At 38.2% G+C, this 66,975-nt stretch overlaps 3 non-coding genes across 3 annotated transcripts; 2 read left to right on the top strand and 1 right to left on the bottom strand.

Moving 5' to 3' along the window:
• Nucleotides 1-19,279: 19,279 nt before the first annotated feature.
• Nucleotides 19,280-19,387, bottom strand: LOC148562141 (small nucleolar RNA R71). The gene has a single exon (XR_015887601.1). It is a non-coding gene; the product is annotated as a small nucleolar RNA R71 (small nucleolar RNA).
• A 14,347-nt stretch (nucleotides 19,388-33,734) lies between these two features.
• LOC148562142 (small nucleolar RNA R71) lies at nucleotides 33,735-33,842 on the top strand. The gene has a single exon (XR_015887738.1). It is a non-coding gene; the product is annotated as a small nucleolar RNA R71 (small nucleolar RNA).
• A 24,386-nt stretch (nucleotides 33,843-58,228) lies between these two features.
• On the top strand, nucleotides 58,229-58,336 carry LOC148562143 (small nucleolar RNA R71). Its single transcript, XR_015887193.1, has one exon. It is a non-coding gene; the product is annotated as a small nucleolar RNA R71 (small nucleolar RNA).
• The last annotated feature ends 8,639 nt before the right edge of the window (nucleotides 58,337-66,975 follow it).

The raw sequence follows: 66,975 nt of genomic DNA on the forward strand, positions 1-66,975 counted from the left end.
AGAGGCCGTACCTGGTATTTTTCATCCGAGAGGATCATACAGCTTGCCATGGAAGGGAGCACGCATGATTGAAAGAAAGCAATAGGAAAGCAGAGGTTCAAAAGCAACAAAGCATCTCCAAACGCTTATCCGAAATTCCCACCAATGAATTACATAAGTATCTTATTTAATTTTATGTTTTATTTATCATTTAATTATCAAAAACTCATAACCATTTAAATCCGCCTGACTAAGATTTACAGGATGACCATAGCTTGCTTCAAGCCGACAATCTCTGTGGGATCGACCCTTACTCGCGTAAGGTTTTATTACTTGGACGACCCAGTGCACTTGCTGGTTAGTTGTGCGGAGTTATGAAAAGTGTGATCACAATTCCGTACACCAAAACCCTAAACCATATCCATTCTTCCTAACACCCAATCAATTCATTAAACCCATAATATTTGTCTTAACCATCACACGGCTTTTCTCCAAATCAACATCACAAAATTGATCATCATATTCTTTAAAATAACTCTCTTTCTCTCAACTCTTATGTTTAATTCTATTAAAATCTCAAATTCACTCTCCTATTCCCAAACCCTTAAATTTATGATTAATTTATCCTTTTTAAAAACTTTAGCTAGTAAATCAAATCTCTTTTTGTTGATATAATAATCAAATGGGTAAAAAATCACAAATTAACAAAATCATAAAAATCTAATTTTCTTTAAAATCTTTAAAAGTATTCAAGACATATCTCCTTTGATAACTTAATCAAACCAAACTCATTTTTGAAACCATAACCAAAACTTTCAAAACTCTTCAAATTCTTAGAAAAATTCCGACAGAACCTCCCCTAAAAACAGGTGTTTGCATCCTTCACGGGTTCCCTCAATTCAACCTCAACATAACAAAATCAGCATTTTAATTCAACATTTTCAAGTCCGTCATTCAAAACCAATCAATTTCAATCCAAATACCAAATTCAACATATTTAATCAATTTCACCCGAATTTCAGAAATCGACAAATCAATAACAAATTAGGTACAACTTCAACCACAATAGAAAATCATTTGCATCACATGCATTCATTCATTTGAATTAATTCACTAAACTCATCAGGTATTCAAGTCCAAATATTTTAAATTTTGAAACAATCTCCCACCTCGATGAATCAAGCTCGCAGTGATTGTAACGTGTTAAATCCCTTTTCTCTTGGCCCGAAATAGCGGCGGCTGCATCCACATCTTTGTTTACTTCCACAACAAAAACAACTTTTATTTCAACCATGAAATTACCGGAACTCGACCCTGGAACGTTAACATTACGAAATTCTCAATAACATATATTAGAACACTAACAGTGATAGTTTTGGAATAGGTTTTAATTACTGCAACAAAAGAATAAAGCAGTAGCCTTGATGATTTCCAAGCGACCATGATAAATACGACAGCAACAACTCATATCTGACATAATTTAGATTTAAAGCGGGATTGATATTAAGTGGAATTAGAATAGAATTTGTAATATAATATTACGATAAACAGAAAATAGAGCCAAATAATCATTTTTACCAAATGGAACAAAGCAGTGATGACACCGGTACTTTTTTTGACAAAATGAACGGCGACAGAGCTCCAACGGTTCGGCAGCAGTGGCGTCGGTAAGGAACGGCTCCGACAACTACATGCAAATCGACGACGGTGGTTGTAATAATTATTCAATAACAACAATGTTCCAGGAATTCAAAAGAACGGAAACTAGAAGTAAGACCCTTACCGGCAGTGGATATCGGCGACAACAGTGTAGTTCTCCGGCAGTCAGAGGCTCGGCGACTGCATCTCCAGCATCGGCGATGGAGCGCGTGAAAGCCGCAACTAAACTCGACAACGACTGCGACACCACTTGGGACGACAACCGAACGGGGTGAGACTCAGCAACAGAAGCATGAAGGCGCAAGCATAGTGCCTCCTCACACGCGTCTTCCCTCTCTTCGGTTCGTGCTCGACGATAGCGGCGACGAAGCAGCTCCACAATGGCGATGATGACCTCAACGATGACAAGTTCGACAGCATCTTCTCCCTCTCGGACTTGGCTAGTGTCTCCCTCTCTCCCAGTGCCGCTCTCCCTCGGCCTCCCTCCTGTGTGCGACATGACGGTATGACATCAGTGTTGCCTGCCAGTGCTGTCCTCCCTCTTCCCCTTTCCTCCTTCCTCTTATTTTTCCCTCTCTCCCTCTACATTTCTTTCTTTCTTTCTGAGTGTGGGTGGCAGCTTGGGGGGTTTAAGGTTAGTGTGTGTATATGTGTTTTGGGATTTTAGTGTTAGGGTTTAATTTGGAGATTTTTTGGTTAATTATGGTTTGGTAATTTAATCAAATTAGGGTATATTGTATAAATTTGAAATCTAATTTAATCCCTTAAAAATATTTTAAAAAATATTATTTAATTATCAATTTACTAATTGGCTTTCAATCAAGTATTCTAATTTAAAATTAGAGATAATATAATTAATTTTCTTTGTTTAAATTCTTATTCTTTTACAACTACTAAGATTTATAATTTATACATAAAAAATTGTTCAATAATCCTAAAATTAGATAAAAATTCTAATCTAAATAGTCAAAACCTCATTATTTTCAAATTTTTAAAACTTTAAATTGTAAATAGGAAAATACTCAATAATTGTAAAATCAGATAAAAACCTTAATTTATTTTAAACTTGATTTATCAAAACTTACTTTAATTATATTTAATAAAATAATTTCTGAAATTAAAGTATTTAATGAATAAATAAATTGAAATTAGCTCATAATAAGAATTTTTCCAAAATTTATAGGTGTTACAAAAGAACCCGTCGCTGCAGCTCAAACCTAAATGCCGCTGGTCATTGTAGGCTTGCATGGAGGATCCGCCGTCCAGCTCTTGTCCAGCCATCTCGGTCTTCCATCACCATTGTTTGACGCGGCGTTCACTATGCCTCCTGCCGAAGCTGCCACATCCCACTGGAAGTCATCGCTGTGTCGTTCTCCACCGCGATCACAAGGAAAGACAGCTGCTGTGAGTGGTGGTGGCTTGGCCACTATCAAAGAGAAGTGAGGGAACCCCCAAACTTGGAGATCTTTGCTAATGATGGTGCACGATTGTGATGGTGTGGTTACTCACCACTGTTACTAAAGCAGAACGCGTGTCTCCCTTTTGCTCTGTTAAAGCGCCCATCTCGGCATTGCTCCCAACATCATCATCATCATCGTCGCGGAATAGCCTCAGATTGCGATTGTTCTCAACACCAATTGCAACTCCACTAGTCTGCCTCTCATTGTCATCTGTGACAATTAACCACGGATCTGGCGGCTCCGATGGTGGAACCCCTCGTTTGTCCATTGCAAGCCCAAATTCGAACCACTGCCGATCACCCCTAGGTCGCACCGTATCGCTACCACCAGGTTTTGCAGTAATTTCTTCACCTTTCTTGTTTGTAAATTTTGGAACTGAGTTTAGAAATTTTACTTGATCTGCAATTTCTGTTGATCTTACTGTTGCTGTTGTGGTTAGAATGCAAAATTGAAATCTGATTCTTCTTCCTTGACCAAATCCGTTGCTTATTTTTCTGTGTGTTCTGGAGTCATTTTGAATTCTAAAATTTTTGTTGCTGCATACTCTAATTCTGCATTTTCATATTCTGAATCTAAATTCTAGAAATGTAGATCTGTGATTATTAAATTTTTTGCTTCTAGCTTTGCTAAATTGTTGTTGATTAGTTGAAATCCTAACTCTGAATTGCCTTGAATTGTTAGATCTAGTTTATCTATTGATGATTTTAGTTTTGGATATTCTAATGTTGCACAATCTACTTTTTCTAAATTAATTTCCCAATCTAAAATATTGTGTTGAACCATTACTGGTAATACTGGCTGAAAATCAGGTTGGTATCAATACAAGAATGCTATTTCAAAGGTTAACCAATGTGCTATCGGATTGCACTGTCGTGAGAGCCAAAACACACCAGATTGCGGCCGATCAGTCTTTCGGTAATCTCTTAAAAACATTGCACTTCAGAGGTTCCAGTAGCATCCACCGCTGCCAAGCACAAAGAATCCACCAATAGCCATTTGCACCATGGAACAGTGGAAGAACATCATGGTAAGTTAGGTGACTTGAATCTAAACAACCTTGGGAAGTGGTAATCATTGTCGGCTTGGAGCTCAATGAAAGCACTATTTGATATGAATTTGTATCAAAAGATAGAGAGAATTAGATAAAAATTCAGATAGAATAGAATAGAGATCCCTAGAACTAGGGCCAACAGAGGAATTAGAGTTTCTAATTACATCATGCATACCTATAGTATTACGTTATACTCCTATTTATAGTATACTTCTCTAATTGGGCTATAGGTGTAAACCCCATAAAATTAATAAATAATTAGCTAATAAATTAATTATTATTCAAAAGAATTAGAAAAATTAATTTTTATAATTTAGAGGAGTAGAAATATTAAAAATGTGAATTTTGACACTAATTTTAAAGATTTTGACCCAAAACTGGGCCAACGGGCTAAACCGGTTGGACTAGGCCCAAACCAGCCCAAAACCCAACCAATAAAACACCCAAAAAGAACCTTTTCTTTTCTTCATTCCTGCTGGTACGAGAAGAAGGGAAAGTTACATTTTAACATAAACCTAATGTCTCCAAAAATTCAATCTTCTGTAACTTTCGATCCGGAGCTCCGATTGACGAGCTGTCAGCGATCACGTGTTCGTCTTAGAATTCTCTTCAATTCTATTCGAACAAAGTGGTAAGAAATTCTCATTTCTCTCCCAGTTATCCCTCTCCTTAATTTCATGATTTTAGGGTTTGGATATTGAGAAATTGAATGATTTTGATGGTTTATGTGAACTCTAGCAGCGGATAATCACTGGATTTTGTCCAATAGATCTGTGGGTAAGGTAAGAAACTGTTAAACCCTTGTGAATCGTTGAAATTATTGAATTAGTGAACCCTATGATGATTACGGTGATATTGTTTGAATTAGATTGTGTAAATGTTGATTTGGAGTTCAATTGGGCGGTTTGAAATGAAATCCGAGTGATTAAGTTTGAGAATTGATGTTTGGAAGCTTGAAACTTGTGAAAAGATAGGTTTTTGAGTCATTCCAAGTGATGCGTGAGCATCTTTTCTATCTTTTCCTAGTGAATTTGTATTTGAATTGTTAAGTTTAATCAAGATTTAAATACCTTTTAGCCGCTATGAATGCTACTTTGAGTTGTGTGTAACTCTATTTATTTCAGATAGCATTTTGGATGAATTTAATAGAGTTTGCATGAAGAAATGAAGCTACAGCAGAATAAGGAGTTGAAGCCAAACTTGGACTCTCCAAGTTTGGAGCTAGGAATGCTTCACCAACTCATATCACATTCGGCCTTCACGGTGCCAAACTTGAGATACTTCAAGTTTGACGCCACACTCAAGAACCCAAGGAGTGCTTACTGTTGAGTTGAAGCCAAACTTGAGATACCTGAAGTTTGGCGCCAACTAAGAAGAATGGAAGGATTGCATGCGGTTTCATTGAAGCCAAACTTGAGATATCTCAAGTTTGGCGCCAACTAAGGGAACTTGAGGAATACAATACGGACTTGATGAAGCCAAACTTGAGGTTACTCAAGTTTGGCACCAGCAATGGAGACTTGAAGGAGTGCCTACGTATCAATTGAAGCCAAACTTTAGGTTACTCAAGTTTGGTGCCACCTTAGAGAACTCAAATGGTCCCTATTCGTCATACAAGACTCGCACCAAGTGTATTGAATTAATTTTGATTTAAAATTTTATTTTATTTATAAATAGAAAAAGATATTATTTAGTTTTAGGAAATACAATTTACATTAATTAGGATTAGATATAAAAGGGAAAAGAATCAGCCCTTCGAGCTCTTATCTCCTCTTATCTTCTCTTCTCTTCTCCTCTACTTCATTCCAGAATTTGCAGTTTTTTTGAATCCTATTTTTCTCTCTGAACCATGAGCAGCTATGTAAGACCCAGAACTTTTGAAAAGTCTTATTATGATCAAGTCTCAAATCATATAGTTATTTATAGCCTTAATTTCAGAGATTATTTTATTAAGGATAATTAAGGCAAGTTTTGATTTATTGAACTTGAGATAAGTTATGATTATTATCCAATTTTACAATTATTGGGTTATTTTCTATATTCAAATTATAAAGTTGATAGTTATGAAATAATAAGGATTTTATATGATTTGGATTAGATAATTAATATTTTAAATATTAATATTGCTATTTTGGAAAATGAAGAAATTAAGTATATTATTTCTAATTATTTGCTTGGGACATTTTATTGAAAATAATTTGTAAAAATGAGGAGCAAATAGTATTTTCTATATACAATTAGTGTTGGATTTAATTTGGGTTTCAATTACTATATTATCCCTATTTTTGAGTGAAATTACAAAAATGCCCCTAACCCTAATGGAGTCCACATTTTCCCTTCCAAAAGCCAACCCTAGCTGCACATTATTGATGATAGTAGCAGCAGCAGCCACCCCCTTTTTTTCATAAACACACACGGTCCCCTGTGAGAGAAAAGAAGGAGATCCGGAGGGAGAGAGGCCGTAGTCACCACGCCTGCCGCTGCACCACCGTGCCGCCGCGCCACTGTCTAAACCGTCGCGCCTCGCCGCCCTTACCGTCGCGAGGAGAAGTTGCCGTCGCTGTTCTGTGTGGCCGCGCCGTCTTCGCCGTCCTCGGAGATCCACGAGCAGAGGGTGCACGCGCGGGGGTGAAGGACGGCGCTGCTGTCGCCACCGTTAAAGCCGCCACCAGCTGCGCCGCCATCGTGCCTTGACTCGCCACCGTCGATCTCGTCGCAGGCCACTGCCGCCGGAGCTCATGTCACCGCCGTTGAGCACCATGGAGAACAGAGAGCGTGCTCGATGAGTGAGAAGGGGTAGAGGCTGGGTTTTGTCGCTGTATTGCTACCTCTGTCGTGCCTTGCTGAGGCTTCTAGAGCCGCTGCCATCACTGCTGGAACGGGCTGGAGCTTGTCGCGAAAAGAGAAAGGCTAGGGCTGGCACCGTCTTGCCTGGTAAGAACCCGCAACTGCTGCTTCTCTTTCCCTGTTCTGCTTTGTTCTGCTCTCTGTTTAATGGCTGTTCTTGGTGCCTTGCTGCCCGCCAGGGTTGCTGCCATCGATTTGGAGTTGCCATAAAAGTGGCTGTTTCACTTTTAGTATTCATCCTTCTGTGGTTGGAGTTGCTGCGAGTTTGGGCCACTGGAAGAATGTTGCTGTTGCCGGAACCACCACCAGGACTGCCGCTTCATGGTTCAGTCACTTCTTATTTGCGGTAAGCGTTTACGTTCCGGTAACCCCTTTAGTCGCTGTCCTGTTAAACGTTGAGGTGTTGTAGCATTCGTTGTTATGAGAGTTAATCTCGTTTGTTATGTGTTGCGATTAGAGTTGATGTGGTTACTGCAAAAGTGAGAAAAGCTGTGGTTCAAGCATCTGGTGATTTCGGGATGAGGCAGAAAGGACTCTGTGAGACGTTTGGGTTATGGATTTGCGTTTTGAGGTAGGGGCGCTTTCCAAAAACTATGTTTTATGTATTGGAATTATTACATATGGATACTGGTGCGAGATATTGTGTATTTGGTGATTGTATCTGCCTTATGTATTATTTGATTGACTCGAATGACTATGGATGTCGGTTTGGCTGAATTGTTGTGTGGCTTTGTGAAAGGTAATGTCTGAAGTTGATTCTTTAAAGATTTGAAATATGAGTTTAATCCGTTGAGGATTGGTTTGAATTGAGTCAATTATTTTGATGATGTGAAAGATAGAATACTCTTGAAATTCAGCCTGGATTGCTCTAATTAATTTGGTTTTGATAAATGATTTATTGCTGAACCGATTCTTTAAAGCTTTGGAAATAAGTTAAATCGGTTGATATTGTGTTGATTTTGAAATGGTTTTCTTGAGATATGCCACTGAGGCGACTGTTGGATTTAGCTTGCTTTGAATTGATTTCTGGTTTTGAGCTGTTGAAAAGGAATGAGAAACAGTTTAGTTGGGACCCGAACCGGGTGGCAAAAGTCCAAGTTTTAGGGGAGGTGCTGCCAAAATTTCTACAAAATCTTAGTCTTGTTTAAAAAGTTATTTAAAAAGGATTGGATTTGAGAAGTTGTATTATTTGATTTATTAAGAGAATATTTATGTTTTCAAGCTTAATTTATTTAGTGAACTTTATGCCTTGAGTTTGACTTATTTAGAAATGAACTATTCTTACCGTTTGAATCACTGAAGGAAAGAATGATGCTCTAATATTGATTTCAATATAAAAAGGAGCTTTTAGTGATTTCAAAGGAATCTAGACTTTTGATTGTGTAATTAAGTTTGAGGCATATTGGAAGAGTCAGAAAAATGGGTTCCAAAAAGAAACCTGAAAGTGGTTTGATTCAAATGAACCGGTTTCTTTTCAAATGAGTTGGTTTTTGGACCGCGTTGGAACTTCTGATTTTGTATGGTCGGTTTCATAATAAATTCAGTTTTATTTACTTGAACCGAGAATCTGTGATTTTAAGAGTTTCAATGAATTTTAAGGAATTGATATAAGTTGACCTTCCCTAAAGACTTGAGACTCTGCCGAGAAACTTTTGTTATAAAATCCCATTGTTGGATGGGTGATTTTGAATGTTCCCAAAATGAATCTTTAACTTTCCATGATTTTGGAGGTTTTGGAAAGAGAATGCCGAGAGTGGTTTTGCTTTAAAAAGGAAACTCACTTTGTGAGTAAATTTGGCTTTTGAGCCTGAGATGATTTGAGAAATGAGATCTTTAAAGCCAAGGCTGAAAAGAGTTGAAATTTGATTTCAAAGTGAAATGGCTTGAGAAAAGTGATTTATGGCTTTAATGTCGGTTTTATGAATTTAATGATGTTGAATGGTGGAAGTGTTGTTTTGTTGTGGGCCGGAATAGCTGTGTATGATTATGAATATTGGTTGGTTCTGGATTGAACCGTGAGTCAGAATGGCTGTGTATGATATTGATTTATGGCTGACTATGAATTTTGAATTTTAAGCTGGATGGCTGAGATGGATGTTGATCCATGGCTGGGACTGAATGAATATATGCTTGAGATACCTGGGCAGTAGCAAGGGTTGTGGTTCGTCCCACTTGCTCCAGGTTAGAGACTGTGACGCCTGGGTAGTAGCGGTAGTAGTGGTGATTCCACTCGCTCCAGGTTGAGCTTTTAAACACCCGCCTGGGTAGTAGCCGCAGTAGTGGTTGTTCCACTGGCTCTGGGTTGAGCAGGTAGTAGCAATGGGGTTGTAGCTCAAACCCACTTGCTCCGCGATGGGTGTTTCTGTCCATGGTTAGCTACCAGGACATGTCGGGTTGGCTATATAACCGACAGATGATATCATCGGCCACTAGGGACAGGCATGCATCATATGCATCTATGTGACATTATTTGGGTGTGCATATTATACTTGGTTTGCCTATGTGATTAATTGCTAATTGTTCTACTTGCAATAACTGTTTGTTTGTGTTTGCATATTCCTATTTGTGTTTGCTACTGGGACTCTGTTGGATTGTGGTGATTGGTTGATGGTTGGATTGTTTGGGCCTAGGGCCGTGGTTGAAATGAGATGGACCGATGGTTGATTTTGGTTGTGTTCTGGTTTGGAAAAATATGAAAGGCTATTTTGGTTCAGCACAGATAAACCGTTTTGAAAGGCTCTTGAGTTTTTGAGAATTGAACTGTTCCTCTTTCAGAAAAAGGATTTTAGATTTCTTTTATTTGTAAACCGTTGTCTTTGAAAAGAGGCATAAGACGGTTATTAATCACTGGTGTGGTTTAGCTTCATGTATCCTATTACAGTAATTCCCAAAAACCCTCTACTGAGAACCCTTTCGAGGATGATGTTCTCACCCCCCTACATTTTTCCCCTTTCAGGATATGGGCGCAGAAGTTACGAAGAGCTTATTTAATTATTGTTGTGATACTCTGTATTGTTTTAGTTATGGTTTATTGTACCCTCGCCCTTATCTTGATATAATCTGTAAGAGGGATAGGAATTTTATTGATTATTGCTTGTAATATTATTTATATATATGTTTATGTATAAATATGGATGTACTCCTTATGAGTTGTTGTAAGTTGTATGGTATTTATGGATGTACGTTATCGAACGAAAGTATTTTTGGGAGCGGCATTGCGATTTAAAATTTTAAACAAACTCATATTTTAGTATTAATTAGTATAAGTGTCGTCGTAATGTCCGAGCTATCAGAGTCGCACAGCCGGAAGCGTGAGCTTTGGTAGTTAGGGTGTTACATTATGGTATCAGAGCAGTCCTTCCTGTAGAGCCTGAGGAATGGACCGACTATGCTTCGATTGCATACTCTGAGTGTTTGTCATGTACTAGGTCTTGTCGAATGACGAGAGTTAGAGCTTTATGCACATGACGGTCTATTGATTAACGCTGTTAGTCTCACATTGCATAATTCTTGGTATTAAGTTTGGCCGGCTTAATACTAGTAAATTATGTATATGAAAGCACTGATGGGTTATCATAGATGAAATACGAGTTTGAGTAAAGTGAATCGCGGGTTTTGGGAGCGTTAAAAACTATTTCTCGAGGATATTCAGTTGTTTGTCTTGAATTCTATTCGAGTTGACCTGTTCTTTCATGTCCTAATTTGAAGTTCTTGTTTGCTAATCCTTTGAAAAATAGTTTGACTTTTCAACTCTATTCCTCTGTTCATATGCATTCTTGTTTGATCTTAAGTGCATATGCTTCGTTGAACTCCCTGTTGTATCTATCTTCCTCTGTTTGAGTTCTTCTTGATTCAAGTATTCTTTGATATATCCTTGAACTTGTCTTAATGTGCTGTGACTTTTAACTCCGAGTTCCGAGTTCATTCTTAGAGAACTTGTTGATTTAGTTTTTCTCTTATTTGACAGTGATTACAGCCAGTTTTGAGAATTTTATAAAAGTTGTTGTTGACTAGATATGTACTTATCTATATATGAAGCTTTGAAGATTTCTTATACAGTTTAACAATTTATCTCTAATACCTTGCCTGTACTCTTACTGGTTTACGAAACTGCACTTACTTTAAAAGTAAATTGACTTTCTAGTAATTCTACTATAGCTCCAGTGTATATCTTCATTTGATTATGTATTTGGATATTTTTCAAAATTTTGAAAAGAAAGGATTTACCACTTTTGTCTCAGTTGAGTTTTGTTTGATAAACTTTATGTAATTCATTTTGATTTGAGTTTGATTTAGCATATTACATGGCTTATGCCATTGTTATTCTTTTGAAAATGTTGGACTCATGGCTTTCTTCTTACGAACGGACTAAAGTCTTCCTTAAGCCTTCCATCTCCATGAATGTCATGCTTGACCTTGTTTTTAACTGATCTTTTACATCTTGTGAACATTACCATTGATCTTGGTTTTTCCTCTCTTGTGAATCTCACTCTTATGCGAGTCAGCTTGATTTGTTTCAATTTCGTGCATCATTTATCCTCTCATTGTCCTTACAAGAGTTTTTAGTCAAAGATTTATCCTTAGGAAAATTACTAATGATTGGGTTGTATTTTCCTATGACTTTTGTATTCTTTTGAATCAATTGGAAGCTTGTTTGATGTTTCATGCCTAGTGAATCTTGTTTGAACTATCTTGGTTTAAGATCCTTTCTCGCATGGCTTGACTCCTTTTTACTACATCTTAAACTTCTTAAATGTTCTTCTGAGATGGTGATTTTAAGAACACTTTTGGAGTCTTGTTTTGAACTTTTTAAAGAAGTTTTGAATTCTCTTGTAAGAAGTTTTAAACGGAATTTATTTTCTGTTGCTTGATTTAGATTGAAACCATTGTTCAATTTTGACGAAGTTAATTTAAAGTTGGCATGCACTATTTTAAATGAAGTTTTGAAAAGCCTCCTTGTTTAGTGGAAACCGGTTTGTTTGTAACGCACCACTTATTTCCTTACCAGATTGCAAGTAAATTTTTACCTCGGAATTTCTTTTCTAAAAAGAGTTTAACTTCCTCTTTCGTCCTTGCTATAAATGTTATACACGCCTGTTTGAATACGAATTTTGAGAATTTTGAACAAGCATTTGATTATTTCCGAGTTTTTATGAACTGCTTTTGGCTAGGTTGTGCACCCAACTATCCTTCTAGAATATTTGAGGAAATATTTTAGCTCTTAGCCAAACTTGTGTGTATGTTGTTTTTAAAACGCTACATGGTCTACTTCAACATGAAATTGTATTGAAGTAAAGCCACATTTATGCTTTTGGCTACTCTCTTGAAGAATGTTTGTTGTTTAACTTCTCTTTCAGACTGCGAAGTGATTTTCCTCAAGTTTTCGATTCTTTTATGAACTATGTATTCGAAAGTATTTTTAATTATGCTCTTGAATTCTGTGAGCCTTGTCTTAGGTTTGAAATATTCTTTTCTGTAAACCTCATGCTTCCTCGACTCAGCTTGAGTTCGTCCCAAACTGATGCACTGGTTTTCTTCCTATTGATCATGTTGAACTTCTTTGATCTAAGGGTTATCCTTGAAGTTGTCAATTGATTTATTTCTAGCAAAATTTATTGCTTGAGTATCCTTGGTTATCTGGGATTGGATATATTCTCTCAAATCTATTATTGCTATCCTTGACATTTGACTATCCTTTCTAAATCTTGTATCCTTCTGAGTAGACTCGAGAATTGTTTTGATATCACGTGCGACTTGTAGACGTATACGTAATGTGATACGTTAGTTATTTAAGACGTGATATGTGTATATGAAAGGTGAAGCGGTAGGTGTGTAACGTTATGATGAGTTGTGGGTGTTTTGTCCCTTGCAAACGAGCTTGCGGGTGTTAGGCTTATGATTGGCTATGAGGTTGAAAAGTTCCTGATGAGGTTAGAAAGTTGAAGCCTTGAGGTTGATATGAGATTAGTGTGCGGATGACAAGCACGTCGTTTTAACCCCATCATGTTTTATAGCCTTCGATGCCTTGCTTTACTATCACCTGCTTGAACCATGTCACCTTTTGCATTGAGCCTATCTTGTAATGTTTGCTTTGCGACCATGCTCCTACCTTTGCCTCCTTATGCTTCTAACAATCAAAGTATTTGAAAAAGTGTATATATGATTTTATTTTGAGATATTTTTGCTTATTCCTTAAATGTGTCCAAGGGTGAACTGCTATGGAATTTCTTTCATTTTGTATCAATTTTCGAGGGCAAAAATTTTTATAAAGTGGGTAGGATGTAAGACCCAGAACTTTTGAAAAGTCTTATTATGATCAAGTCTCAAATCATATAGTTATTTATAGCCTTAATTTCAGAGATTATTTTATTAAGGATAATTAAGGCAAGTTTTGATTTATTGAACTTGAGATAAGTTACGATTATTATCCAATTTTACAATTATTGGGTTATTTTCTATATTCAAATTATAAAGTTGATAGTTATGAAATAATAAGGATTTTATATGATTTGGATTAGATAATTAATATTTTAAATATTAATATTGCTATTTTGGAAAATGAAGAAATTAAGTATATTATTTCTAATTATTTGGTTGGGACATTTTATTGAAAATAATTTGTAAAAATGAGGAGCAAATAGTATTTTCTATATACAATTAGTGTTGGATTTAATTTCGGTTTCAATTACTATATTATCCCTATTTTTGAGTGAAATTACAAAAATACCCCTAACCCTAATGGAGTCCACATTTTCCCTTCCAAAAGCCAACCCTAGCTGCACATTATTGATGATAGTAGCAGTAGCAGCCACCCCTTTTTTTCATAAACACACACGGTCCCCTGTGAGAGAAAAGAAGGAGATCCGGAGGGAGAGAGGCCGTAGTCACCACGCCTGCCGCTGCACCACCGTGCCGCCGTGCCACTGTCCAACCCGCCGCGCCTCGCCGCCCTTACCGTCGCGAGGAGAAGTCGCCGTCGTTGTTCTGTGTGGCCGCGCCGTCTTCGCTGTCCTCGGAGATCCACGAGCAGAGGGTGCACGCGCGGGGGTGAAGGACGGCGCTGCTGTCGCCGCCGTTAAAGCCGCCACCAGCTGCGCCGCCATCGTGCCTTGACTCGCCACCGTCGATCTCGTCGCAGGCCACTGCCGCCGGAGCTCATGTCACCGCCGTTGAGCACCATGGAGAACAGAGAGCGTGCTCGATGAGTGAGAAGGGGTGGAGGCTGGGTTTTGTCGCTGTATTGCTACCTCTGCCGTGCCCTGCTGAGGCTTCAAGAGCCGCTGCCATCACTGCTGGAACGGGCTGGAGCTCATCGCGAAAAGAGAGAGGCTAGGGCTGGCACCGTCTTGCCTGGTAAGAACCCGCAACTGCTGCTTCTCTTGTCCTGTTCTGCTTTGTTCTGCTCTCTGTTTAATGGCTGTTCTTGGTGCCTTGCTGCCCGCCAGGGTTGCTGCCATCGATTTGGAGTTGCCATAAAAGTGGCTGTTTCACTTTTAGTATTCATCCTTCTGTGGTTGGAGTTGCTGCGAGTTGGAGCCACTGGAAGAGTGTTGCTGTTGCTGGAACCACCACCAGGACTGCCGCTTTATGGTTCAGTCACTTCTTATTTGCGGTAAGCATTTACGTTCCGGTAACCCCTTTAGTCGCTGTCCTGTTAAACGTTGAGGTGTTGTAGCATTCGTTGTTATGAGAGTTAATCTCGTTTGTTACGTGTTGTGATTAGAGTTGATGTGGTTACTGCAAAAGTGAGCAAAGCTGTGGTTCAAGCTGCTGGTGATTTTGGGATGAGGCGGAAAGGACTCTGTGAGACATTTGGGTTATGGATTTTTCGTTTTGAGGTAGGGGCGCTTTCTTAAAACTATGTCTTATGTATTGGAATTATTACATATGGATACTGGTGCGAGATATTGTGTATTTGGTGATTGTATCTGCCTTATGTATTATTTGATTGACTCGAATGACTATGGATGTCGGTTTGGCTGAATTGTTGTGCGGCTTTGTGAAAGGTAATGTCTGAAGTTGATTCTTTAAAGATTTGAAATATGAGTTTAATCCGTTGAGGATTGGTTTGAATTGAGTCAATTATTTTGATGATGTGAAAGATAGAATACTCTTGAAATTCAGCCTGGATTGCTCTAATTAATTTAGTTTTGATAAATGATTTATTGCTGAACCAATTCTTTAAAGCTTTGGAAATGAGTTAAATCGGTTGATATTGCGTTGATTTTGAAATGGTTTTCTTGAGATATGCCACTGAGGCGACTGTTGGATTTAGCTTGCTTTGAATTGATTTCTGGTTTTGAGCTGTTGAAAAGGAATGAGAAACAGTTTAGTTGGGACCCGAACCGGGTGGCAAAAGTCCAAGTTTTAGGGGAGGTGCTGTCGAAATTTCTACAAAATCCTAGTCTTGTTTAAAAAGTTATTTAAAAAGGATTGGATTTGAGAAGTTGTATTATTTGATTTATTAAGAGAATATTTATGTTTTCAAGCTTAATTTATTTAGTGAACTTTATGCCTTGAGTTTGACTTATTTAGAAATGAACTATTCTTACCGTTTGAATCACTGAAGGAAAGAATGATGCTCTAATATTGATTTCAATATGAAAAGGAGCTTTTAGTGATTTCAAAGGAATCTAGACTTTTGATTGAGTAATTAAGTTTGAGGCATATTGGAAGAGTCAGAAAAATGGGTTCCAAAAAGAAACCTGAAAGTGGTTTGATTCAAATGAACCGGTTTCTTTTCAAATGAGTTGGTTTTTGGACCGGGTTGAAACTTCTGATTTTGTATGGTCGGTTTCATAATAAATTCAGTTTTACTTACTTGAACCGAGAATCTGTGATTTTAAGAGTTTCAATGAATTTTAAGGAATTGATATAAGTTGACCTTCCCTAAAGACTTGAGACTCTGCCGAGAAACTTTTGTTATAAAATCCCATTGTTGGATGGGTGATTTTGAATGTTCCCAAAATGAATCTTTAACTTTCCATGGTTTTGGAAGTTTTGGAAAGAGAATGCCGAGAGTGGTTTTGCTTTAAAAAGGAAACTCACTTTGAGTAAATTTGGCTTTTGAGCCTGAGATGATTTGAGAAATGAGATCTTTAAAGCCAAGGCTGAAAAGAGTTGAAATTTGATTTCAAAGTGAAATGGCTTGAGAAAAGTGATTTATGGCTTTAATGTCGGTTTTATGAATTTAATGATGTTGAATGGTGGAAGTGCTGTTTTGTTGTGGGCCGGAATAGCTGTGTATGATTATGAATATTGGTTGGTTCTAGATTGAACCGTGAGTCAGAATGGCTATGTATGATATTGATTTATGGCTGACTATGAATTTTGAATTTTAAGCCGGATGGCTGAGATGGATGTTGATCCATGGCTGGGACTGAATGAATATATGCTTGAGATACCTGGGCAGTAGCAAGGGTTGTGGTTCGTCCCACTTGCTCCAGGTTAGAGACTGTGACGCCTGGGTAGTAGCGGTAGTAGTGGTGATTCCACTCGCTCCAGGTTGAGCTTTTAAACACCCGCCTGGGTAGTAGCCACAGTAGTGGTTATTCCACTGGCTCTGGGTTGAGTGGGTAGTAGCAATAGGGTTGTAGTTCAAACCCACTTGCTCCGCGATGGGTGTTTCTGTCCATGGTTAGCTACCAGGACGTGTCGGGTTGGCTATATAACCGACAGATGATATCATCAGCCACTAGGGACAGGCATGCATCATATGCATCTATGTGACATTATTTGGGTGTGCATATTATACTTGGTTTGCCTATGTGATTAATTGCTAATTGTTCTACTTGCAATAACTGTTTGTTTGTGTTTGCATATTCCTATTTGTGTTTGCTACTGGGACTCTGTTAGATTGTGGTGATTGGTTGATGGTTGGATTGTTTGGGCCTAGGGCCGTGGTTGAAATGAGATGGACCGATGGTTGATTTTGGTTGTGTTCTGGTTTGGAAAAATATGAAAGGCTATTTTGGTTCAGCACAGATAAACCGTTTTGAAAGGCTCTTGAGTTTTTGAGAATTGAACTGTTCCTCTTTCAGAAAAAGGATTTTAGATTTCTTTTATTTGTAAACCGTTGTCTTTGAAAAGAGGCATAAGACGGTTATTAATCCCTGGTGCGGTTTATCTTCATGTATCCTATTACAGTAATTCCCAAAAACCCTCTACTGAGAACCCTTTCGAGGATGATGTTCTCACCCCCTACATTTTTCCCCTTTCAGGATATGGGCGCAGAAGTTACGAAGAGCTTATTTAATTATTGTTGTGATACTCTGTATTGTTTTAGTTATGGTTTATTGTACCCTCGCCCTTATCTTGATATAATCTGTAAGAGGGATAGGAATTTTATTGATTATTGCTTGTAATATTATTTATATATATGTTTATGTATAAATATGGATGTACTCCTTATGAGTTGTTGTAAGTTGTATGGTATTTATGGATGTACGTTATCGAACGAAAGTATTTTTGGGAGCGGCATTGCGATTTAAAGTTTTAAACAGGCTCATATTTTAGTATTAATTAGTATAAGTGTCGTCGTAATGTCCGAGCTATCAGAGTCGCGCAGCCGGAAGCGTGAGCTTTGGTAGTTAGGGTGTTACAAGCTAAACCTCCACTGTTAAGGTTAGGAGCTCTGTCTATTGTATGGATTGATACTATTATTTTTCTATTTTAATTCATGTACTGATTTTTATTTCAAAAATTATTTTCATTCTTTATCTTATGAATTTGGGTGGAACGAAAGTATGACCCTTGTTCTAATTGAGTTCCTGTATAACTTGGAAAAGCTCTTTACTTGAACAACAACTTGAAAATAATTTCTCCTAAACTTCTAATTATCTGTACTTAACGGGATACGTGACATATAATCCTCTTATATTTAGGTAATTAGGGTTTCTGTGGCATATAAACTATAATTAAACTTCACCCTCTAATGGGAATTAAGTGACCAAGAAATTGGCAGTTGATGAAGGTTGGAGGAGACTAAAATGGTCTAAGGAATTAGGGTTTAGTCACATACAGTTTGCCATGAATTGAATCTTGCATGATTAAAATAGTTAATAAGAAAAGTCAATCCGGAAGATAGATATCTCTGAAACCTTAACTTTTTCTCCGTATATTATTCACCTCAATTTACTGCTTTTTTTCTGATTCACTGATTTACTGTTAATGCTTTTCAACTCTCAAAACACCATTTTTTGTTTGTCTGACTAAGCCAATCACTCAATCATTATTGCTTGATCCATCAATCTTCGTGGGATCGACCCTCATTCACTTGAGGTACTACTTGGTACGACCTGGTACACTTGCCAGTTAGTTTGTCGACTTTAAATTCCGCACCAAGTTTTTGGCGCCGTTGCCGGGGATTGACGGTGATTGACAACTATTAGTTGTTTGATTGCTTAGATTAGGCGCTTTAGCTTTAATTTTATTTAATTTTACACTTTAATTTACGAAAGTTTTAGCTATTATTTTTCCATAATTTCTGAAATTAAGTTTGGTGTTCCCTAGTTATTTTTATTTTAATTTTTCCTATTTATTTTTCTTAATAATTTCGAAATTTTTGTCCTAATTTTACTTACAATTTTTGAATTTTATAGCCTAGTTTATTTAGTATTTTTATTTTATTTCTTTACACAGGTTATCTCACTGGGAATTCTCTACACTATGACGTAGAGAATCCCATTTTTATTGTCTTTTGTCTGTTTATGAGCAGGAAGAGGGACAAAGAACCTCTTATAGATTTTGATCCTGAACCTGAAAAGAATTTGAGGCAGGGTTTGCAATAAGCTAGACTTTACAAGGCTAGTAAAAATCTGAGTGGAACTCTTGAAAGGGAAGCTGCAGAGTCCACCATGGATTAAAATCATGCTGCGAATGCCAATTTAGCAAATCTGAATAAGAATGAGAAACCTAGAAGAGTGCTTGGCTCATACACTACCCTAATGCAGATCTCTATGGAAAAAGCATTGTGGTGCCTCCTATAGCTGCAAACAATTTTGAACTGAAGCGTCAGCTAGTCACTCTTGTGCAACAAAATTGCCAGTATCATGGACTTCCTCATGAAGACCCAAATCAATTTATTTCTAATTTCTTGCAAATTTGTGATACTGTGAAGACCAATAGAGTGAATCCTGAGGTATACAAACTCATGCTCTTCCCATTTACTGTGAGGGATAGAGCAAAGCTGTGGTTAGATTCTCAACCCAAGGAGAGTCTGGATACTTGGGATAAGGTGGTCACTAGATTTCTGACTAAATTTTTTCCACCACAAAAGCTGACTAAGCTAAGGGTGGAGGTTCAGACCTTCAGACAGAAGGATGGTGAGACACTTTATGAAGCCTGGGAGAGATTCAAGCTACTGACTAGGCAATGCCCTCCGGACATGCTTTCTAAGTGGATTCAGCTTGATATCTTTTATGAGGGCTTATATAAAATGCCCAAGATGTGTTTAGATAATTCTGCAGGTAGTTTATTGCACATGAAGAAGACACCAGAGGAGACTACTGAGCTTATTGAGTTGGTTGCTAACAACCAATACTTATATTCATCTAACAGGAATCCTGTGAACTCTGGGACTCCTTAGAAGCGTTATGGAAGCAGAAGCTTTTGATGCTCTTGTTTCTCAGAACAAAATTTTGTCTCAGCAGATGAATTTGCTCACTCAACAATTGAGTGGGATGCAGGTTTCAGCTGTCAACACTCAGACTGCACCACAAGAGGCCCCTTATGACATGACTGGTAGCTCTATGCCAGATGAGAATTATGATTATGCTCAAACTTCTTCTGAACATGTCAATTACATGGGGAATGCTCCTAGAAACCCCAATAATGATCCATACTCTAAGACCTATAATCAGGGGTGGAGAAATCACCCAAATTTTGGGTAGAGAGAGCAACCTCAAAGATCACAGAATTTTAACAATAATTCTCAGAGCGGTTTTCAGCAGAACAATCAGAATAATTTCCATTTTCAGTCTCATCAACAACAACCATCTCAGCAGGCAAATTCTTAGCCCCAGAAGAACACTTATTGGGAAGCATTAATGAATAGTTTTATGCAAAAAACTAGAACTTCCATTAGAAATTTGGAGGTACAAATAGGCCAGTTGAGCAAGCAAATACCTAAGAGACCTCCAAGTACATTTTCTGGTGATACAATGGTGAACCCAAGAGAAGACTGCAAGGCCATCCAATTGAGAAGTGGTAAAGTAGCTGGTTCTGAGACTAAGGTCAATGAAGAGCTAGTTGAAAAAGAAGCTCTAGAGGAGAAGAAAGAAGAGGTCGAGCAAGCCCCTCCTATGCGTGCAGACAACCTATTTCCAGTCTCTCTTGACACTCATCCTACATTGCCAAAGGCTCCTGAGTACAAGTCTAAAATGCCATATCCTTAGAGACTTCAGAAGGCTTCCAAGGACTAGCAATTTTCTAGATTTTTAGAAGTCTTCAAGAAGCTACAAATTAACATTCCTTTTGCTGAGGCTCTTGAACAAATGCCTCTTTATGCTAAATTCATGAAAGAACTACTGACCAACAAGAGGAATTGGAAGGAACAAGAGACAGTGGTGCTAACTAAGGAATGCAATGCTATCATTCAATATAACCTTCCTGAGAAGATGCAGGATCCAGGGAGCTTTGTAATTTCTTGCACCATTGGAGATGTCACTATTCAGAGGGCCTTGTGTGATCTTAGAGCTAGCATCAATCTCATGCCACTTTTATTTATGAAAAAGCTCCAAATTGAGGAGGTAAAACTCACTCGTATTTCTCTTCAACTTGCTGATCTTTCTATTAAATTTTCTGTGGGGGTTGTTGAGGATTTACTTGTGAAAGTATGGCCATTTATTTTTCCTGCTGATTTCGTTATGTTGGATATAGAAGAGGATAAAAAGTCCTCTATTATTCTTGGAAGACCCTTTTTAGCTACAGGTAGAGCTCTGATTGATGTGCAAAAAGGTGAATTAACCCTAAGGGTCAATGAAGAACAGGTGGTCCTTAATGTATTTGAAGCCCTCAAACACCCTACTAATTCTGAAGGGTGTATGAGAATTGATGTTGTTGAACCACTTGTTCAAGAGGTACTAGAAGCTGAGGTACTTGATGATATTCTGGATCCTCTTTTCTGAATATGAATTACTTGAGATTGATGATTCAGCACCCCAGAAAGACATGGTGAGCATGCCTAAAGTGGAGGAAGAAGTCCCCAAGCTTGAGCTCAAGCCCTTGCCTCCTTCTCTAAAATATGTGTTCTTAGGTGAAAATGAGTCATATCCAGTGATTATTAGCTCTTCCTTGAAGCCTGATAAGGAAGAGGCACTTATTACAGTCCTCAGGAGCCATAAAACAGCTCTTGGGTGGATGATAAACCACTATTTTATAGTTTATATTGTGTTTAATTGTGTGGTTTTGTCATGATCCTTACCCACTTATTCATCAATTTAGCATGCATTTAGATTTCCTTCCTAAATTCAGTACATGTTTGAAAATCGCTTCCTAGAGACTTTAATTATTTAATTTTAATTCTCCTTTATTCCATTCGATGCCGTGATCTGTGTGTCAAGTGTTTCAGGCTTTATAAGGCATGAATGAGATGGAGATTGGAGAGGAAGCTAGCAAAAAATGGAAGGAACACAAGAATTTAAGGAGATAACCAGCGAGAAGTGACGCGGTCGCATGGCTCACGTGACCGCGCGAAGGATCGCAAATCACAGTGACGCGACCGCATGGCTTGCGCGGCCGCGCGGATTGGAAAGCGCAAGCGACGCGGTAGCGTGGACGACGCGAACGCGTGGAGAAGAAAAAGCGCAAGCGACGCGTCCGCATGGACGACGCGATCGCGTGACATGTGCGATCTGCATAATCTGCAGAATTTGCTGGGGGCGATTTTTGGACCTTATTTCGGCCCAGTTTTCGGCCCGGAACAGCAGACTAGAGTCAGAGAATATGCAAAAACAACACACACATTCATTCAGTAGTTTTAGATCTAGTTTTTCACTCTCTTAGGTTTTTCTCTCTAGTTTTGAGAATTTTAATTTTCAATAGGTCTTAGCATTGGAACATTGAGAAGAGTTATTTTCTCATCAAGACTTCATCATTCTAGTTTGTTTTCTTAACTTGGTTTTATTCTTCCATATTCTTTGTTTTGTTCAATTTTATTATTCAGATACTTTTATGATTATTTAATGCAAGGATTATTTCTTTTTAATTCAATTTCAATTCCAATAATCATGTCTTCTTTTAATTCCCTTTTATGTGTTATGGGTTTATTATTTACAATGCGTGAGTAGTTTCATTACTTGATGGGAAATTGATTGAAAAGGAACTCTTGAGTGGGAAGGATTGAAAGAAAATTTGTAATTGGGTTAATTGTTGAATTGCTATCCTATCACCAACGTCAATCCCTTGAACTAAGTGGGTTGTAACTCGTGAACGGATCTAGTAATCCAACTTGTTTGACTTTTCCTTACCTAGTAAAGGATAACTAAACAGAGTAACCGTTAATTATAAATCCATCTAAAATATCATTCCATCAATGATAGAGATTCTAACTAATCAATTCCCAGTCAAGGTTTTTATTCATATCATTTAATTTTCCTCAGTTTACATTCCAATTTACTTACCTCAACTTCTTCGAACCTCTGATTAATAAGATAGCACCCTTCTCTGTAACTCGTTGGGAGATGACCTGGGACTTAAAACTCCCAGTAATTTTGATTTAAACTCTTTGTGACACATTTCTAAATTGATAGGCAGATTTTCGGTGAATTAAGAACTATACTTGCAACGTATCAATTTTAATAATTTTTTAATTCATCAGCTTCTGCTTCCCATCAATTTTTGGCGCCATTGCCGGGGAGTTGCAATAGAGTGCTAATTTTATTAATTAGAATTTATTTATTTGCATTTTATTTAATTTTTCTACTATGAGCTGCATGTTTCTTCCATCAAATGACGCGTTCACTTCCTGATCCGCGCTTGCTAATATTCGATCCTGAAATTGAAAGGACTATTTCACGAATAAGGCGAGAACAGCATAGGTTAGCCCGCTCTGAGGGCGGATCTGAAAGTGAATCTGAGGAAGAAACCAGCCCCGTTCTACTGACTCGGTTGTTTTACATGCAGAAAACATGGCAGCTAGAAGAGTTACCATTCAGGAGGAAGGAGCTCCTGATTTTACAATGCAACCATTTCAAGCGCATCATCCAGCCGTAGCTACAGATTTTGAAATAAAGACTGCACTGTTAAATTTAATGCCCAAGTTTCATGGCCTACCTGCTCAAGAGCCTATCAAGCACTTGAGAGATTTCCAGGCAGCCTGTTCTACTGTCAAGCGTGACGGCACTGATGAAACTTCAATTCTGCTGAAAGCTTTTCCATTTTCTCTTGAGGGAAAAACAAGAGAGTGGTACTACACTCAACCTCTAGCAAATGTATCCAACTGGGATACACTCAGAAAGGAGTTTCTGGAGAAATTCTTTCCATCTGAAGTTACTGATAAACTGAGGAAGGATATCTCTACGATTGTTCAGGATGACAATGAGACTCTCTTCGAATACTGGGAGCGCTTCAATAATCTTCTGGAAGCATGCCCCCACCACATGATTGACAAGATCGTGCTACTCAGCTATATCACACAAGGTATGAGGCCCCAAGATAAGACCACATTGGAAAGTGCCAGCAATGGGTCTATGAAGAAGTACAAGACCACTGATGAAGCTTGGCAATTGATCAGTGATTTAGCTGAATCTACTCGGAACCACAGACAGAAGCAAGGCCGTTCAAAAGCCGTTGCAGAAGTATCTTCTGGCAGAGAGACTGCTGCTCTAACTCAAAGCATCTGTGAGATGACCAACCTGCTGAAGCAAATGCAGTTGAATCAACAAGCTCAGCAAACTCAACCGCAGCAAAACCAACAACTAGTCCCACAAAGAATTTGCGAAATTTGTGCTGATTACAGCCATTACACTGATGAATGCCCGCAACTCCAACAAGAAGACAACATGGTGGCATCCACTCACAACTTCTATGACTGCCCCAACCAAGGGTACAATCAATGTGGAAATAATAACCATGGATGGCAGGACAATTCAAACCAGAATTGGAGGGACAACAATAACAGGGGAGGTAGAGATAATCGGGGAAATCAGAGGTGGAATAATAATAACAACAGGCAGCAAAATCAACCTTACCGAGCACCTCACCTGAGGCAAAACCAAGGACCACCGAACAATCAGCAGCAAACCTCTCAATTTACTCATTCTTCTGTATCTTCTAATGAAGATTTATTACAAGCTTTTGAGAAAAGACAACTGGCCATGGAAAGTACCATCGTGAACAGTATTAACGCTAGTCTGAATGGTCTCACCTCTACTCTGCAAGCTTTTATGACACAGCTTGGTTCAGCACAAAATTCCAGTAACCAACCTTCAAGCACCACTAGAATCCCCTCTCAACCATTACCCAATCCAAAGGGAGGCATTAATGCCATCACCCTGAGGTCTGGAACTACACTACAGGAGAGGAATCAGGAGGAACCAAGCTCACCAGAATATGCCTCAACTGAAGAGGTGGTGGAAATCGAAAATGTTGAAGAGAAAGAGGATATACAGGACATAGCTGAAGAAGAGATAGCTCAACCACAAGAAGAAGCACCAAAAGGCGCAGGCACCACGGAAACCACTGTTCCCATTCCATTTCCACAGCTTGCAAGGAAGCCCAGGAAGCAGCTGGAACCTGATCCTAAAATGGTAGAGATATTCAAAAAGGTCGAGGTAACTGTCCCCCTTTTTGATGTTATTCAGCAGGTACCTAAATATGTAAAGTTTCTAAAAGACTTATGTATCCATAAAGACAAGATTAATGAATTAGAAACTATTCCTTTAGGTAGTTCTATATCTGCTTTAATGGGAGGATTACCTGAAAAATGTAGTGATCCAGGTCCTTGCATAGTTAGTTGTACTATTGGTGGTGTAGTAATTTATGATTGCATGTGTGATTTAGGAGCATGTGTCAGTATAATGCCTTTGTCCATATATGATGTTTTGAGGCTCCCTCCCTTAAAAAGGTCGGCAGCTCATTTTGTGTTAGCAGATAAAAGCATTATTACAGTGGCTGGAGTTGCTGAAGATGTTTTGGTGAACATTAAAGGGCTCACATTTCCCACTGATTTTTATATCTTGGAGATGTCCCATAATGATTCAGATAAGCCATCATCGATCCTACTTGGAAGACCATTCCTGAAGACATCAAAATTCAAATTGGATGCTTTTTCAGGAACATACTCCTTTGAAATAGATGGCCGCATAGTGATCTTCAATCTGAATGGAGTCATTAACAACCCCCCAGAAGATCGTTCTATCTTCCAGTGTGATGTCATAGACGAAAGTGTGGCTGAAGTTCAAAAAGAAGAGTTTGAAGAGAGGCACACTGGACAAGGTCCGAGTGTGGGGACCCTCTTAACTGACAGTGAGGGCACTTCGCCATTTTCACGAGCTCTAGATAATCCAGAGCCTGCCCATGATCAAAATTTAGAATTGAAACCTCTTCCTCCACATCTCAAATATGCTTATCTTGAGGATGAGCAGAAGCTTCCGGTTATTATTGCAAGAGAACTGACTCCTCAACAAGAAGAGCAGCTACTTAATGTGCTGAGGAAGCATAAGAAGGCAATTGGGTAGAGCTTGGCAGACATAGTGGGAATCAACCCACAAGTATGCGAGCACAGAATATTTTTAGAAGAGGGAGCAAGACCTGTCTGTCAACCCCAGAGAAGATTGAATCCCACCATCTTGGAAGTTGTCAAGAAGGAGGTGACCAGACTATTGGAGGCCGGTATCATATATCCCATTTCAGACAGTGAATGGATAAGCCCAGTACAAGTGGTGCCCAAGAAGTCTGGAGTCACTACAGTGAAGAATGAGCATGGAGAGCTCATAGCAACTAGAGTTCAGAATGCTTGGAGAGTCTGCATTGATTACAGGCGTCTCAACCAAGCTACCCGTAAGGATCACTACCCACTTCCATTCATTGATCAAATGCTGGATCGCCTGTCAGGTAAATCACATTATTGCTTTCTAGATGGTTACACAGGTTATTTCCAGATTCATATAGCTCCTGAGGATCAGGAAAAGACTACTTTTACATGTCCTTTTGGGACTTATGCTTATAAGAGAATGCCCTTTGGCTTATGCAATGCACCAGCTACTTTCCAAAGGTGCATGATGAGTCTTTTTTCTGATCTTACTGAGGACTGTATGGAAGTTTTTATGGACGATTTTAGCGTTTATGGTGATTCTTTTACCCTTTGCTTAGAGGGATTATCTAGAGTATTAGATAGATGTTTTAATACAAACCTTGTATTGAATTTCGAAAAATGCCACTTTATGGTAAAACAAGGGATTGTATTAGGACATGTGGTATCTAATAATGGCATTTCTGTAGACCCAGCAAAGGTGAATGTTATTTCTAGTTTACCTTACCCCTCTTCTGTGAGGGAAGTCCGTTCGTTCCTTGGCCATACAGGTTTCTACAGGAGATTTATTAAAGACTTTAGTAAGGTGGCACTTCCCTTATCCAGATTACTACAGAAGGACATTGAGTTCGAGTTCAGTGAAGATTGCAAACAAGTATTTGATAAGCTGAAGACTGCTCTAACTCAAGCCCCAATTGTGAGAGGACCCGACTGGAGCCAGCCGTTTGAAATCATGTGCGATGCTTCCAACCATGCAGTAGGAGTAGCGCTGGCTCAGCGTGAAGGTAAGGATCCTTTTGTTATTGCCTATGCATCTAAGACTTTAGACACTGCCCAGTCCAATTATACTACTACTGAGAAAGAACTTCTTGCTATTGTTTTTGCTCTGGATAAATTTCGGGCCTATTTACTTGGTACCAAAGTAGTAGTGTATTCAGACCATGCAGCTCTAAAGTATCTATTAGCTAAAAAGGAGTCCAAACCAAGGCTTATACGTTGGATACTACTGCTACAAGAATTTAATTTAGAAATAAAGGATAGGAGTGGTAATCAGAATTTAGTAGCAGACCACTTGAGTCGCCTTGAACATATTAAGGATGATTCTACTCCTATAGATGATAATTTTCCTTTTGATAACCTACAAGTAGTATCTGAGGTAGTCCCTTGGTATGCACCTGTTGCTAATTATTTAGTTAGCCGCACATTTCCTCCACATTTTTCTAAACATCAAAGAGACAAGCTGAAAAGTGAGTCTAAATATTACATATGGGATGACCCATATTTATGGAGATGTGGCGCTGACCAGATAATTAGACGTTGTGTGCCTCAATCAGAATTCTAGTCCATTTTAGAGGCCTGTCACTCATCTGAGAGTGGAGGACATTTTGGCCATCAACGAACAGCTAGAAAGATCTTAGACTGTGGATTCTGGTGGCCTACTCTTTTTAGAGATGCTGCTGAGTTTTGCAAATCTTGTATCCCATGCCAGAAATTTGGTAATATATCAAGGAGGGATGAGATGCCTCAACACTATATGCTTTTCTGTGAAATTTTTGATGTATGGGGCATTGACTTCATGGGTCCATTTCCAAATTCTAGTGGATATTTTTATATATTGTTAGCTGTGGATTATGTTTCCAAATGGGTGGAAGCAATCCCTACCCTCACTGACGATGCTAACACTGTTGTTTCCTTTGTGAGAAACCACATTATATGCCGTTTTGGATCACCACGAGCGATCGTGAGCGATCAAGGCACCCATTTTTGTAACAGGAGACTAACATGATTGATGAAGAAGCATGGGATAATCCATAAAGTTGCAACAGCTTACCATCCCCAAACTAATGGGCAAGCCGAGGTGTCGAATAGAGAAATTAAGCGTATCTTGCAAAAGATAGTGAAGCCTCATAGAAAAGACTAGAGCACCAGGCTACAAGATGCACTGTGGGCATATAGAACAGTATACAAGACACCCATTGGGATGAGTCCCTTTCGCTTAGTTTATGGAAAAGCTTGCCATCTCCCACTTGAAATCGAACATAGAGCCTTCTGGGCAGTTAAAGAGTGCAACATGGAAATTGAGAAGGCCGGAGCTGAAAGGAAGTTGCAACTGTGGTGCGCAGAAATTGTGATTACACTTTGATTATGTAAAATTCATTGCTCTTTCTTTCCCTGGTAATGGCGCCAAAAATATGATGCCAATACCATGGTTCACAACTTCGCACAACTAACCAGCAAGTGCACTGGGTCGTCCAAGTAATACCTTATGTGAGTAAGGGTCGAATCCCACGGAGATTGTTGGCTTGAAGCAAGCTATGGTCATCTTGTAAATCTCAGTTAGGCGGATATAAAATAGTTATGGAGTTTTCGAAAAATGATTAATAAAATAAGGATAGAAATACTTATGTAAATCATTGGTGAGAATTTCAGATAAGCGTATGGAGATGCATTCGTTCCTCTGAACCTCTGCTTTCCTGCTGTCTTCATCCAATCAATCTTACTCCTTTCTATGGCTGGCTTTATGTAAGGATGTCACCGGTGCCAATGGCTACTTTCGATCTTTCTCAGAAAAATGGTCCAAATGCTCTGTCACAACACGGCTAATCGTCTGGAGGCATCACTCTTGTTGTTGGTTGCATCCTATTCCTCTCTGTGAAAATGGTCCGATGCGCTGTCACTGCATGGCTAATCATCTTGGAGGTTCTCGATTGTACTGGAATAGGATTTACTATCCTTTTGCGTCTGTCACTATGCCCAGCACTCGCGAGGTTGGAGTTCGTCACAGTCAATCAATCCCAGAGTCCTACTCGGAATACCACGGACAAGGTTTAGACTTTCCGGACTCTCATGAATGCCGCCATCAATCTAGCTTATACCACGAAGATTCTGATTATGAGATCTAAGAGATACTCATTCAATCTAATGTAGAACGGAAGTGGTTGTCAGGCACGCGTTCATAGGGAATGATGATGATTGTCACGTTCATCACATTTAGGTTGAAGTGCGAATGAATATCTTAGAAGCGAAATAAGATGAATTGAATAGAAAACAGTAGTACTCTGCATTAATCTTTGAGGAACAGCAGAGCTCCACACCTTAATCTATGGAGTGTAGAAACTCTACCGTTGAAAATACATAAGTGAAAGGTCCAGGCATGGCCGAATGGCCAGCCCCCTAAACGTGATCAATAGTCTCCTAAGATGAACAATGGATTAAAACTGAGACCAAAGATGTCTAATACAATAGTAAAAGGTCCTATTTATAATAAACTAGCTACTAGGGTTTACAGAAGTAAGTAATTGATGCATAAATCCACTTCCGGGGCCCACGTGGTGTGTGCTTGGGCTGAGATTGAAGTCTACACGTGGAGAGGTCATTCTTGGAGTTGAACGCCAGCTTTTGTGCCAGTTTGGGCATTGAACTCCACTTTGCAACTTGTTTCTAGCGCTGGACGCCAGAATTGGGCAGAGAGCTGGCGTTGAACGCCAGTTTGCGTCATCTAAGCTTGGGCAAAGTATGGACTATTATATATTGCTGGAAATCCCTGGATGTCTACTTTTCAACGCAATTAGAAGCGCACCATTTTGAGTTCTGTAGCTCCATAAAATCCATTTTGAGTGCAGGCAGGTCAGAATCCAACATCATCAGCAGTCCTTCTTCAACCTCTGAATCAAATTTTTGCTCAAGTCCCTCAATTTCAGCCAGAAAATACCTGAAATCACAAAAAAACACACAAACTCATAGTAAAGTCCAAAAATGTGAATTTAACATAAAAACTAATGAAAACATCCCTAAAAGTAACTAGATTCTACTAAAAACCTACTAAAAACAATGCCAAAAAGCGTATAAATTATCCGCTTATCACAACACCAAACTTAAATTGTTGCTTGTCCCCAAGCAACTAAAAATCAAATAGGATAAAAAGAAGAGAATATACTATAAATTCCAAACTATCAATGAAACATAGCTCCAATCAGATGAGCGGGACTTGTAGCTTTTTGCCTCTTGAATAGTTTTGGCATCTCACTTTATCCATTGAAGTTCAGAATGATTGCCTTCTATAGGAACTCAGAGTTCAGATAGTGTTATTGATTCTCCTAGTTCAGTATGATGATTCTTGAACACAACTATTTTATGAGTCTTGGCCGTGGCCCTAAGCACTTTGTTTTCCAGTATTACCACCGGATACATAAATGCCACAGACACATAATTGGGTGAACCTTTTCAGATTGTGACTCAGCTTTGCTAAAGTCCCCAATTAGAGGTGTCCAGGGTTCTTAAGCACACTCTTTTTTTTTTTGCTTTGGACCTTGACTTTAACCGCTCAGTCTCAAGTTTTCACTTGACACCTACACGCCACAAGCACATGGTTAGGGACAGCTTGGTTTAGCCGCTTAGACTAGGATTTTATTCCTTTAGGCCCTCCTATCCACTGATGCTCAAAGCCTTGGGATCCTTTTTATTTTCCCTTGCCTTTTGGTTTTAAGGGTTATTGGCTTTTTGCTCTTGCCTCTTGGTTTTAAGAGCTTTGGCTTTTTCTGCTTACTTTTTCTTTTTCTTTCTATTTTTTTTCGCCTATTCTCTTTTTTTTTCTGCAAGCTTTGTTCTTTGCTGCTTTTTCTTGCTTCAAGAATCATTTTTATGATTTTTTAGATTATCAAATAACATGTCTCCTTGTCATCATTCTTTCAAGAGCCAACATATTTAACATTCTTAAACAACAACTTCAAAAGACATATGCACTGTTCAAGCATTCATTCAGAAAACAAAAAGCATTGTCACCACATCAATATAATTAAACTAAGTTCAAGGATAAATTCAAAACTCATGTACTTCTTGTTCTTTTAAATTAAAACATTTTTCATTTAAGAGAGGTGATGGATTCATAGGACATTCATAACTTTAAGGCAAAGTTACTAACTACTAATGATCATGTAATGAAGACACAAACATAGATAAGCATTTAACATAGAAAACGAAAAACAGAGAAAGTGAGAACAAGGAATGAGTCCACCTTAGTGATGGTGGCGTTTCCTTCTTGAGGAACCAATGATGTCCTTGAGCTCTTCTATGTCTCTTCCTTGTCTTTGTTGCTCCTCCCTCATTGCTTTTTGATCTTCTCTAATTTCATGAAGGATGATGGAGTGCTTTTGGTGTTCCACCCTTAATTGTCCCATGTTGGAACTTAATTCTCCTAGGGAGGTATTGATTTGCTCCCAATAGTTTTGTGGAGGGAAGTGCATCCCTTGAGGTATCTCAGGGATCTCTTGATTTGCAGCCACATGTTCTACCACTGAGCTATAGACCCTTGAGATGAATCTTTCCATCTCCCATGACTCGGAGGTGGAAGCCTTTGTCTTCCCTTCCCCTTTTCTAGAGGTTTCTCCGGTCTTAGGTGCCATCAATAGTAATGGAAAAACAAAAAGCTTATGCTTTTACCACACCAAACTTAGAATGTTGCTCGCCTTCGAGCAAAAGAAGAAAGAATAGAAGAAGAAGAAGATATGGAGGAGATGGAGGGATGTGTGTATGGATGTGAGTGGTGAATAGAAAACAGAAGGGATGACCATGAATGGAGAGGGAGAGGGTGAGGTGGGTGGGGATCCTGTGAGATTCACAGATCCTGAGATGATCCTGTGGTGTCCACAGATCCTGAGGTGTCAAGGATTTACATCCCTGCACCCAATTAGGCATGCAAAATGCCCTTGAACACAACTCTGGGCGTTCAGCGCCAGATTGGTGCTTGTTCTGGGCGTTGAACGCCCATTTGTGGCCCATTTCTGGCGTTGAACGCTAGAACCATGCTTGTTCTGGGCGTTCAGTGCCAGCTCTTCTCCAGGGTGCATTTCTGGCATTCAAACGCCCAGATGCTGCCCATTTCTGGCGTTCAGTGCCAGAACCATGCTCTGTTCTGGCGTTGAACCCCCAAAACATGCTTCTTACTGGCGTTTAAACGCCAGTAAGGTCTTCCTCCAGGGTGTGATTTTTCTTCTACTGTTTTTGATTCCGTTTTCAATTTTTATATTTATTTTGTGACTCCACATGATCATGAACCTAATAAAACATGAAAAACAATGAAAATTAGATAAATAAACATTGGGTTGCCTCCCAACAAGCGCTTCTTTAATGTCAATAGCTTGACAGTGGGCTCTCATGGAGCCTCACAGATGTGCAGAGCTTTGTTGAGACCTCCCAACACCAAACTTAGAGTTTGACAGTGGGGGCTCTAGTTGACTCTGTTTTGAGAGAAGCTTTTCATGCTTCCTCTCCATGGTTGCAGAGGAAGATCCTTGAGTTTTGAACACAAGGGAGTCCTCATTCCATTGAAGGACTAGTTCACCTCTGTCAACATCAATCACAGCTCTTGCTGTGGCTAGGAAGGGTCTTCCAAGGATGATGTATTCATCATCATTCTTCCCAGTATCCAGGACTATGAAATCAGCAGGGATGTAAAGGCTTTCAACCTTTACTAACACGTCCTCTACTTGTCCATAAGCCTGTTTTCTTGAATTATCTGCCATCTCTAATGAGATTTTAGCAGCTTGCACCCCAAAGATTCCCAGTTTCTCTATTACAGAGAGGGGCATGAGGTTTATTCCTGAAGAGCCTTAAAGATCATGGTGCCTATGGTACAAGGTATTATGAACTTTCCAGGATCCTGTCTCTTTTGAGGCAATGTCAGTTGATCCAGATCACTTAGTTCATTGGTGAACAAGGGAGGTTCATCTTCCCAAGTTTCAATACCAAATAATTTGGCATTCAGCTTCATGATTGCACCAAGAAACTTGGCAGTTTGCTCTTCAGTAACATCCTCATTCTCTTCAGAAGAGGAATACTCATCAGAGCTCATGAATGGCATAAGGAGGTTCAATGGAATCTCTATGGTCTCTAGATGAGTCTCAGATTCCTTTGGTTCCTCAGAGGGAAACTCCTTATTGATCACTGGACGTCCCAGGAGGTCTTCCCCCTTGGGATTCACGTCCTCCTCTCCCTCTTTGGGTTCGGCCATTATGGTTATGTCAATGGCCTTGCACTCTCCTTTTGGATTCTCTTCTGTATTGCTTGGGAGAGTACTAGGAGGGATTTCAGTGATCCTTTTACTCAACTGGCTCACTTGTGCTTCCAAATTTCTAATGGAAGACCTTGTTTCATTCATGAAACTCACAGTGGCCTTAGATAGATCAGAGACTAAGTTTGCTAAGCTAGATGGGTTCTGCTAAGAATTCTCTGTCTATTGCTGAGTGGATGATGGAAAAGGCTTGCTATTGCTAAACCTGTTTCTTCCACCATTATTAAAGCCTTGTTGAGGCTTTTGATCCTTTCATGAGAAATTTGGATGATTTCTCCATGATGAGTTATAGGTGTTTCCATAAGGTTCACCTAAGTAATTCACCTCTGCTATTACAGGGTTCTCAGGATCATAAGCTTCTTCTTCAGAAGACGCCTCTTGAGTACTGTTGGATGCAGCTTGCATTCCATTCAGACTCTGAGAAATCATATTGACTTGCTGAGTCAATATTTTGTTCTGAGCCAATATGGCATTCAGAGTATCAACCTCAAGAACTCCCTTCTTCATAGGCGTCCCATTATTCATAGGATTCCTTTCAGAAGTGTACATGAACTGGTTATTTGCAACCATGTCAATGAGTTCTTGAGCTTCTGCAGGCGTTTTCTTTAGGTGAATGGATCCACCTGCAGAGGTATCCAATGACATCTTAGATAACTCAGACAGACCATCATAGAATATATCCAGGATGGTCCATTCTGAAAGCATGTCAGAAGGACACTTTTTGGTCAACTGTTTGTATCTTTCCCAAGCTTCATAGAGGGATTCACCTTCTTTCTGTCTGAAGGTTTGAACATCCACTCTAAGCTTGCTCAGCTTTTGAGAAGGAAAGAACTTGGCTAAGAAAGCCGTGACCAGCTTATCCCAAGAGTTCAGGCTGTCTTTGGGTTGAGAGTCCAACCACACTCTAGCTCTGTCTCTTACAGCAAAAGGGAAAAGCATGAGCCTGTAGACTTCAGGATTTACTCCATTAGTCTTAACAGTATCACAGATCTGCAAGAATTCAGTTAAGAACTGAAAAGGATCTTCAGATGGAAGTCCATGAAACTTGCAGTTCTGCTGCATCAGAGAAACTAGCTGAGGTTTCAGCTCAAAGTTGTTTGCTCCAATGGCAGGAATGGAGATGCTTCTTCCATGTAAATTGGAATTAGGTGCAGTAAAGTCACCAAGCATTCTCCTTGCATTATTATTATTTTCGGCTGTCATCTCCTCTTCCTGTTCGAAAATTTCTGAAAGGTTCTCTCTGGATTGTTGTAATTTAGCTTCTCTTAGTTTCCTCTTCAGAGTCCTTTCAGGTTCTGGATCTGCTCCTGCTCCTGCTCATATGAAAAAAGAGAGAACAGAAAAATAATAATAATAGGGGTCCTTTTTACCACAGTATAGAGGTCCCAGTGTGAGTAGAAGAAAAGAAGAAGAAGAAATTCGAACACAGATGGAAGAGGGGGTTCGAATTTGGGTGGGATGAAGTGTTAGTAGATGAATAAATAAATAGAAGGAGATGAGAGAGAAGGAGAATTTTCGAAAATAATTTTTGAAAAAGAGTTAGTGATTTTCGAAAATAGTTTTTGAAAAATGTTAGTAATTTTCGAAAATTAAGAATTAAAAATTGAAATAATTAGTTAATTAAAAAGAAATTTTGAAAAAGGGGGAGATATTTTCGAAAATTAGAGAGAGAGAGAGTTAGTTAGGTAGTTTTGAAAAAGATAAGAAACAAACAAAAAGTTAGTTAGTTAGTTAAAACAAATTTTGAAAAGATAAGAAGTTAGGAAGTTAGAAAAGATATTTTGAAATCAAATTTTTGGAAAAGGTGAGATAAGAAGATATTTTTGAAAAGATATGATAGAAATTAGTTTTTGAAAAAAAGATTTGATTTTTTTAAAAATACAATTAATGACTTGATTCACAAGAAATCACAAGATATGATTCTAAAACTTAAAGTTTGAATCTTTCTTAACAAGCAAGTAACAAACTTGAAATTTTTGAATCAAAACATTAATTGTTATTGTTATTTTCGAAAATTTGATATAAAAATAAGAAAAAGATTTTTGAAAAATATTTTTGGAATTTTCGAAAATAACTAAGAAATTTGAAAAAGATTTGATTTTTGAAAAAGATTTTGAAAAAGATAAGATTTTCAAATTGAAAATTTGATTTGACTCATAAGAAACAACTTGATTTTAAAAATTTTTTAAAAAGTCAATCCAATTTTTGAATTTGATGAGAGAAAAAGGGAAAGATATTTTTTTTATTTTTGAATTTTTTTATGATGAGAGAGAAAAACATGAAAATTATGCAATGCATGAATTTTTTTAGATCAAAACAATGAATGCATGCAAGAATGCTATGAATGTCAAGATGAACACCAAGAACACTATGAAGATCATGATGAACATCAAGAACACATTTTTGAAAAATTTTTAATGCAAAGAAAACATGCAAGACACCAAACTTAGAATTCTTTGATGCTTAGACTCTATGGATGCAAGAATGCATATGAAAAACAAGAAAAGACACAAAACATGCAAATGCAAAGATCAAACAAGAAGACTTACCAAGAACAACTTGAAGATCATGAAGAACACTATGAATGCATGAGAGTTTTCGAAAAATGCAAGATGAGTATGCAATTGACACCAAACTTATAACATGACTCAAGACTCAAACAAGAAACACAAGATATTTTTGATTTTTATGAATTTATAATTTTTTTGTATTTTCTTTTAATGTTTTTCGAAAATCATTTTGAAAAAGAAAAATAAGGATTTCAAAATCTTTAATATGAATTCCAGGAGTCTTATGCTCTTTAGTCTAAAGCTCCAATCAAAGGGTCAGGCATGGCTTAATAGCCAGCCAAGCTTTAGTATGTAACTCAGACATGACACGTCTAACATGCCCTACAGTCGTGGCTTTACAGCCAGACATGCTTTATGAAACACTAGAATTCATTCTTGAAAGTTTTGAAGCCATAGAATAATTTATTTTTGAAAATATTATTTTTATTATTTTTTTTTCGAAAACAAAAGAAAAATTTTTGAAAGATTTTTGAAAAGAAAACAAAAAGAAAATTACCTAATCTGAGCAACAGGATGAACCGTTAGTTGTCCAAACTCAAACAATCCCCGGCAATGGCGCCAAAAACTTGGTGCGCAGAAATTGTGATTACACTTTGATTATGTAAAATTCATCGCTCTTTCTTTCCCTGGTAATGGCGCCAAAAACATGATGCCAATACCATGGTTCATAACTTCGCACAACTAACCAGCAAGTGCACTGGGTCGTCCAAGTAATACCTTACGTGAGTAAGGGTCGAATCCCACGGAGATTGTTGGCTTGAAGCAAGCTATGGTCATCTTGTAAATCTCAGTTAGGCGGATATAAAATAGTTATGGAGTTTTCGAAAAATGATTAATAAAATAAGGATAGAAATACTTATGTAAATCATTGGTGAGAATTTCAGATAAGCGTATGGAGATTCATTCGTTCCTCTAAACCTCTGCTTTCCTGCTGTCTTCATCCAATCAATCTTACTCCTTTCTATGGCTGGCTTTATGTAAGGATGTCACCGGTGCCAATGGCTACTTTCGATCTCTCTCGGGAAAATGGTCCAAATGCTCTGTCACAGCACGGCTAATCGTCTGGAGGCATCACCCTTGTCGTTAGTTGCATCCTATTCCTCTCTGTGAAAATGGTCCGATGCGCTGTCACTGCATGGCTAATCATCTTGGAGGTTCTCGATCGTACTGGAATAGGATTTACTATCCTTTTGCGTCTGTCACTACGCCCAGCACTCGCGAGGTTGGAATTCGTCACAGTCATTCAATCCCAGAGTCCTACTCGGAATACCATAGACAAGGTTTAGACTTTCCGGACTCTCATGAATGCCGCCATCAATCTAGCTTATACCACGAAGATTCTGATTAAGAGATCTAAGAGATACTCATTCAATCTAATGTAGAACAGAAGTGGTTGTCAGGCACGCGTTCATAGGGAATGATGATGATTGTCACGTTCATCACATTCAGGTTGAAGTGCGAATGAATATCTTAGAAGCAAAATAAGATGAATTGAATAGAAAACAGTAGTACTCTGCATTAATCTTTGAGGAACAACAGAGTTCCACACCTTAATCTAGGGAGTGTAGAAACTCTACCGTTGAAAATACATAAGTGAAAGGTCCAGGCATGGCTGAATGGCCAGCCCCCTAAACGTGATCAATAGTCTCCTAAAATGAACAATGGATTAAAACTGAGACCAAAGATGTCTAATACAATAGTAAAAGGTCCTATTTATAATAAACTAGCTACTAGGGTTTACAGAAGTAAGTAATTGATGCATAAATCCACTTCCGGGACCCACGTGGTGTGTGCTTGGGCTGAGCTTGAAGTCTACACATGGAGAGGTCATTCTTGGAGTTGAACGCCAGCTTTTGTGCCAGTTTGGGCGTTGAACTCCACTTTGCAACTTGTTTCTGGCGCTGGACGCCAGAATTGGGCAGAGAGCTGGCGTTGAACGCCGGTTTTCATCGTCTAAAATTGGGCAAAGTATGGACTATTATATATTTCTGGAGGGCCCTGGATGTCTACTTTCCAACGCAATTAGAAGCGCGCCATTTTGAGTTCTGTAGCTCTAGAAAATCCATTTTGAGTGCAGGGAGGTCAGAATCCAACAGCATCAGCAGTCCTTCTTCAACCTCTGAATCTGATTTTTGCTCAAGTCCCTCAATTTCAGCCAGAAAATACCTGAAATCACAAAGAAACACGCAAACTCATAGTAAAGTCCAGAAATGTGAATTTAACATAAAAACTAATGAAAACATCCCTAAAAGTAACTAGATTCTACTAAAAATATACTAAAAACAATGCCAAAAAGCGTATAAATTATCCGCTCATCAAACTGCAGGAACTGGAGAACCTTTGCCTAGAAGCTTATGAGAATTCCAAATTTTCAAGGAAAGGATGAAAGCTGTGCATGATCAAAACATCAAGAAGAAAGAATTTCAACCTAGAGATTTCGTCCTCCTTTACAAATCTTGACTAAGGCTAATGCCCGGTAAGTTAAGATCAAAATGGGAAGGTCCATACAGAGTAGAGAAGGCTGAACTGTACGGAGTTTATCACCTAAGCCATCCTTCAAGCTCTGAACTTATTAAGGTTAATGGACACCGCCTGAAGCTGTACCATAGTGAGAAAGTGCAGAAAAGCAAGGACCTTGAGATCCTCCACTTGGAAGATCCCCACATAGCAGCAGATTGAGCTAGTGGAGCGTCCAACTTACGGACGTTAAAGCAAAGTGCTTGGTGGGAGACAACCCACCACGGTATGATCGTTCTTTTCTTCACTTTTAGTTTTTTAAAAAAAAAAAAAAATTTTCGCCACGCGACGCGATTGCACCAGCAACGCGTCCGCGTGGCAGGGGAAGTAAAGAAAAATAAAAATGAACAGAAAGTTACGCAGGAGCAGCGCTGGAGTCGTGCCAATGGCACAAATTACCCCACGCGACCGCGTGCCCCACGCGGCCGCGTGCCCTGAGTTTTTGACGTAAAATGGTGCACAGTCGCATTCTGTGTGATAGTGATGCTGGATTGGTGCTGGAAGCACAATCCTTGTCACGCGACCTCGTCACTGACGCGGCCGTGTCACCCATTTTATAACTCACACTCATGCGATCGCGTGACCCATGCGATCGCGTGACCCATGCGATCGCGTCACCCAATTTTGGCAATTAAAATGAATCGAACAGAGAGTTGTGCTAGAGCGAGGCTGCACTCGCGCCAGCAGCGCAACATAGGTCACGCGACCGTGTGACCGACGCGATCGCGTCACCTTCCCTGGAGCGCAACCACGCGAACGCGTGCCTTCCGCGGCCGCGTCGCATGCGCCGCACAGCTCAACCTCAGTTGCCAAATTATCTTATCTTTCTTTCCTCCAAATCCTAATTTTTCTTTTCCCTCCTTCTTTCTTCTTTCTCCCTTCCCCTTTCTATCTCACCTTTCATTCTCTATCTTACTCACCCCCATTAACAAGGTTTTTCTTTTCTTCTTTCTCACTTTTCTACTATTCTTCTTATTTTCATATGTTATCTTCTTATCTTTTCTTCATTGTTCTTATTTTTTTTCTTTTCTTTTCCATTTTACTTGGTGTTATCTATTTATGTGAGTCATTATTTATCTTTATATGCTTATGGTTTGTTATAAATTTGTTTGACAATCATATATATTACTTTTTAAGGGATTGCTTGCATGTTCAAATTCATACTTTCAAGAGCTTATTCTACATGCATGCTATGTGTTTGTGAAAAAGTCCATATGGTATTATGCACTTCTTCACATTATTTTACTCTAATATGCAATGCTTGCTTTTCACAAATTCCCTTTCATATTTTATTAATTAAATTTAATTGTCAATACAAACGTGATGGCTAGTTTGTTACAAATGGTAATCTAAATTGGACATTGAATGTTTGATATATGCTACTCATGCCTTTGCCTGTATGCCAATAAACCTCTTGCATTCCATTGTCCTACATGCACTTGCTATATTTCCATTGATGAGCTTTTCACATGTAATCCGGACCATGTGTTAATGCCATTTATCTTTATTGTGCATTGACTATCACTTACAATACCCTCTTCCTTGCTCTATCTCTTTGAATTTAATTTCCTTTCTCTTCCCTTCTTTCAGGATGGCCACCAAGAAAGGAAAAGAGAAAGCTACTTCCAAACCACCAGCAAGAAGAGGAACTAAAAGAGCATTAGTGGCAGAGCCTTCTTCAACCACAGTCAAGCCCTCAACAAAAAGAGTTAAGAGGATAATAAAGGTTGACGACAAGGAGAAAGCCTTTCCAGCAAAGGACACTGCGCGATTTTCCAATCGCTACTGTGAGCAGATGTTCCCTATCCTAGCAGAAAGGAACTATAACAATGAATACCTTCTTATCCTCCCATCCAATATTGCCTCCTTTGTTGAGCCGCAAATTGAACGAAGACAATGGGGTTTCTTATGGAGACAGCCGAGGCAGGTCAATCTCTCTTGGGTAGTTGAGTTCTACTCCAACTTCTACATACCGATCCTGCAGTCTGTTTATGTTCGGCAGCAACAAGTCCCCATCACAGAAGAGGCCATTCAGCACGTTCTGAGTCTTTCCCCTATTCCAGCAGGAATGGACACTTTTCAAGAAGCCACCCTTCAGTGCCAGAGATACCAATTTGACTGGGACTCCGTTCTCAGAGTCATCGCATTACCTGGCAGCCGTTGGATCTACGGATGCCACCATACCCGCCCTAAGAGAATCTTGGCTTCCGAACTTACCTTGGAGGCTCGCGTATGGGCACAGATCATGTCCCATTACGTCTTTCCGAGCACTCATGAGTCCTCCTTCACTGCAGACATGGCTGTTCTACTATGGTGCATCCTTACAGACCAACCTCTGAATCTCTCAAGACACATCTGGAATGCCATGGAGCACATACAAATCGTGGGCAACCTACCTTTTCCCGCCCTGGTCTCAGATCTTGTCTCAGCAGCCGGAGTCTCCTACAGAGCTGGGGACATCAAAGCCATGCTTCAACGGGATGATCAATATGTCCCTAACGGGAAATACCTCAGACTTTCAGCAGCCACTACAAGCCAGCCTACTGAGCCAGTTGAAGATATTCCTTCTTCAACACCACAAGCATCTACAACTGAGAAATTGCTCCAGCAGATACTTGAAAAATTGGATCGGCATGAACTGAAAGCTAAGATGAGAGAGCGCCGTAACAAGCGCCGATTCACATACCTCAAGGAGCTGATCATGGGCAAATTCAAGGACTCAGACACTCCGGACTCCACTTCTTTTACCAGCACCGGAAGCCATGATAGTCCCGACTGTGGAGATACTGCTACTAGCCCACCCCTGTTCCTGACAGATGGCACCGAGGATGGTGCAAAGCCTTAAGTGTGGGGAGGTCGGTCAGTACCTGACGTCCGGAGGTAATTTCTCTTCTCTGTACACCAATAATTAGGATATTTTAGTTAGATTTTCTCCCCTTTATAGAATAGAATAAATTGCATAGGTTAGAATAGTTGCATGCATGTTCTACTTGATTGAAAAGACAATAAGTTTCTTTTAAAAATCTATCTTTGGAATAAAATTTCACTAATTTTTCAAAATTTTTATGATAAATCTGCTTGAGTTGTATTTGGAACATGATGTTTGAGCTAAAGAACGCACAACCTGTGAAAGATTTGAGCCTTTATTTATGGTTACATTATTTAACCATAATTATTTTATTCTTGTGTGTTTACTTCTCTATGATTGTAATCTATATTTTGTTTTATCTTATATGTCCAATATTTATTATATTTACATGCTTGCACATGATTGAGGCCATTATTTGTTTAAACTCACTTATCCAAATCAAGCCTACCCTTTTCAATTACCTTTGTTAACCACTTTGAGCCTTTAAAACCCCATTTGTTCTATATTTTACCACATTACTAACCTCAAGCTGAAAAACAATTGCATATCCCAAATTGAATCTTTGGTTAGCTTAAGATAGAATTGTGTGTGCTAGTTAAGTATGGGAAATTGTGGGAACAAAAGTTGTTAAGGGAATGTGTCATGAAATTTTAAAGGGAATTTGGATACCTATTCATGTGAAACTATAAGAATCAAAAATCTATGTGTGTTGATAAGCTTTATTTATTTCAATTAAAAAAAAAACGATAAACAAATAAATAAGGGGACAAAATTACCCCAATGTTAAATTCAGAATTCAAAGATTAATGCACATATGATAGAATTAAAATACAAAGTTGAAATATGAGTATGTGTTGAAAATGGGAATTATGGGTAGCTAGGCATGAATTTAAAAGTATATAGAATATATTTATATTAGGTGAGAGCTTAGGTTAATTAAAGATTCAATTTATAAAGCTCACTTAGCCATATGTATACCCTTACCTGCACCTTGGCCCCATTACAACCCTGAAAATACCTCATGATGTTTGCATTGGTATATTAACTGTTGTTGATTGGTTAGGAGAAAAAAAAAGTTAGAAAATATGACTAGAGAAGAATAGAGTGATTACCCTATACACTAGAGATTAGAGCGTACATACATTATCAGTAAGGGTCCAATGCTTGAATTTTCATGTTTCCTGCTTTCATAAGCTATCTTCTTGCACTTTTATCGGTTTTATTGTATAATGATAGAATTAGTGGAATTTGATTTGTAATTGTTTTGAAGGGCTTATTTGCTTTTGATCAAGTGGACAATAATCATATAGTTGCATTTATTTATATATGTAGGATTGCATTGCATTTCATGAGTTTCTACATGTTCATACTTATTTCCTTGTCTCCTTCAATTTAGGATGAGGACATGCTAATGTTTAAGTGTGGGGAGGTTGATAAACCACTATTTTATAGTTTATATTGTGTTTAATTGTGTGGTTTTGTCATGATCCTTACCCACTTATTCATCAATTTAGCATGCATTTAGATTTCCTTCCTAAATTAAATACATGTTTGAAAATCGCTTCCTAGAGACTTTAATTATTTAATTTTAATTCTCCTTTATTCCATTCGATGCCGTGATCTGTGTGTCAAGTGTATCAGGCTTTATAGGGCATGAATGAGATGGAGATTGGAGAGGAAGCTAGCAAAAAATGGAAGGAACACAAGAATTTGAGGAGATAACCAGCGAGAAGTGACGCGGTCGCATGGCTCACGCGACCGCGCGAAGGAGCGCAAATCGCAGTGACGCGGCCGCATGGCTTGCACGGCCGCGCGGATTGGAAAGTGCAAGCGATGCGGTAGCATGGACGACGCGAACGCGTGGAGAGGAAAAAGCGCAAGCGACGCGTCTGCATGGACGACGCGATCGCGTGACATGTGCGATCTGCATAATCTGCAGAATTTGCTGGGGGCGATTTTTGGACCTTATTTTGGCCCAGTTTTCGGCCCGGAACAGCAGACTAGAGTTAGAGAATATACAAAAACAACACACACATTCATTCAGTAGTTTTAGATCTAGTTTTTCACTCTCTTAGGTTTTTCTCTCTAGTTTTGAGAATTTTAATTTTCAATTGGTCTTAGCATTGGAACATTGAGAAGAGTTATTTCCTCATCAAGACTTCATCATTCTAGTTTGTTTTCTTAACTTGGTTTTATTCTTCCATATTCTTTGTTTTGTTCAATTTTATTATTCAGATACTTTTATGATTATTTAATGCAAGGATTATTTCTTTTTAATTCAATTTCAATTCCAATAATCATGTCTTCTTTTAATTCCCTTTTATGTGTTATGGGTTTATTATTTACAATGCGTGAGTAGTTTCATTACTTGATGGGGAATTGATTGAAAAGGAACTCTTGAGTTGGAAGGATTGAAAGAAAATTTGTAATTGGGTTAATTGTTGAATTGCTATCCTGTCACCAACGTCAATCCCTTGAACTAAGTGGTTTGTAACTCGTGAACGGATCTAGTAATCCAACTTGTTTGACTTTCCCTTACCTAGTAAAGGATAACTAAACAGAGTAACCGTTAATTATAAATCCATCTAAAAAATCATTCCATCAATGATAGAGATTCTAACTAATCAATTCCCAGTCAAGGTTTTTATTCATATCATTTAATTTTCCTCAGTTTACATTCCAATTTACTTACCTCAACTTCTTCGAACCTCTGATTAATAAGATAGCACCCTTCTCTGCAACTTGTTGGGAGACGACCTGGGACTTAAAACTCCCAGTAATTTTGATTTAAACTCTTTGTGACACATTTCTAAATTGATAGGCAGATTTTCGGTGAATTAAGAACTATACTTGCAACGTATCAATTTTAATAATTTTTTAATTCATCAGCTTCTGCTTCCCATCAGTGGACCATTGGTGATTTAAAGGGGATTAGTCCAACCAAGTGTATGCACAAGATCCTTCTTGAAGATGATGCTAAATCGGTTATGCAACCACAAAGGAGACTCAATCCAACCATGAAAGAGGTGGTCTAAAAAGAGGTAATAAAATTATGGGAAGCCAGCATTATATATCCTATTTCTGACAGCCTATGGATGAGTCCTGTGCAGGTAGTTCCCAAGAAAGGAGGGATGACAGTGATCAAGAATGAAAAGAATGAGCTAATTCCTACAAGAACTATCACATGATGGAGAATGTGCATAGACTACAGGAGGCTCAACACTGCTACAACGAAGGATCACTTCCCCTTGCTTTTCATTGATCAGATGCTTGAGAGGTTAGCTTGTAATGCTTTTTATTGTTTTCTAGATGATATTCTGGATATAACCAAATTGCAGTGGACCCTCAAGATCAAGAGAAGACAGCATTCACATGTCCTTTTGGAGTATTTGCTTACAAGAGAATGCCATTTGGACTCTGTAATGCTCCAGCAACTTTTCAGAGGGGTATGCTTTTAATTTTTTCTGATATGGTTGAAAAGTTTATTGAGGTATTTATGGATGATTTTTCTGTGTTTGGTAATTCTTTTGAATCCTGCCTTAAGCATTTATCTCTGGTCTTGAAACAGTGTCAAGAATCAAACCTTGTTTTAAATTAGGAAAAATGTTATTTTATGGTTATAGAAGGTATTGTTCTTGGACACCAGATTTCAAGCAAAGGGATTGAGGTTGATAGAGCCAAGGTGGAGGTAATTGAGAAATTACCACCACCATCTAATGTTAAGGCAGTCAGAAGTTTCTTGGGTCATGCAGGATTTTATAGAAGATTTATAAAGGATTTTTCTAAAATAATTGCTAAACAATTGAGCAACCTCTTAGTTGCTGATGTTCCTTTTGTGTTTGATACTGAATGTCTGCATGCTTTTGAAACTCTAAAGGCAAACCTTACCTCTACTCCCATCATAGCTCCCCCTGACTGGGATTTGCCATTTGAATTAATGTGTGATGCTAGTGATTATGCTATAGGAGCTGTTTTAGGACAGAGGCATGGCAAGCTTATACATGTCATTTACTATGCTAGCCGTGTGCTAAATGATGCTCAAAAGAATTTCACAACTACAGAAAAAGAATTATTAGCTATTGTGTATGCTATTGATAAGTTTAGGTCCTATTTAATTGGTTTTAAGGTTATTGTTTATACTGATCATGCTGCTTTGAAGTACCTTCTAACCAAACAGGATTCTAAATCAAGATTAATCAAATGGGTACTACTCCTTTAGGAAATTGATATTGAGATCAAAGACAGGAAAAGGTCAGAAAATCAAGTAGCTGACCACCTTTCCAGGATTGAACCTGAAGAGGGCGTGCAACCACCCACAGCTGTGACTGAGACATTTTCGGATGAGCAACTTTTTGTCATTCAGCAGGCTCCATGGTTTGCAGACATTGCAAATTACAAAGCCATGAATTTCATTCCAAAAGAATACAGTAGACAACAAGTGAAAAATCTACTGACAGATGCAAAATACTACTTTTGGGAGGAGCCATACCTTTTTAAAAGATGCTCAGATGGTATAATCCAGAGATGTGTCCCAGATGAGGAAACACAGCAGATTTTTTGACACTGTCATGGCTCTGATTATGGAGGTCACTTTGGTGGTGAAAAGACAGCTACAAAGGTCCTTCAGAGCGGTTTTTACTGGCCGACTCTCTTCTGGAATTCAAGAGCATTTGTGAAGAACTGTGACAGATATGAAAGAGCTAAAACTCTCCCTGCCAACCATGAGATGCCACAGCAGGGGATTTTTGAGATTGAGTTGTTTGATGTGTGGGGTATTGACTTTATGGGACCTTTTCTTCCCTTATATTCCAACAACTATATCATTTTGGCAGTTGATTATGTGTCCAAGTAGGTGAAAGCTGTGGCTCTGTCCACCAATGATGCCAAAGTGGTGATGAGCTTTCTTCAGAGACATATTTTCAGCCGGTTTGTTGTCCCACTAACACTCATTAGTGATGGTGGAAATCACTTCTGTAACAGATAGCTGGACTTACTTCTACAGAGGTATGGAGTCTATCATAAAGTGGCAACCCCCTATCACCCTCAGACAAGTGGATAGGTTGAGGTCTCTAACAGAAAACTTAAGCGGATTCTGGAGAAGACCATCAGTGTCTCAAGGAATGACTGGTCTAGGAAGCTTGATGATGCTCTCTGGGCATAACGGACAGCTTACAAGACTCCTATTGGCATGTCCCATTATCAGTTAGTCTATGGTAAAGCCTGTCACTTGCCATTGGAGCTGGAGCACAAAGCTTACTGGGCTATCAAGTTTTTAAACTTTGATGCTCAAGCTGCAGGAATAAAGAGAATGCTTCAGTTGAATGAGCTTGATGAATTCAGATATTCATCCTATGAGAATGCCAAGATCTATAAGGAGAGAACTAAGATACAGCATGACAAGAAGATTGCCATCAGAGTCTTTGAGCCAGGTCAGAGAGTGCTTCTGTTCAATTCAAGGCTCAAACTCTTTCCTGGGAAGCTGAAATCCCAGTGGTCAGGACCGTTTATGGTTATCAGAGCATCACCGTATGGTCATGTGGAGATTCAGGAAGAGAATTCTGACAGAAAGTTTATAGTTAATGGCCAGAGGTTGAAGCACTATCTTGGAGGTGAGATTGATCGCCAAAGGTCCGCTCATCTGTTGAACTAGCAGAACTGACCGTCAAGCTAGTGACGTTAAAGAAGCGCTTTTTGGGAGGCAACCCGATGTTTTCATATCCTTTAGTTTGAATTTTGTTGTTTTGATTTTGTTATTTATTTGATTTTATTTGAGTTCTACTATTTTTCCTTTGTTTTACGTGTGTTTTGATCATGTAGAATATTAAGAACAGGAACAGGTACACTTAGAAGAATTTTTGATCGAGCTGGAGACGTTTAATTCGGATTGGGTGGCGCCAAACTTGGAATTTCCAAGTTTGGCGCCACATATACACATTAAGTGAAGTTTCATTCGGGAGGACTGGCGCCATACTTGGGCTGCGCCAAGTCTGTCGCCAAAAGCGACGCAAGTGGAGAACAAATTGAGGAAGAGAGGTGGCGCCAAACTTGGAGTTCTTGGAGTTTGGCGCCACCATCAAAAATTCAGAAGGCATAAAGAGTCTGCCAGGGGGCGTAAAACTTGGCCCCCCCTGAAGTTTTGCGTGGGTTTTTGAAAAAAAAAAAAGAGGGGTGGCACCAAACTTGGGCTGTACCAAGTTTGGCGCCAGGAGAAGTCATGTCTTGCGAGTGTCATGGTGCCAAACTTCAGCTTTTTCAAGTTTGGCACCAGCTTCTTAATTTTGGCCAATTCCTTATGCAATCCCATAACATCCAAACCAAATCACATGGCATCCCTTCTCCTGATCCTATCCCTTTTACCTTTCCTATATATTCATTTCCCTTATTCACTTCCCAATATCCCCCACCCCTATGTCCTTGACCAACCTCTGTCCCTCCAAACCCCTTCACCCATGACCCCCCCTTCCTGATCCCAACCCCTCTTTTCCTTCCCAAAATATTCTTCCCCACTCCCCTAGCTTTGCCCGTGACCCCTCCCTCTAAAACCCAACATTGAACTAACGCACCCCCTTCAATACCTACCCCTTTCCCTATATAAACCTCCTTCCACACGCCCTTCAAACCACACACAACAAATCCCATCATGTTGCCCCCCCACTCCCAATGTCCCCAAGCCAGCCCATCCCTTCCCCCTTCCTTTTTATATACTACCTCTATCCCTCTATCCCTTTAAACACAAACCCCACCCCAACCGTCCCTCCTTCCCAAACACACTCAACCCTTCGTCCCTTCCCCCCTCTTCTGCCCACCCCCTCTCCTTTTCATCTACCTTTTCTGTATTATTCAGTTAAAAAATCAGAAAAGAAATTTTTATCATTAATTTTTATCTTCTTCTTTTTCATTTTCTTCTTCCCCTTTGTATTTCTCTAATTTGCTCGAGGACGAGCAAAATTTTTAAGTTTGGTGTTGTCGCTTTGCTTATTTTTTTTCTGTTAATTTCATGGCACCAAAGACCACTCAACCCTCCAAAAATAGGAAAGAAAAGGAACCGGCCACCGGTTCTCATGATGCATGAATATTTCGCTCTAAATTGCATGAAGATAATTTTTATGAGGTTACTAGAAAGAGGCCTGTACTGCCAGAAGTGCGATTTGCACTCCAACCGGATGAATATCCAGAAATTCAGTACCAGATTCAGAGACAAGGATGGTAGTTCTTGTGTAATCCGCATACGGAGGTCGGACAGTTAATGATTCAGGAATTTTATGGGAATCTATGGATCACATACAAGGATGTTTCTAGAGTTAATGAAAGGAACCACAGAAGTTATGTGAGAGGAAGAATCATTGATTTTAGTCCAGAGACTATCCGACAGACCCTCTGATTACCACAAAATGAGCCCACACTTCGATGCTACAGTGAGAGGGTAAACAGAGATCAGCACTTGGAGGAAGTGCTCGCTGATATTTGCATTTCAGAGACCCAATGGAGGTTGGGCACAGAGAGGAAGCCGTGCCATCTCAAGAGCAGTGACCTGACTCCTGTGGCTAGGGGATGGCTAGATTTCATCCGAAGATCTATCATGCCCACTAGCAATCGGTCCGAGTGCACTATAGACCGGGCCATTATGATTTACTACATTATGAGAGGATAGGTAGTGGAAGTGGAGGACGTTATTGCTCAGCAATTCTATCACGTCGCCTCCAACACTGTTAAGAATGCCAGGTTAGGCTTCTCACATATCATCTACCGTCTCTGTGAGGCCGCTAGGATAAAGATAGAGAATGACTTTCATATTCCAGTCGAGAGACCTATCACGAAGAAGACTATGGAACTGGTCAGGGATACCAGAGGCTCTCCAAAATAGAATAAGTTGAAGAAGAAGCCCAACAAGACCAGCCACCACTGCCTCAGGGACTCTACTTTCCACCCCAAGAATACTGGCAGCAGCTCACATCCTCCATTGAGCAGATGAGGATCACCCAAGATAGCCACTAGCAATAGTACACTGCGTCTATTGAGGAGATGAGAACGACACAGAATAGCCGTTGGGAGCATCTCACTACCACCCTTGATGAGATGAGAGCTGCTCAGAACTTTTAGCGCCGGGAGATTTATCAACTGAGACAGGATTATGGCTGCCTGAGAGGACCGTACGGATCACAGCCGGATGAGAGAGATCCTCACTAGGAAGATTGAGGTGGTTTAGTTCCTTTCACTTCCTATATTATTTTGCCATTATTATGTTAGGTTCCTGTTTTCTGCTGTTTTGTTTTAGTTATTGCATGATCATTTGTTATTTCAATTCCTAGGTTCTAGTTTAATTTGCTGTTTTTATTTTGTTATTTGCTTTTAATTCTGAAAGGTGTCTCATGTATTGCTTACTTAGCTTGAATTCAAAAGAAAAGGAAGAAGAAGAACATGTATTCTATGAGAAATAGAGTTATAGCAAAAAATAATCTTAATTACTTAAATGTGATGGTATTCTTTGTGATTCTGAATGCATGACATGAACCGTGCATATTTGAATTTGAATCAAGGGATGTTGATGTATAAGGAACAGGAATTTAGAGAACTATTATGAATTCTCTGAAGTTAGTGAGAGCTTAATCCTTGAAGCAATAGAAACAGCATATATAAAAAAATTAAGGAGAAAGGTCCAAGGCTCTGAGCATCAATGACTAGGGAGGTCAGACATGATTAAAAGCTCAAAGAGTTGTTTCCCTAGTCATATGCTTGTGGTGTGCATGTGTCAAGTAATCCTTGAGACAGAATACTAAGAGTCGAGATCAATTGCAATTAATAGAATATGCCAAAGGCTTTGAGCACCACTGTCTGGGAGCAGCTGAAAGAAAAATTAGAGCTTACAGAGAGTTCTCCAGTTAAGTGCTTGTGGTATTTTTGTCTCAAGTAAAACTTGAGACAAAACATTTAAAGTCATGGCTAGGCTCAAGGTGCAAAGCACCAAAGAAAAGAGAATTAAAGGATATCTGCTGTGTCAAGGATTAAACTGAAGTATAAAGATTAGAAAATTCATAATATTATCCGGATTCTAACTCCGAATGACAATGACATTCCTCTGATTCAAAGGAGAGTGAGATGCCAAAACTATTCAGTATTGCAATAGAGAAACCCCACTTCAAGAAGAGGCATGAGCCTAATTGAACTCTCACTCCTCATGCAAGTTCACATCCTAATTATGTATTAGTTTTGGTTGCTTAAAGACGAGCAACAATTCAAGTTTGGTGTTGTGATGCGTGAGCATCTTTTCTATCTTTTCCTAGTGAATTTACATTTGAATTGTTAAGTTTAATCAAGATTTAAATACCTTTTAGCCACTATGAATGCTACTTTGAGTTGTGTGCAATTCTATTTATTTCAGGTAGCATTTTGGATGAATTTGACAGAGTTTGCATGAAGAAACGAAGCTATAGCAGAATAAGGAGTTGAAGCCAAACTTGGACTCTCCAAGTTTGGTGCCAGGAATGCTTTACCAACTCATATCACACTCGGCCTTCACGGCGCCAAACTTGAGATACTTCAAGTTTGGCGCCACACTCAAGAACCCAAGGAGTGCTTATTGCTGAGTTGAGGCCAAACTTGAGATACCTCAAGTTTGGCGCCAACTAAGAAGAATGGAAGGATTGTATGCAGTTTCGTTGAAGCCAAACTTGAGATGCCTCAAGTTTGGCGCCAACTAAGGAAACTTGAGGAATACAATACGGACGTGATGAAGCCAAACTTGAGGTTACTCAAGTTTGGCGCCACCTTAGAGAACTCAAGTGGTCCTTCGTCATACAAGGCTCACACCAATTGTATTGAATTAATTTTGATATAAACTTTTATTTTATTTTTAAATAGAAAAAGATATTATTTAGCTTTAGAAAATATAATTTACATTAATTAAGATTAGATATAAAAGGGAAACGAATCAGCCCTTCGGGCTCTTCTCTTCTCTTCTCTTCTCTTCTCTTCTCTTCTCTTCTCTTCTCTTCTCTTCTATCTCATTCTAGAATTTACAGTTTTTCTGAATCATAGTTTTCTCTCTGAACCATGAGCAGCTAAACCTCCACTATTAAGGTTAGGAGCTCTGTCTATTGTATGGATAGATACTATTATTTTTCTATTTTAATTAATGTACTGATTTCTATTTCAAGAATTGTTTTCGTTCTTTATCTTATGAATTTGGGTGGAACAGAAGTATGACCCTTGTTCTAATTGAGTTCCTGTATAACTTGGAAAAGCTCTTTACTTGAACAACAGCTTGAAAATAATTTTTCCTAAACTTATAATTATCTGGACTTAACGGGATACGTGACATATAATCCTCTTATATTTAGGTAATTAGGGTTTCTGTGGCATATAAACTAGAATTGAACTTCACCCTATAATGGGAATTAAGTGACCAAGGAATTGGCGGTTGATGAAGGTTAGAGAAGACTAAAAAGGTCTAAGGAATTAGGGTTTAGTCACATATAGTTTGTCATGAATTGAATCTTGCATGAATAAAATAGTTAATAAGAAAAGTCAATCCGGAAGATAGATATCTCTGAAGCCTTAACTGTTTTTCCATATATTATTCACCTCAATTTACTGCTTATTTTCTAATTCTCTGATTTATTATTAATGCTTTTGAACTCTCAAAACACCATTTTCTGTTTGTCGGACTAAGACAATCACTCAATCATTGTTGCTTGATCCATCAATCTTTGTGGGATCGACCCTCATTCACTTGAGGTACTACTTGGTATGACCCGGTGCACTTGCTGGTTAGTTTGTGGACTTTAAATTCCGCACCACCGAGTTTAAGGAGGAATCGGCTAAGGTATGGTTTCGGTTTCTTGTAGTTAATATTTAATGTCTCGTGAAAACTTAGGCTAGAAGACCTTAAGATAGGGATGAACTGAATGAATTATTGATGGACTGTGAAATGGCATATGATGTGTGATTTGATTTTATGAACGGTTTGTTATTGGGGTTGGTTGATTTTTAGGAAAGACTTAATATTAAAAATTAGTTTGATTTTGAATGACTGGAAGGTATTTGGTTTGGTGTTTGGGACCCTTGAAGGGTGGCAGAAGTTCGAGTTTTAGAGGAGAAGCTGCTGAAATTTTTATAAAAAAAAATAGAAGCTTCATTTGAAATGATTATTTAGAAAAAAATTGGTTTTAAGGATTATATGTTTTATGTTTAATTTATTTAAAAAGAAAGAATTATGTTTTGAGTTTAAATTATAGATGAATGGAATGTGAAGTGTGATAATGAGGAATGATGATAGTATTGATGATGAATTTGAGATTCAATGAGATATGAAATGATGATGAGAATGAATTTAAAAGCATATGAGACTTGCGAAAATTGAGACGAATTATTGGCCCTCTATACGTAAGATGTGACTGGGCACTTTAACTTTTCGGGTTCCCCCATAAGCATGCATATATATATGAATTTGAGCTTGCGGTTTTGTCTCTCCCCATGGATGAGCTTGGGATTTTTTCCATGCATATTATTGAGCTTGGGGATGCGCGTACAGAGGGACTGTCCAATGGTTAGCTACTAGGACATGTCGGGTTGGCTGTATAACAGATAGATGAGCTCATTAGCCATAGGACAGGCATGCATCATATGCATCTGTATGTTTTACTTGAGTGTGCGTTGTTTTTGTTTGCCTAACTGTTTAATTATGCTTATCTGCTACTTGTTCTACTTGTTGTAATTGCTCCTCTATCTGTGTTTTCCTTACCTGAATAGTATGTATATGTTTCTGAGAGACCCCTTGGAATGCGAAATTGTTACTCAGAGGTTGTAAAATTTGTTGTTCGTTCTCTCCCTGGCAATGGCGCCAATAACTGGTGCATAATACCATGGTCCAAACATAACTTCACAACTTCGCACAACTAATCAGCAAGTGCACTGGGTCGTCCAAGTAATAAAACCTTACGTGAGTAAGGGTCGATCCCACGGAGATTGTTGGTATGAAGCAAGCTATGGTCATCTTGTAAATCTCAGTCAGGCGAAAATCACATGGTTATGGAGTTTTCGAATAATAATAATAAATAAACAGAAAATAAAGATAAAAATACTTATGTATATCATTGGTGAGAATTTCAGATAAGCGTATAGAGATGCTTTCGTTCCTCTGATCTCTGCTTTCCTGCTGTCTTCATCCAATCAGTCTTACTCCTTTCCACGGCAAGCTTTATGTAAGGGCATCACCGTTGTCAATGGCTATATCCCATCCTCTCTGTGAAAAAGGTCCAAATGCTCTGTCACGGCACGGCTAATCATTTGGAGGTTCTCGATCATGCTGGAATAGGATTCACCCTCCTTTTGCATCTGTCACTACGCCCAGCACTCGCGAGTTTGAAGTTCGTCACAGCCATCCCTTCCCAGATCCTACTCGGAATACCACAGACAAGGTTTAGACTTTCTGGATCTCAGGAATGGCCATTCATGGGTTCTAACTTATACCACGAAGATACTAATAGCTCGGACTCGGTCCCCTGTATTAGATATCTAAGAGATATTCCTTCTAGCTTGTTTTCATGTAGAACGGAAGTGTTTGTCAGGCACGCGTTCATAAATGAGAATGATGATGAGCATCACATAATCATCACATTCATCATGTTCTTGGGGACGAATGGATATCTTAGAAGCGGAATAAGTTGAATTGAATAGAAAAACAGTAGTACTTTGCATTAATCTTTGAGGAACAGTAGAGCTCCACACCTTAATCTATGGAGTGTAGAAACTCTACCGTTGAAAAATACATAAGTGAAAATAGGGTAAGCATGGCCGAGTGGCCAGCCCCCATGTCTAAGAAAAAAAACGTTCCAAAGATGATCCGAAGATGTGAATACACTAGTAAAAAGTCCTATTTACACTATACTAGTTACTAGGGTTTACAAAAGTAAGTAATTGATGCATAAATCCACTTCCGGGGCCCACTTGGTGTGTGCTTGGGCTGAGCTTTAGCTTTCCACGTTCAGAGGCTTCTTCTGGAGTTGAACGCCAAGTTGTAACGTGTTTTTGGCGTTCAACTCTGGTTCGTGACGTGTTTCTGGCGTTTAACTCCAGACTGCAGCGTAGAACTAGTGTTCAACGCCCTTTTGCGTCATCTAAACTCGGCCAAAGTATGAACTATTATATATTTCTGGAAAGCCCTGGATGTCTAATTTCCAACGCAATTGGAAGCGTGTCATTTTGAGTTCTGTAGCTCCAGAAAATCCACTTTGAGTGCAGGGAGGTCAGAATCCAACAGCATCAGCAGTCCTTCTTCAACCTCTGAATCTGATTTTTGCTCAAGTCCCTCAATTTCAGCCAGAAAATACCTGAAATCACAGAAAAACACACAAAATCATAGTAAAGTCCAGAAATGTGAATTTAACATAAAAACTAATAAAAACATCCCTAAAAGTAACTAGATCCTACTAAAAACATACTAAAAACAATGCCAAAAAGCGTATAAATTATCCGCTCATCACAACACCAAACTTAAATTGTTGCTTGTCCCCAAGCAACTGAAAATCAAATAGGATAAAAAGAAGAGAATATACTATTAATTCCAAAATATCAATGAAACATAGCTCCAATCAGATGAGCGGGACTTGTAGCTTTTTGCCTCTTGAATAGTTTTGGCATCTCACTTTATCCATTGAGGTTTAGAATGATTGGCATCTATAGGAACTCAGAGTTCAGATAGTGTTATTGATTCTCCTAGTTCAGTATGATGATTCTTGAACACAGCTACTTTATGAGTCTTGGCCGTGGCCCTAAGCACTTTGTTTTCTAGTATTACCACCGGATACATAAATGCCACAGACATATAATTGGGTGAACCTTTTCAGATTGTGACTCAGCTTTGCTAAAGTCCCCAATTAGAGGTGTCCAGGGTTCTTAAGCACACTCTTTTTTTTGCTTTGGACCTTGACTTTAACCGCTCAGTCTCAAGTTTTCACTTGACACCTTCACGCCACAAGCACATGGTTAGGGACAGCTTGGTTTAGCCGCTTAGGCCAGAATTTTATTCCTTTAGGCCCTCCTATCCACTGATGCTCAAAGCCTTGGGATCCTTTTTATTACCCTTGCCTTTTGGTTTTAAGGGCTATTATCTTTTTGCTCTTGCCTTTTGGTTTTAAGAGCTTTGGCTTTTTCTGCTTGCTTTTTCTCTCTCTCTTTTTTTTTTCTGCAAGCTTTGTTCTTTGCTGCTTTTTCTTGCTTCAAGAATCATTTTTATGATTTTTTAGATTATCAAATAACATGTCTTCTTGTCATCATTCTTTCAAGAGCTAACATATTTAACATTCATAAACAACAACTTCAAAAGACATATGCACTGTTCAGGCATTCATTCAGAAAATAAGAAGCATTGTCACCACATCAATATAATTAAACTAAGTTCAAGGATAAATTCAAAACTCATGTACTTCTTGTTCTTTTGAATTAAAACATTTTTCATTTAAGAGAGGTGATGGATTCATAGGACATTCATAACTTTAAGACATAGTTACTAAATACTAATGATCATGTAATAAGACACAAACATGGATAAGCACTTAACATAAAGAAAACCAAAAACAGAGAATTTAAGAACAAGGAATGAATCCACCTTAGTGATGGTGGCATTTCCTTCTTGAGGAACCAATGATGTCCTTGAGCTCTTCTATGTCTCTTCCTTGTCTTTGTTGCTCCTCCCTCATTGCTCTTTGATCTTCTCTAATTTCATGGAGGATGATGGAGTGCTCTTGATGTTCCACCCTTAGTTTTCCCCAATAATTGTGTGGAGAAAAATGTATCCCCTGAGGTATCTCAAGGATCTCTTGATTTGCAGTCAAATGTTCTACCACTGAGCTATAGACCCTTGATGGAAGCTTTTGTTTTCCCTTTAAAAAAAACTATGCTTTTACCACACCAAACTTAGAATATTGCTCACCCTCGAGAAAAAGAAGAAAGAATAGATGAAGAAGAAGATGTGGAAAAAAAACTAGGATTATGAGGAGGGAAGGTGGGGATCCTGTGGGGTTCACAGATCCTGAGATGATCCTGTGAGGTCCACAGATCTTGAGGTGTCAAGAATTTACATCCCTGCACCAATTAGGCATGTAAAATGCCTTTGCATGCAATTCTGGCGTTTAAACGCTGAATTGATGCTTGTTCTGGGCGTTCAGCGCCCAGATACAGCATATTTCTGGCGTTGAACGCCAACCAGATGCTTGTTTCTGGCGTTCAGCGCCAGCTCTTCTTCACTGTGCATTTCTGGCGTCTGAACGCCAGGATGCTGCTTGTTTCTGGCATTCAACGCCAGATCCATGCTCTGTTCTGGCGTTGAACGCCAGCCAGATGCTCCTTACTGGCGTTTAAACGCCAATAAGATCCTCCTCCAGGGTGTGATTTTTCTTCTGCTGTTTTTGATTCTGTTTTTTTATTTTTCTATTTATTTTGTGACTCCACATGATCATGAACCTAATAAAACATGAAAGAACAATAAAATAAAAATAAAATTAGATAAATAAAAATTGGGTTGCCTCCCAACAAGCGCTTCTTTAATGTCAATAGCTTGACAGTGGGCTCTCATGGAGCCTCACAGATGTTCAGAGCATTGTTGAGACTTCCCAACACCAAACTTAGAGTTTGGTTGTGGCCTCCCAACACCAAACTTAAAGTTTGACTGTGGGGGCTTTGGTTGACTCTGCAGTGAGAGAAGCTTACTGTGCCTCTTTTCCATGTTTACAGAAGGATGTCCTTGAGTTTTAAACTCAGGGGAGTCCCCATTCAATTGAAGGACTAGTTCACCTCTGTTAACATCAATCACAGCTCTTGCTGTGGCTAGGAAGGGTCTTCCAAGGATGATGGATTCATCCTCATCCTTCCCAGTATCTAGGATTATGAAATCAGCAGGGATGTAAAGGCCTTCAACCTTTACTAATATATCCTCTACTTGTCCATAAGCCTGTTTTCTGGAATTGTCTGCCATCTCTAATGAGATTTTAGCAGCTTGTACCTCAAAGATTCTCAATTTCTCCATTACAGAGAGTGGCATGAGGTTTATTCCTGACCCCAGGTCACATAGAGCCTTCTCAAAGGTCATGGTGCCTATGGTACAAGGTATCAGGAACTTTCCAGGATCCTGTTTCTTCTGAGGCAATCTTAGTTGATCCAATGCATTCAGTTACATTGGTGAATAGGGGAGGTTCATCTCCCCAAGTCTCATTACCAAATAAATTGGCATTCAGCTTCATGATTTCACCAAGGAACTTGGCAACTTGCTCTTCAGTAAAATCCTCATTCTCTTCAGAAGAAGAATACTCATCAGAGCTCATGAATGGCATAAGGAGGTTCAATGAAATCTCTATGGTCTCTAGATGAGTCTCAGATTCCTTTGGTTCCTCAGAGGGAAACTCCTTATTGATCACTGGACGTCCCAAGAGGTCTTCCTCCTTGGGATTCACGTCCTTCTCCTCTCTTGTGGGTTCGGCCATGATGGTCAATTTAATGGTCTTGCACTCTCTTTTTGGATTTTCTTCTGTATTGCTTGGGAGAGTACTAGGAGGGATTTCAGTGATCCTTTTACTCAGCTGGCCCACTTGTGCTTCCAAATTTCTAATGGAGGACCTTGTTTCATTCATGAAACTCACAGTGGCCTTAGATAGATTAGAGACTAAGTTTGCTAAATTAGAGGTATTTTGTTTAGAGTTCTCTATTTGTTGCTGAGTGGATGATGGAAAAGGCTTGCTATTGCTAAACTTGTTTCTTCCACCATTATTAAAGCCTTGTTGAGGCTTTTGTTGATCCTTCCATGAGAGATTTGGGTGATTTCTCCATGAGGGATTATAGGTGTTTACATATGGTTCACCCATGTAATTCACCTCTGCTATTGCAGGGTTCTCAGGATCATAAGCCTCTTCTTCAGAAGATGCCTCTTGAGTACTGTTGGATGCAGCTTACATTCCATTCAGACTCTGAGAAATCATATTGACTTGCTGAGTCAATATTTTATTCTGAGCCAATATGGCATTCAGAGTATCAATTTCAAGAACTCCATTCTTCTGAGGCGTCTCATTACTCACAGGATTCCTCTCAGAAGTGTACATGAACTGGTTATTAGCAACCATGTCAATGAGTTCTTAAGCTTCTGCAGGCGTTTTCTTTAGGTGAATGGATCCACCTGCAGAAGTATCTAATGACATCTTAGCTAATTCAGACAGACCATTATAGAATATATCCAGGATGGTCCATTCTAAAAGCATGTCAGAAGGACACTTTTTGGTCAGTTGCTTGTATCTCTCCCAAGCTTCATAGAGGGATTCACCTTCCTTCTGTCTGAAGGTTTGAACATCCACTCTAAGCTTACTAAGCTTTTGAGGAGGAAAGAACTTGGCTAAGAAAGCCGTGACCAGCTTATTCCAAGAGTTCAGGCTATCTTTGGGTTGAGAGTCCAACCACACTCTAGCTCTTTCTCTTACAGCAAAAGGGAAAAGCATGAGCCTGTAGACTTCAGGATCTACTCCATTAGTCTTAACAGTATCACAGATCTGCAAGAATTCAGTTAAGAAATGAAAAGGATCTTCAGATGGAAGTCCATGAAACTTGCAGTTTTGTTGCATCAGAGAAACTAATTGAGGTTTCAGCTCAAAATTGTTTGCTCCAATGGTAGGGATGGAGATGCTTCTTCCATGTAAATTGGAATTAGGTGCAGTAAAGTCACCAAGCATCCTCCTTGCATTATTATTATTTTCGGCTGCCATCTCCTCTTCTTGTTCGAAAATTTCTGTAAGGTTATCTCTGGATTGTTGTATTTTAGCTTCTCTTAATTTCTTCTTCAGAGTCCTTTCAGGTTCAGGGTCTGCTTCAACAAGAATGTTCTTGTCTTTGCTCCTGCTCATATGAAAAAGAGGGAACAGAAAAATAATAATAGGGATCCTTTTTACCCAGGTATAGAGGTTCCCCTGTGTGAGTAGAAGAAGAAAAGAATGTAATGTAAAGAAGGGAAGAAGAGAAAATTCGAACACAGATGGAAGAGGGGGTTCGAATTTGGGTGAGATGAAGTGTTATTAGATGAATAAATAAATAGAAGGAGATGAGAGAGAAAGAGGATTTTCGAAAATAAAATTTTGAAAAGGGGTTAGTGATTTTCGAAAATGAAATCAAATTAAAATTAAAAATTGAAACAATTAGTTAATTAAAAAGAAATTTTTGAAAAAGAGGGAAGAGATTTTCGAAAATTAGAGAGAGAGAGTTAGTTAGGTAGTTTTGAAAAAGATAAGAAACAAACAAAAAGTCAATTAGTTAGTTGAAAAAGATTTGAAAATCAATTTTGAAAAGATAAGAAGATAAGAAGTTAGAAAAGATATTTGAAAATCAAATTTTTGAAAAAGATAAGATTTTTTTTAAAAAAGATATGATAGAAAGATATGATTATAATTAGTTTTGAAAAGATTTGATTTTTAAAATCATAATTAATGACTTGACTCACAAGAAATCACAAGATATGATTCTAGAACTTAAAGTTTGAATCTTTCTTGACAAGCAAGTAACAAACTTGAAATTTTTGAATCAAAACATTAATTAATGAGAATATTTTCGAAAATTATAAGATAAAATTAAGAAAAGATTTTTGAAAATTTTTTTTTAAATTTTCGAAAATAAATAAGAAAAATGAAAAAACATTTATTTTTGAAAAAGATTTTGAAAAAGATAAGATTTTTAAATTGAAAATTTGATTTGACTCATAAGAACAACTAAATTTTAAAAATTTTTGAAAAAGTCAATCCAAATTTTCGAAATTTATGAGTGAAAAAGGGAAAGATATTTTTTTTTATTTTTGAATTTTCAATGATGAAAGAGAAAAACATGAAAAAGACTCAATGCATGAAAGTTATGGATCAAAACAATGAATGCATGCAAGAATGCTATGAATGTCAAGATGAACACCAAGAACACTTTGAAGATCATGATGAATATCAAGAACATATTTTTGAAAAGTTTTCAATGCAAAGAAAACATGCAAGACACCAAACTTAGAAATCTTTCATGTTCAGACACTATGAATGCAAAAATGCACATGAAAGACAAGAAAAGACACAAAACAAGAAAACATCAAGATCATACAAGAAGACTGGCCAGGAACAACTTGAAGATCATGAAGAACACTATGAATGCATGAATTTTCGAAAAATGCAAAGAATATTTAGAAAAAATACAATTGACACCAAACTTAAAATTGACTCAAGACTCAAACAAGAAACACAAAATATTTTTTATTTTTATGATTTTATAATTTTTTTGTATTTTTCGTAAATTATTTGTGAAAAAGAAAAATAAGGATTCCAAAATTTTTAATATGAATTTCAGGAATCTTGCACTCTTAGTCTAAAGCTGCAATCTGAGGGTTAGACATGGCTTAATAGCCAGTCAAGCTTTAGCATGTAAATCAGGTGGATCAGGAACAACAGCAGGTGGATTAGCAACAACTAGCTTGCTCTTGATAATGTTGGGTTGGAAGCCCCAGTCCAAATAAATTTAGACATGGCTTTACAGCCAGTCAGGCTTCAACATGCTTCATGAAACACTAGAATTCATTCTTAAAAAAATTTTAGAATAATTTTCGAAAACAGATGAGAAATTTTTGAAAGATTTTTTTTTTGAAAAATTTTTGAAAATAAAACAAAAAGAAAATTACCCAATCTGAGCAACAAGATGAACCGTCAGTTGTCCAAACTCGAACAATCCCCGGCAACGGCGCCAAAAACTTGGTATGCGAAATTGTTACTCAGAGGTTGTAAAATTTGTTGTTCGTTCTCTCCCTGGCAATGGCGCCAATAACTGGTGCATAATACCATGGTTCAAACCTAACTTCACAACTTCGCACAACTAACCAGCAAGTGCACTGGGTCGTCCAAGTAATAAAACCTTACATGAGTAAGGGTCGATCCCACGGAGATTGTTGGTATGAAGCAAGCTATGGTCATCTTGTAAATCTCAGTTAGGCGGAAATCACATGGTTATAGAGTTTTCGAATAATAATAATAAATAAACAAAAAATAAAGATAAAAATACTTATGTATATCATTGGTGAGAATTTCAGATAAGCGTATAGAGATGTTTTCGTTCCTCTGATCTCTGCTTTCCTGCTGTCTTCATCCAATCAGTCTTACTCCTTTCCATGGCAAGCTTTATGTAAGGGCATCACCGTTGTCAATGGCTACATCCTATCCTCTCTGTGAAAAAGGTCCAAATGCTCTGTCACGGCACGGCTAATCATCTGGAGGTTCTCGATCATGCTAGAATAGGATTCACCCTCCTTTTGCGTCTGTCACTACGCCCAACACTCGCGAGTTTGAAGTTCGTCACAGCCATCCCTTCCCAGATCCTACTTGAAATACCACAGACAAGGTTTAGACTTTCTGGATCTCAGGAATGGCCATCCATGGGTTCTAACTTATACCACGAAGATACTTATAGCTCGGACTCGGTCCCCTGTATTAGATATCTAAGAGATATTCCTTCTAGCTTGTTTGCATGTAGAACGGAAGTGTTTGTCAGGCACGCGTTCATAAGTGAGAATGATGATGAGCGTCACATAATCATCACATTCATCATGTTCTTGGGAACGAATGGATATCTTAGAAGCGGAATAAGTTGAATTGAATAGAAAAACAGTAGTACTTTGCATTAATCTTTGAGGAACAGCAGAGCTCCACACCTTAATCTATGGAGTGTAGAAACTCTACCGTTGAAAAATACATAAGTGAAAATAGGGTAAGCATGGCCGAGTGGCCAGCCCCCATGTCTAAGAAAAAAAACGTTCCAAAGATGATCCGAAGATATGAATACACTAGTAAAAAGTCCTATTTATACTAAACTAGTTACTAGGATTTACAGAAGTAAGTAATTGATGCATAAATCCACTTCCTTGGGCTGAGCTTTAGCTTTCCATGTGCAGAGGCTTCTTCTGGAGTTGAACGCCAAGTTGTAACGTGTTTTTGGCGTTCAACTCTGGTTCGTGACGTGTTTCTGGCGTTTAACTCCAGACTGCAGCGTAGAACTGGCGTTCAACACCCTTTTGTGTCGTTTAAACTCTGCCAAAGTATGGACTATTATATATTGCTGGAAAGCCCTGGATGTCTACTTTCCAACGCGATTGGAAGCGTGTCATTTTGAGTTCTGTAGCTCCAGAAAATCTACTTTGAGTGAAGAGAGGTCAGAATCCAACAGCATCAGCAGTCCTTCTTCAACCTCTGAATCTGATTTTTGCTCAAGTCCATCAATTTCAGCCAGAAAATACCTGAAATCACAGAAAAACACACAAACTCATAGTAAAGTCCAGAAATGTGAATTTAACATAAAAACTAATAAAAACATCCCTAAAAGTAACTAGATCCTACTAAAAACATACTAAAAACAATGCCAAAAAACATATAAATTATCCGCTCATCACCCCTCTTGGCGGAGGTGTGGGGGGTTGTCCCACTGCTGATTCAGAAAATTGGAAGAGAAATAAAGTGAAGTGTTAAGTTAAAGTTAGATTTAGAACTTGAATATCTTAGATAACTTACTTAATTTCTAGTTTAGTTGAATCTTTAGGCTGAAATCTTAGTGTCTGGGTTCTAGGAATGCCTCTGGCTTTTCCAAGACCTTTTATATTAACTATGCGGGCACCTTTACCATGCTGAGAACCTCCGGTTCTCATTCCATATATATTTTGTTGTTTTTCAGATACAGGTTGAGAGGTACTGATGGGTGGAAAATTTCGGTTAAGAAATTCTTATAAAAAAAATAGCATTTCAAGTACAGCTCCTAACCGACGAAATTCCAACTATCAACTTAGAAGGTGTCACAATTAAGAATAAAAACTGGGAGTAGGATTCCCAGGTCATTTCCCAATGAGTTGACACAGCAATGTAAATTATTGATTAGGAATTTTTCTGAGAAATTTTAAGGTTTGAGAACGCAAAAATAAATAACTAAAAATCAAAGCAACGAATGATAGCAATGGGTGTTACGTATTTGAATTAAAAGGCCTTGGCTGAGAGAAGATTAATCGGAGTTTCTATCCTTGTTGACTTTCCCAAGTATAATAGTAAAAGGTTGTTGTTTCCACTCAGTTATCCTCATGCAATTGCAAAGGAAGGTCAAGTGGTTACACTAACTCTGATTCACAAGTCCTAATCCCTTCCTAGGGAAGAATTAGAGTTAGTGAAAAATGAGTTAGCCAGTAATTTTCAATTATAGATTAATACTTGAGTTTTTCAACTCAAGGGGTTCTAATTAATCAACTCCCAAGCTAAGTTGAGAGTTTTAAATCATAACATGAATGCCATTTTTAATCAACATGGAATAAAAATAAATATGAGACATGGTAATTAAAATAAATTAATAAAAGACAATTTCGAAGCTGATAATTAATGGAAGGAAATCAAACATGAAATGAAATTAAATATGAAAATTATTCATTGCATTAATAAATTCTAAAATAAAAAATATCCATATATGACCACGGCAAAGTAAATGGAAAACAAAAGAGTAGAGTAATAGAAAAACAAACTATAGTAATGTAGACTTCAATCGAATATAGTAACTCTCTCAAGATCCAATCCAAAAGCATAAAACTAAAAATCTAAGAATGTGAAGAACCTTAGAAGAAGTAGTGTTTTTTTCTCTAGAATTCAACACTAAAACTAAAACTAAGTGAATGTGAATATGTGTTCAGTCTCTGCTTGCCCCTGGTTCTAGTATGTGTTTTTGGACCGAAAACTGGGTCCAAAACCAGCCCAAAATCGCCTCCTGCGAGTTCTGATTAATGTAGCACGTCGCTCTATCACGTGTACGCGTCGGTCACGCATACGCGTCGATGGTCTTCTGCGCTTGTCACGCGTACGCGCCGCTGTGCGACTTCGCTGGTCACGCATACGTGTCGCTGTGAAATGCCTCAAGTCACGCGCATGTGTGAGCCATGCGTGCGCGTCGATCCTCGCTGGTCAGCTCCTTTGTTTCTTGTGTTCCTTCCACTTTTGCATGCTTCCTTTCCATCCTCTAAGCCATTCCTGCCCTATAAATCCTAAAAATACTTAACACACAGATCACGGTATCGAATGGTATAGAGAAAAATTAAAATTTGACAATTTAAAGGCTTAGGAAGCAAGTTTTCAATCATGGAACAAAATTAGGAAGGAATTGTAAAACATACAATTTGTATGAATAAGTGTGTGTAAAACTGATAAAAACCACTCAATTTCGCACAAGATAACCCATAAAATAGAGGTTTATCAGGTACCTCATTGAGCGTCTGGAGACCCTTGCTACAAGCGAAGAACTATCTTTTGGACTGTCATATTTTGTTTTAGGCCATGTATATATGTTTATATAATCTCCGCATATATATTTTGTGTTTTGTCCCTCCTAGAGGTGGACTTGGAGATACAGGTGTTTATTTTTTAGTTTGAGTTTTATTTTAGGTTATATATATATATAGCTGGCTTTAGCTTCACAAGTCGAGTTTGGAGCTTAATATCTGTGTTTTGGAACTCTGATATATATATATATATATATATATATTCAGCTTTCTTTTGATCTTACCTATCCGTTTTACGAATATCCATGCGAGTGTATCACGATTTTCTGTTTATCGTTTCTGTTTAGCTAATTATTCAAGGCTCCTAGATATGATTTCTTTCAACTATATTTATGTACGTATCTTTTCTTCTAGAGGTGGTGATATCTTGCCATCTCTACTTTACGATTTAAGCGTAAGACTCTGTGTGGTAGGGTGTTACAATAGGCCCATACTAATCCTAACACATTCTCCCAATTTTAAAATAAATGTGAAAAACTAATCATTTAACATTGACAAAAAACAAAACCCCTAAATACTATTGGAATCATTATAAAAATCCAACATAATCTTGACACCACCTTCTTTTGTGTCATTTATTATTGTGAGATTTTTTTCAATCTTAAATTCGACAATAATAATTAAACATGATTAATATTTGAAATTGAATCTAAAATTTATTTTTGGATTTTTTCTCTAATAAATCCAACGATAATAAATAATAATTTTTTTTACGAATGCATATATACATTATCGTTATTATTACTTGTTATATTAGCTTCAATATTTTGAGAATTAATATTTATTTCAGAATTAATAGAAATTAAATATTATTTTTAATTAAAACAATAAATGAAAATGTGAAATAATACTTGTAAGAAAAAATGTAATGTCAAACAAATATGAGATAACAAACACATAAAATTGTGAGTTCTTATTGTGAATTTGTTTTGTTAACATTTTATCTTTAACCATTTCAGAACACTTTCATACTGCAACAACTAGTTTATGTTGGACCTAATTTTTAACCCTTAAAGAGCAAAGGATTCAATTATTTGACCACAACATGCCCCATTACCAATTCATTACCTCGATTCCATGAAGGTGTTTCAGCAGAAACAATGTCTACTGCAATTAAGGATAGTTCCTTAAGAATAGTTCTACATATAAATCATATAATTATTCACAAAGTGTTTATACTTCATTACCTTCTCTCTGTCTCTCGTCTCTATTGTTGTTGTTATTAAGTGTCTGTGAGTTAAGGCAGTGGGTAGTAAACTGAAACGGTTGAGTTAATTTGAAGGTGGGGGTGGTGGAGAGTGACAGAGAAAGGGGTGACGGGAATAGGTTGCATGGTATGGTGGGAAGGGATGGAGTTTCGATGGATTGGGGATGAGATTTGGAGCTCAATAGTAGAATTGGAAAACGGAGATTTCATGTGTTAGCTTGCAAGAACTTAAGTTGAGAAAGCCGAAATCGCCGAAAGAGAAGAGAACAATGTGCCCTCTAACAGGATTGGAGAAGGTGCAAGAGCAGGGTTAGAGTAATAGGAGAGCAATGCTTTATTTAATTCAAGTTTTTAACTCAATTTTCTATGTCAGCAAGTGTCAAGTCGCCGATGAGATTACACGTAGGATGCTTAACCAACAAAACTCAATTCAGTTAGGAAATTGTTAGATTTTGCAGGCAGAGGATATCATTGATGGGCACAAGTTACTTTTCTTTTTGTATAGTGAGTTTTATCAACGTCTCAATCTTTTAGTTTTATAAATTTGAAACTAATTTCACATAAAAAAAACACCCATGTCCCCCAAAAATGCTTAAGATGCACATCCGATATTAAGGACAATTCAAACAATTCAAGAACCTATGCTACAATTAACATAACCCGCAGTTAAACATACCCATGCAATTCATGTATTAGGAATTTAAGTTAATATTTTTATATAAATAAATTAAATATTTTATTTATTAATATATATAATTTGGGAGGTATTTATCAATTTATGTAATATTATTTATCTCGTTTATACTATAAATGAGATAATTATAAACGTATTTTGTTTATAGTGTAAACGAGATAAGTCACGATTTTATTTGGTTTTACCTCTTTTGCAAACGAGATATATAGAATTTGAAAAAATACACATATCTCGTTTACAGTGTAAACAAGATACATTCATAATTATCACATTTAAATTGTAAATGAAATATATATTTTATTATAAAAAAATTTACGATTAAAATAATATCAATTTAATTTTTATTTTTAAACTAATATCTTGAAATAGTTATATTACGTATTTAATACAATTTAATTTTATACAACGTTTTCAATTTGAATTTTTTTAATTCATTAATACTAAAAAAACAAAAAAATTGGTGCCAGAGATTAAAACGATGGATATGTTTAAGGAATTAGTACTAAAAAAATAAATGATTTCTATTTATCTCCATTCTTTTAAAACAAGACAGTTATCTCTCTCCACTTTTTTTCTATTTTATTTATTCCCCCCTCCCCCAATCTCCTGTTTCTTTTAATTTAGTAACTTCTCATCTTTTAATTTTTAGGAGTGGGTATAATTACTGCTATTATTTTTTTCTATATTTTTTCTGTTTTATTTACCCTATCAACCTCACGCTTCTTTTCATTTAGTA

The sequence above is a fragment of the Arachis ipaensis genome, chromosome B6 (genome assembly GCF_059453495.1).
Source record: "Arachis ipaensis isolate K30076 ecotype BB chromosome B6, ASM5945349v1, whole genome shotgun sequence".
NCBI lineage: Eukaryota > Viridiplantae > Streptophyta > Magnoliopsida > Fabales > Fabaceae > Arachis > Arachis ipaensis.